At 47.3% G+C, this 60,948-nt stretch overlaps 7 protein-coding genes, 2 non-coding genes and 1 pseudogene across 9 annotated transcripts in view; 2 read left to right on the top strand and 8 right to left on the bottom strand.

The window, feature by feature from the left end:
* Positions 1-315: 315 nt before the first annotated feature.
* LOC136516787 (WPP domain-associated protein-like) lies at positions 316-4,607 on the bottom strand (annotated as a pseudogene).
* A 1,543-nt stretch (positions 4,608-6,150) lies between these two features.
* On the bottom strand, positions 6,151-9,405 carry LOC136537889 (ferredoxin--NADP reductase, root isozyme, chloroplastic). The gene is made up of 6 exons (XM_066529866.1): positions 9,255-9,405; positions 9,109-9,168; positions 8,397-8,735; positions 7,766-7,985; positions 6,886-7,126; positions 6,151-6,667 (listed from the first exon to the last, which is right to left on the bottom strand). The coding sequence occupies exons 1-6, from the start codon at positions 9,279-9,281 to the stop codon at positions 6,409-6,411; spliced, it is 1,146 nt and encodes a 381-aa protein (XP_066385963.1). The 5' UTR covers positions 9,282-9,405; the 3' UTR covers positions 6,151-6,408.
* Positions 9,406-9,897: 492 nt separating this feature from the next.
* LOC136537888 (uncharacterized) lies at positions 9,898-14,501 on the bottom strand. The gene is made up of 9 exons (XM_066529864.1): positions 14,248-14,501; positions 12,673-12,744; positions 12,383-12,472; positions 12,068-12,110; positions 11,720-11,826; positions 11,339-11,434; positions 10,756-10,946; positions 10,590-10,659; positions 9,898-10,467 (listed from the first exon to the last, which is right to left on the bottom strand). Exons 1-9 carry the CDS (start codon positions 14,407-14,409, stop codon positions 10,357-10,359), a joined length of 942 nt encoding a protein of 313 aa, XP_066385961.1. The 5' UTR covers positions 14,410-14,501; the 3' UTR covers positions 9,898-10,356.
* A 2,736-nt stretch (positions 14,502-17,237) lies between these two features.
* Positions 17,238-20,030, top strand: LOC136537887 (putative mannan endo-1,4-beta-mannosidase 5). Its single transcript, XM_066529863.1, has 4 exons — positions 17,238-17,510; positions 17,632-17,911; positions 18,206-19,706; positions 19,823-20,030. Exons 1-3 carry the CDS (start codon positions 17,317-17,319, stop codon positions 19,202-19,204), a joined length of 1,473 nt encoding a protein of 490 aa, XP_066385960.1. The 5' UTR covers positions 17,238-17,316; the 3' UTR covers positions 19,205-19,706; positions 19,823-20,030.
* A 6,855-nt stretch (positions 20,031-26,885) lies between these two features.
* On the top strand, positions 26,886-30,253 carry LOC136536080 (putative serpin-Z5). The gene is made up of 4 exons (XM_066528489.1): positions 26,886-27,181; positions 27,223-27,286; positions 27,520-28,038; positions 30,146-30,253. Exons 1-4 carry the CDS (start codon positions 26,886-26,888, stop codon positions 30,251-30,253), a joined length of 987 nt encoding a protein of 328 aa, XP_066384586.1.
* Positions 30,254-34,768: 4,515 nt separating this feature from the next.
* On the bottom strand, positions 34,769-38,266 carry LOC136537886 (accelerated cell death 11). Its single transcript, XM_066529862.1, has 4 exons — positions 37,975-38,266; positions 35,716-35,888; positions 35,429-35,574; positions 34,769-35,118 (listed from the first exon to the last, which is right to left on the bottom strand). Exons 1-4 carry the CDS (start codon positions 38,167-38,169, stop codon positions 35,012-35,014), a joined length of 621 nt encoding a protein of 206 aa, XP_066385959.1. The 5' UTR covers positions 38,170-38,266; the 3' UTR covers positions 34,769-35,011.
* Positions 38,267-39,064: 798 nt separating this feature from the next.
* LOC136541099 (small nucleolar RNA U31b) lies at positions 39,065-39,151 on the bottom strand. The gene has a single exon (XR_010780199.1). It is a non-coding gene; the product is annotated as a small nucleolar RNA U31b (small nucleolar RNA).
* A 212-nt stretch (positions 39,152-39,363) lies between these two features.
* On the bottom strand, positions 39,364-39,450 carry LOC136541098 (small nucleolar RNA U31b). The gene has a single exon (XR_010780198.1). It is a non-coding gene; the product is annotated as a small nucleolar RNA U31b (small nucleolar RNA).
* A 19,051-nt stretch (positions 39,451-58,501) lies between these two features.
* On the bottom strand, positions 58,502-59,874 carry LOC136516761 (transcription termination factor MTEF1, chloroplastic-like). The gene is given in 2 exon segments (XM_066510249.1): positions 58,502-59,013; positions 59,015-59,874. Coding segments are annotated over 2 exon segments (975 nt in total). The 5' UTR covers positions 59,771-59,874; the 3' UTR covers positions 58,502-58,794.
* Positions 59,875-60,069: 195 nt separating this feature from the next.
* The window catches only part of LOC136516752 (uncharacterized), a 5,564-nt gene continuing 4,685 nt past the window's right edge, over positions 60,070-60,948 (bottom strand). The window contains exons 5-6 of the mRNA XM_066510238.1: positions 60,840-60,948; positions 60,070-60,615 (exon numbers count right to left, since the gene is read on the bottom strand). The exon at positions 60,840-60,948 is cut by the window's right edge and continues 142 nt beyond it. Coding sequence (XP_066366335.1) covers positions 60,544-60,615; positions 60,840-60,948 — 181 coding nt within the window. The 3' untranslated portion in view covers positions 60,070-60,543. The remainder of the gene's footprint in view (positions 60,616-60,839) is intronic.

The following is a 60,948-nucleotide window of genomic DNA, read 5'->3' as shown; positions in this document are numbered from 1 at the left end:
GGTGTCAATGGAAGGCTGAGAAATAAATTAATAAAAATTAACGTAGAGAATGAATGGTTGAGATAAGCTAGAGTCTGTCCAGTATTTTTGAGAGGGCCGGACGCTCGGGGTGCAGCTTTTCCGAATAAAGTAGGAGGATAGCAAACTAAGCACTAAACCTACCAGAACTCAGAAGACATCCACCCCGGTTTGGCAAAAATCTCCATTGTTTTTGTCTCCGACATTCTACTGTGCGTTGACCATGAGCGCGTCCAGTGAGTAGCAATACCATACCATCAGTCTAGATGGAGGAAAGATACTAATGAACACAGAGTGAGGATAGATAAATTTTATGCTTACAATGTGGTTAACATCTTCTCTATTTGGTCTGAGTGAGATAATCATCCAATACATTATTTTCTATGGCCTAGGCTGCTAACTAAACAAGTAACAACCCTATTCCCTAACCAACAAGCACGTGAGCACAATGCCATCTGTACATATCTTCTGTCCTGTACGTGGTTTCAGATTTCTGGCCATCATTGCAGATAGAAACAGCTACCATTTGCATTGCATAAAATCAGCAAGGCAGCTGTTGGCTCACTTGATACTAAGATATACAGCAAATCAGGATCTAAATTCTGAAAACTCAATTCAATAGAATCCTTCACTTGGTCTGCAACTGCAGATGTGAAACATGGATAAGCACATGAGGAACATTAGCTACCAAGGGAGATCTCACATACCGCCACCTCATTCGCCATTCATGTTGTATCGTCTTCGTTCTGTTTACTTCTCAAATCTGCAACAAGCTTGCATGTCTTTAAGAAAGCGTCTAGCAGCTGCATACAAAGGCAACCATGTTAATGTTTGTGATGTTCTGAATATTATACTGGTCATTGCAAAATACATGGATGCAAAGAATGCAAGCCATCTCCAACTGAGGTACTTACACCAGGATGATGCTGCAAGGTAGGAGAGTAATGATCAAGAGTTAAATATATCTTTTGAAGAAGGCTTAACTGTGCAGTGATCCTGTCGCCCAATATCATAACCTGATCACATCGAAAACATCTCAGAGTTTCTGCATGATGAACTTATGTAATTATATATCACGTGTTCTTGCAGTCAAACAGAAGTTCAATTCTAAAAGTACCTTGGCTTCAGCCTTTGGGAGCTCAGAACGCCTCGCTTCAATCATTCGTTTATACCAGAGCCCTATTTTTGTTAGTACCACGGCTTGTCTGATCATGTGGCTGCAGTGATCACTCAAATCCTCTGACCTGAAACGAATATGCTCGACATCAGAATCGTGTTTTTGAAAAGGAAATGAAAATGCCCGGGAAGCATGTGTAATGAAGATGGACAAAAACAAACCTGCTCTCAGTTCTTTCTGCTGACAATTTTTTCTCAATCTCTACAAATTCTTTTGATAATTTCATGATAGATACTAAAATGCACTCCAGCTGCTTTTCTTGCTCATTCCTAGTGAGGCTACTACTACGATCCATATTTGTATTGTCCATTTCCTTGAGGACACCTGATGTTTGCTCTAAGCTTGAGTTTAGTTTCACAAGCTCATCATACTGCAAATCATTCCCATTTGATCTTCTCGGCGATGTGCGAGGCTCGACCTCAATGTCACGTAGAACAATTTCTGTACTCTCTTGTTTTATGACTTCTGGACCTTCCTGGTGATCATGGATCAAGCGCTCCTTTTCTAACTCTGCTAACTTCACCTTTAACCTGTGATTTTCTTCGTTATATAGACATAATGCCTTATCCTTTTCAGAGACTGCAGATTCAAGTGAAGACAATTTTGCACTAAGATTTAGTGCAGCACCATCCATATTGTCCTGGTGCAAGCGGTAGCCGTCTGTGACCGAAAGGTCCCGGGTTCGAGTTGCGGCCCTTTTTTTATTTAATGCAGCACCATCCATATTGTCCTTGTAGTCATCAAGCAATTGTTTTGTAACAGTTTGGTACATTCCCTCTCTAACATCACATTCAATTCGGAGGTCCTCACAGTCTTCTCTAACTTTGTCGATTTGTCTCAGGAGCTCTTCTTTCGGACGACAACTGAAGAGACAGTTCTGTACTGGCTTCAGATAGCTGAGATGATAATGCCTTAACGTCCTTCGTCCTATCTGCAAGCAACCCTCGAAGATGCTGGTTTTCATAAAACAAAGCATCGATTCTGCTCATCAGTCTGCATCTTTCGTCAAGTTCATCATGGGTCATGCAGATTGCAGGTACCTTTATATTCTTGGAAATGATTTGGTCCATTCTCAATACAATCTCTGGAATTTTTTTTCTCAAAGGTTCAAATTCGATGTCATTCTTGAGAGAATGTGACCCCTTCTCCCGTTTCAACCTGAACAGTTCTTCTGTCTTCTCTTGCAATGCTGATTCGTGCATCCTTTTCAGTTTGCTGATCTCAGACTTAAAATAGCTTATCACTTGCTCTCTAGTCATACCATTGAGATGGCGAAAGTCAGACTTCTCTGAGATCACATCCTTTGCACCAAATGATTTTTGCTTCCTGAAACTCTTGCTGTCCTCGGCGCGTGGAGAACGATCCTCTTTGGATTTCTTTCCAAAGAAATTGTACTTCCATCTGTTACTCCTGTTGCCTGGACTTTCATTCTTGCCGTTAGAAATATGAGCTTCTGGTACTAAAGGCAGTAGTAGCTTACAAAGGGCGCCAAGGTCTTCGCGCATGGCGGCAAATTGAGTTATGGACTCTTTCCAATTCCTGCTCATGGTGTTTGTGATGTTAATCTGCTCGTACAGCTTCCTCTCTAGCTCCTCCTGCAGGCCACTGACGCACTCTCCGATGACGGCACCGAAGACTTCCAGCTGCAGCTCATTCTCCGACTGCAGATCAGACACCGACGAGTTGACCGAACCAAGCATCTCCTTCGCCTGCCGGAACACGGAACCCATGAGCAGCTTCAGGGCATTGAACCTCTCGTCAATCTCAATCAGCATGACATCAAGCGACATGCCCAGGTGCGCACCTCCGATCACACGGCCGTTGTCCGGCAAGGCATAGCTCTCCAGGCCGGTGACACCCCCCTTGAGCTTGCCCAGCTGCGCATCCACCTCCACCCTCGTCAGGTCCAGGTACTCGGCGCACCGGGCCTGCGCGTTCGCGTCGAAGACGGTACCGGTTGGAGCGCGACGCCGCCGCACGGTCGGGCCATTCGGCGGAGGAGGAGCAGTTGTCCGGGCTGGAGCTGGACTTGAAGGACAGCAGCCTGGGCGTCAGCGCCGGCGAGTCCTCGGACGTCACTGACCCGCTGCTGAACCGGGTGGTGCAGGCCTTGGTGGTGTCGAGGAAAGAATAGGCGGAACCGTCGTAGAAGCCCGCGCCGTTGCCGGCGTCAGGTTGGAGCCGAGCGACGCCGGATGGACTGGGTGACCTGTTGAGCAGCGGGTTCGTTCTCTCACTCGGTACCTGCAGCAAGTTTTCGGATTCAGAATTCAGATTTTTCAGTGTAGTTCAACATCTGATGATAGGAAAGGTGATGGCAACACTGGAGAACCGAACAAATTGATCAGAATGATAGGCTCAGTGTTGACTTCAGTGCTGGGAATTCCATGGAATGAATATGTAGTCACAGGTTGACGCAAATGATGGGATCAGATTTGCTGATACAGAGAGCCTGATCGAATTGAAATAATGGGCATGAAAATGAGAAAAGATGCTAGGCTTAGAACTAGAACCCAGTGGCCACTGGAATTGAATCCCCTGACCAGAGTCATCAGATTTCAAACACAAACTGACCACATATGAGCGGCGAGAACTCTGACAAATAAGACACGATAGCTCTAGTTTTTTTTTTTCTTATAAAAAAATATACAGCAGTTCCAGTAACAGTAGTTCTGATGAATTAGTAAGTGAACGCTGTTGCGGTGAGCAACTGGATTGGTGATTGTGTGAGAGAATTCAGAAAACCGCAGACAATTCTTTTTTTTTTTTTTTGATCGGGGAACCGCAGACAATTCTTGACCAAGTAAGACTTGGAATTGAACAGCCAGTAAGCAAACAACGCATACAAACGTGGAAAGTAAATATGATCTTGTTCCGACGCACACAAACAACGGATGAAACAATCAAGCCAGCGCAAGAGAACGTGAGAGCGAGCGGATGAACAGCCCGATTCAGAATTCCAGACCGACCCAAACAAAAGGGATGACAGGCAGACACACGTACACGCGCGCGCGTGGGAGAAGAGAGAAGAGAGAAGAGACGAGGAAAAGGCGGATCAGATCGCGTACCGTCTGGACCGCCTCCATGGCTGCTCCGCCGTCGCTCACCGGCGGCACCACGTCCACTGCAACAGGTCCTCACCACTAGAGCGAGTCAGCGGCAGGTAACTGCCATGCCAGCGAATCGGCCCGTGCGAGAGACAGGACAGGGCCGTAGAGGATAAAAGGCGGAGGAGAAGGCAACGAGCAGGGCGGGCGGCAACCGGCAAGTGGGAGTGGGAGACCGAGGCGGCGGACAGCGACGGCGACGGGGACGGGAACGGAAAGGAAAGGAGTGAAGCGGAGTCCGGGCGGAGTAATGCGCGCGATAGGGACGCGCGCGCGTGTGATCAGCAGAGTGGCGTGGCGCCCGGGTGGGTCATGAGGCAGCGGACGGGGGCCGGGGGGAAGTAGTTGGGGGAGGCGGCCGGGCGTGGCGGCAGCGGCAGAGAAGAGGGCCGAGCCGACGAGGCAAGCAGTGAGACAGCGCACGCCCGTGCGGACGTCGGCCGGCCAGCAAGGGCGCGGCGGTTCAGGGCGGGCGTGATCCATCGTACGCCGCCAGTGCCGTGGCGGCAGGCGGGCCGTGCGTGCGCGTGCGCGTGCGTGCTGGACCGCAAACCGTTTCAGGTTGGGGATGGAAGGGTGCTGTGCTGACCTCATCCTGCGTGACACTGACATGGCTCACTTTCGTTTCTGTGCTGGAACTTTTTATATGCAAATGCAATCAGACATTGTTTGTCGACATATTTATGTTAATTTATTTATACTCTTCTTTTGCAATAGAATTTGGTGCAGTCTCTTGCCTTTCTCGTTCAAAAAAAAATTATGTTCATCTAAAACTACTTACTGACGTAAAAAGAATGCAATTTTATATTTAAACCAAGTAAACCTTTTTAAATTCAACTAAATTTATAGAAAATAATATCATGTCTCTAAATAGGGTTAATATAAAAATATTTTTATTATTAATTTAATGATATTTACTTGGCATCATAGATTTAATTAAATTTAAAAAAATTTAATTAACTACTTAAAAAGTAAGGATTGTATTCTTTCGAAGACCGAGGAAATATACAAAAGGTGATGGAGTTGGCTGAGGATGTATATAAATGAGTGGGAACATGTTCAAGCGAGGGGAAAAAAGAAGGGAATGTGACAGAGGTAGCACACTATGCAACACGGATACGGATACGTGTATAAGTATTGGGAGGATACAACACGAGGATACGGCATTTTTTCAAAAAAAAAAAGACCTGGTACGCAGGTACGTTTTTATCTTTTTTAAGTTAAATTAACAATAATGCATATCAGAATTCTAAGATAGTTGGTAGGAGTAGACAGCAGCAAATAAACATGAAAGTTCATCTTAGGCAATTAGGAATCTACTTAAGTTCTATTAGGTAACAAACATAATTAGTAGTCTCAGATTTTAGGAAATTATTATAAAGAGCATGATCGTTGGGTCGTATCAGCGCGACTTGTGACTAGGCTGATACCTATCGCCTCGAGTATCAGGTTTTTTTATTCTTATTTTTATTTTCGGTACTTCTCCGATATGTATCGAACGCGTATAGGATACGGGATACGGCTCCTACTTGAAGTATCGGGGTATCATACACTTCATACACTAGCAGATGGCCAGATGCCCATGATTTGAACTTCAGAAGATCGCCGCTCGCCCGTTGGGACAGATTGGCCAGTGAATGGGCACAAGGGGCAAGCGAACGGCAGCAATGCAAAGGCTTTTTTTTCTTTATTTGTTTCCCCCTGCTGATAAGATTAGAAATGCAAGCGTTTCAATTAAAGTGACAAGCTGCAGGTGAAATTAGGTCATATAGAGAGAGACGCTGGGCTACGCCAGGAGCCATGTGTTAAACATTTTCAAGTCGTCAGGATTCATATGCGTACGAACTGGACAGAGACCTCTAATTAGAAATACTGCAAAAAGCACTGCACTGCTAATGTAAACGGCTGAAAGTTACATGGTCCGTTCCACGGATAACCCTGATGCGGATGCTTTATGAATTACAAAGGCGATTTTCTGATTCTCATCAAGAGAACTTGTGATTTTACACCGCCCCAAGAATCATTCATCAATTCAATTTCAATCATGTGTTTGCCTCCTGATGCTAACCCGCAGCATTACGGGTTGCAATTACAATAATTCCAGTCCTAGTAGATCTCAACATGCCATTGCTTGTTCTTCTTGAGCTGGGCAAGCTTCTGGTCCCAGCTCTCGCCTCTCTGCTCTGCCACCTTCTTAAGGGTGTCCTGAATTCCGGGCATCATCCCCTTCAAACCGCAGAAGTAGATGTGCGCGCCACCATCCAGAAGCTTGAAAATTTCATCGCTGTACTCCTCGATCTTGTCCTGGACGTACATCTTGCCACCGCTCCTGTTCTTCTGCTCCCTGCTGAGGGCTTTGTCATACCTACATGTTTCAGAAAGACTCGGTTATACTATATTGCAATTATACAAATATGCTGGATATAAATACTTCAGTGCTGCTGCACTGCACTCCCAAATCGCAATAATGTTGCAAGGTGGCGCAAACTGACAAGCACCCAAGTCATCAATGAAGCACACTTGTTGGCAACGATAGCATCAGTAAATGAAATGAGGCGTTACTATGGATGAGGTTATTCTAACCTGAAATTGTCTGGATACTGCTTAAGATAGCTGGTGAATTCTTCGTCGTACAGAAGGCTGTCTGAATTGGCAACACCAAGGAAGAGCCAGGCCAAGCCACCAAATCTGTAGTTCGGGACATCTTCCATGAAAATGCGACGCAGGTACCCACGGAAGGGGGCAACACCGGTACCAGTAGCAATCATGACATGGGTTGCGTTTGGATCCTCCTCAGGTAGAAGCATTATTTTGCCAGAGGGACCTGAGGTCATGAAATCATATGAGATGCTTCCAGCCTACAACATCCATCATCTTCCATAAACTTGAAAGAACAACCATACTAGCAGGCAAATATAAATGCCCATACAAGCAGTGGCATATCTGAGAGATACTTGAAGAAAGCATTTTTTTAAATAAAAGAAAACCTATAGTTGTTGCATACCATATGGGCAATCAGAAGTCTTCGCAACATATCACATATCATGTAAGTAAACTAAACGTGGGACAAAACAGGACAGACAAATAGAGTGCAGGGTCATAGTCATATTTACAGATAATATTTGCTTCTTGGTAACAAAAAAAAAATGTCGCCATTTGTTGGGTGTTTCAATAACATGTTCTGCACATGGTTAAATCAGAATGCCTCAAATCTGTGACACTGATAAGTGATAACAACTTCCTGTTTCTTAATGTGTTGGAAGCAGGGTTTTTTTCCTGCTATGTCTTAATTTTCATCTCTAGTGTGCCATTATAAAGATTCTAAGAAATGAGAAACAGGTCATCTACCAGGTGAATTTCAGGGACTACATTAAGAAAAAGAACTAATTGCGGTTAGGACTAGGAGGCTGTCATAAAACATTAAAAACAAACAGGAGTGCCCTTTCATCCATCAGGAAGTTACCTGTTAACTGAATCTTGTCCCCAGGTTTTGAGTTGCACAGGAAATTACTGCAGATACCATTCTTTGAGGGCTCCTCCTTGCCATTTTCAGGATCATAATAAACTGCACGGCGGACACACAAGCTTCCGGTTCTTCCATCAAAGTAATCTCCATACCTAGTCGATGCAATTGAATAAAGCCGGACATTTTGTGGGGCTCCAGGCTTTTTGGGGTTTTCTCCCTAACAGATGAAAATGCACTCAAGGTTCAGAGAGTGTTAATGTGAAGAGAAAACATGATGGGTAATAAAAAGAAATGAATAAAAAATGGCATTTCAAGATTAATCGAAATCAATTTTGCTGCAAAGATGCCATGTTGTCATTCATAGACCATAATAGTTTTTTGCCTCTAGCATGTTCTAACAGTATATCAGATGGTATATTGAAAATAATATATATCTACAGATTCGAAAAGGACATCAGTATGCCTATATTTATCTGTAGAGAATAATATATTTAACAGTTTAGCACCATACAAAGGTAAAGTTAATTGTTCTTTATACGATAACGCTGAGGGAAACCATGACAACAAATGTGAAGAAAACTAGTATGTTCTTAGACAAAGGAAATGATGGAGAGCAGGGAATACTTACAGGAGGAATAACACCGTAACTCTGGCCCTCCCAGTACGGCACATTGCCACCATGGTCAATGACGATGTGGCAAGTCTCCCCGGGAGCTTTGGGGCCGACTAGCCTCTCCACCGAGACAATGGTAGCCGTGTAGGGCTCCTTGGGCTTGTATGTGTTGAGAGGTGGCTCCTTGGCGCTCTCGAGATCGAGCGGCGCAACAGGGACTTTACTCTTGCTCGCCTGCTGGACAGACATGCAGAGCACCTTGTTCGCGTGCCTGGGCCGCACCGAGCTGCTCTCCCAGGCCAATGTGCCGCCGGCCCAGGATTTGTTGCCGAAGCTAACAACATTGTTGTTACCCTAGAGCACAATGAAAGGCCAATCTTAGGACAACAATTTATCCCCATTTGAGAGCGCTGTGAGTTCAAGATCATCAGCGTTAATGACTGAATGATTGACAAGAACACTACCGAGTTCAGCAGCAAGTGCCCTGAATTACTGAAGATGTGCGTGGATATGCATGACTTATAAGCGATGGCCTAATTTGCGCAAAATAGCACCTATCTAGCAGCACTATCTAACATTCGAACTGACCCCCTGTTGTTACCAATCTAGTAGTACTACCTAGTTAACTGTTCTAGTCATCTACCAACCCAGCGCCGACCGAATCGCAGAAGATTCCCTAACAAAAAGCAGCAGACGGGGCGAGATTCCGGCACCGAGAGCCACGCACCTTGATCCCGGAGCTCCTGGCGCCGCCATCCGAGCCGAAGACCGGCGCCGAGACAGCCACCTGCAGGGCAGGTCAACAGGGAGAGACCGAGTCAGCAGAGCACGACGCGGAAGCGGGGGTCGCACGGACCGGAGGGACGCGCGTACCCGGGACGCAGCAGCAGCGGGCGCCATGGCCGATCAAGAGGGGCGCCGAGCCGGGGGTTTTGATCTGGGGATGGAGGGGGCGGCGGGAGGCGGGTTTATAGAGGGCGAAAGTGAGCTCTTGAGGTGACGGAAGGGACGACCCCTTGTTGCGAACGGCGATTAGCAACCCATCTGGTTGGTTGATTAGCAGCTAATAATTAGCCGCTAACACTTTTTTTTTTTGACAACACCGCTAACACATTTTTAATATCCAAACCAGTTGTTGCTGAACTTTTGTGCTTTTGATGGGGGTCGTATTAGTATCTAATTTGGATTTCGATCTGGGCGTGTTCTGTGTTGGTGAGCCAGCCGTAGGCAGGCACAGAGAGGTGATTGGCCGCTGGAGTCGGCTCAGCGCGGCTGCTCGGGAGCTTCCGGTGGCTGCTGAAACGGCCTTGTGGAGGTGTCAAGGGCCACCTACCCGACCTTGGCTCCGATCACAGGTCAAAAGAACGCAGAACGCAGAACGCAGCCTAGCCCAGATGCATGCGTGACCATGCAGTGTACTACAGGTCTAAGCGCATCACCCCACAAAGAAATGCAGACATACTTGTTCCAGTCTAAATTTCCGTTTGCCAACTCGCCTGTAACGAGCAGTTGATTGTTGTTCTCTCCTCAAAACACAGATACGCGGCAGCGGCACCAAGCCAGTGGCTGCTCCTGAGTCCTGACTGATCGAATCCTATCATAAACATGCAGTCTTCAGTGCAAATTTACATGTATTATTTCGAATTTCAAACGACCAATGCCTAGACTTCTCTCACAAGAAGATGCAACACTTCATAAGAGAGGCCTGCAAGTCGGCCAGGTTTGGCCCTTCTTCCATGTCTAGACGCTAAATTAAGCTGGCCTTTTTACAACGCTAAACACTAAGCTCCAAAGCTAAAAAAGTACTATTCTTTTTCTTAAAGTACTATTCTCTTTGCTATCCAAACAGTACAAAGCTTTTTCCCTCCAAAAGGGTGAACCACGACTGCTTCCCCTATGGTTACTTACTACCTACAACTACAAGGCACCCTCTTGGGTCTTGACAGATGATATAAGCTGTCGCGACCGGCTTGATTCACATCCCCATGGCACGACCCAGTACAGGGTGAGGGCCGCCTCCACCGTTTGACATCATCATGATGTTATGCAGCAGCTGGTGGAGCCATAGCCTTGCCGTGAGATCGACCTAGAGTTGCATCAAGGATTCAGAGTCAGTTAAGGGTTAGAGTTTGCAGTGTATGCTGTCATGTAGCTTCTTTGAGGAAGCAAAGGTAACTCATTCTTCTGACAATGAAATAGTGAAATCACCTCGATTAAGTCATTGAATGTCCCGTCTCTCAACGCGGTGGGGAGGCTATTGCGTAGCGCATTGCAGGCCCTGCATAAGCATGCAAAAGAACAGGGACAGCATGAGCATAACTTCACAAAATCGAAATTTGCATACAGCATACAGCATACAGCACACAGCATAAACCTTCGGTCATCTGTCAGCCTGAGGTAGCAGCGGATTATGTGCTTCAGCAACCTTGGGGAAGGCTGTTCAACAAGTTCTTCAACCATCTGAGCTAGCACATAGGCTACAGCACAGAAACGTTCAGAAGAAGCACATATATATGCAAGCCCTGCGTCATCAAGCATAATCTTTTGAATAATAAAAGTGGCCACCTGCAAGTATAACTTGTCTCAGTTAAAGAAGCTGAAGCAATAGATCCAAATGATCTAGTTAAATTCCGGACAGGATAAATGTTTGGATAATTTATATTTCAAGAAACAATTACGACAAGTATTGAAGAATTAAATGGAGTCTTACATCCAAAGCAAACAACAAATGAAGCTACACCAGACAAGTATCTCATTGTGAAACTAATTTGTCAGCTAGAAAAGTAAAATAGGTTGCAACAGGGTCCTAATCACTGAAATAGCTTGATCTCTCAAATAGCAAACAAGATATATGGAGAATGGTACAAGAAAGGAGCGTGCCAATTGAGTAGTCAGCATAGAAACAAACATAAAAGATTATTATGTTTTGAGTAATAGTTGGGTAGACTGGTAAATACCGTTTTCGAGAGTTCACCGCCCATATCAATAGCACGCAGACACAAAGGAATTATTTCAGATGTCAGCAGAAACGCAACGACTTCTTGATCATCAAACTGCATATATTACCCAGAAAAAAAAGGTTCAGTTTTATTTTTAAAAACATATCTGGTATAAAAGAAATGAATGAATTTCAAGCCTTCAACAAATTACAGCACTGTTCAGTTCTTCAAACAATTATTAATGTTTATATAGGGATCCATAGGATTTAAAATCCCAATTAGATTATTTAATCGGCAAGACTGGAATTTGTATCCAAAAATCCAAATTGATAACCTGCACACCTCCCACCACTCCAAATAGAAATTCATAGCCCTTCTTAGTTGTATTAAATTTCTTACCTTCACAAGAGCACCGATCACACCCAGGCTGGTAAGCCTCAAGAACTCATATTCTCTTGTTTTGTATGTAGTGCTCAAGAAAGGGTAGAGGTACAGTGGAACCAGTGCTGCAAGAGGAGACAGTTACTGAAAAGTGTACATTATAAACCAGAAGAGTGAAAAGTAAATCAGTACAGGGGAAATTTTCTACAGGAAACACTATCTAGATGTGATAAATACTTTCTACTACTTAGAATCAAGTGTATGATTTAAACAAGAGAAAATTCGTGATGATAGGGACATATTCTTTAAAGTACACCATCATAAGGGTATTCATATTTTTGTCATAAGCATGGTAGCAGTCATTACCATTTATGAATGGCATCCTAGTATCAGGGTGCGATGCGACACACTGCAAAACAAGTAATACAAAAGGAAGTTAAGGAAACAGAGTGGTGGACAAAACCAATTTGAGGTGCATGAACTGATAAATGGCAATTTAAAACAACCCCATATTGCACTATACTATGAAATTGGCTGCTTTTTCATATTATAATGGCTAAGGTAACATATCCTGTATCCCTGATAATACTGATAGATTATAATATCAAAATGAACCGATAGATGATGCTTTAAAGTATCCCCAGTGCCATGAATACTTTGCTTTCTGATGTAAAAGCATACCTGAAGGAGTGCAAGGGCATTGCAGACTCGAGTTGATTGCTCAGACGATAATTTTGGGGGTGAAAGTGATCGATAAATTGACACAATTTCCTGCATATGTTTCAAGTAGCCATACAGACTTCAATCAGAAAAGGATCCATGAAAGATTCAACTGATTTCTTATGAAATGAAACAATATACATGTACACCACACTAATGCAAACAACATACTAACTTACTAAGTTCATAGCTACTATGAAGTCACAAGTTTCCTTGAGTTAAATTCAGAAGGCTGCAATTATTTAACCCACCTGGAGTAGTGCAGCCATTGTACCATAAGAGTGCCATAGCAGCAGAGCAAGATCCTCACATTTTTCTCGTTTCTGAAAGAAATAACCAGGACATCACTCTAAATGAAAACTTCAGTCCCAACTTCCCAAATCAATATACTTAGGGCTGCAAGATCAAATATTTTAAGAAAAAGTTTATATAAATTTACCATGTGAGGTATAATGTATCGCAATGTACTTTTGAGCATGAGTAACAAATAACTATCTACCAAAAAGAAAAGCTTCAGGACCCCATTCGACCTATAGAGCACTAAATTAGTAACAACAGAAACATTAGATCACCACAAACCTCAATACACATGCACTGAACACATAGGCATAGCGCATCATCAAATTGTTGTAGTAGACCATCTCGAATTTTATATAAAAGGATGCTAAACAGTGCAAAAGTACTATCATGAAAACAGGAAGCTTAGATCTACAGAAACAAAATGTTAGACTCATGAACTGTTTTTCGCCCCTCTCATTTACTCCTTCCGTTTCAAATTATAAGTCGTTTTGATTTTTTTTGGTTCATCCATTTTGCTATGTATCTAGACATATTATTATATCTAGATGCATAGCAAAATTGATGTACAAAAAAAGTCAAAGTGACTTATAAATTGGAACAAGAAACAAAATGCTAGACTCATGAACTGTTTTTCGCCCCTCTCATCTACTTTCTCCGTTTCAAATTATAAGTCGTTTTGATTTTTTTGGTTCATCCATTTTGCTATATATCTAGACATATTATTATATCTAGATGCATAGCAAAATTGATGTACCAAAAAAGTCAAAGTGACTTATAATTTGGAACAGAGGGAGTACCATATTGAAAATGTCTGAATTTTCATCCAGAAGAAACATGTCCCAACCAAATCTTCAGGGCCTACACAATTCATTTTGCAAAGCACCTTATAAAGGCACCTGTCTGAACCTCACCAGTTTATTCAAGCTGGATGCCACCAGAAAAATGCAGTATCGTCTATTTTACCTTAAACAAATTAGCTATTCAGTGCAGGTCAGAACTATGTCGTTACCACGTACACTGAAACCAGAGACCTTTTTTAATGTACAGGCCCTGATATTAATATTAACAAGAATAGCTTGAACATATTCTAAAAGGACAGCAAGGAAGAACAAATACCAACCAAAAAACAACAATAGCTAACAACTAACATACATCAAAACTGATTTTTTTTTTTTTTTTTTGCTTTCTCCACAACTAAAACATAGGGACTACAAAAGAAAATCTGGCAATTCTCGTTGCTTTCCACATATGAACAACAGAACAAGCATATTGCACTGAAATACCACCACTGAAGCGTCTGCAGAGATCGAGTAACAGGAGCCTGGCGTAGTCTTTTGCCCTAGACAGCCAATCTGACAACAGAAGTGCATTCAACCTCCGCTAGGTCTCAGCGTTACACCACCACGGCCGCGACTTCCAAAACCACGACGCGGCACCGGCGATCAGGAAGAGAGAGAGCGGAAAAGGCGCGGAAATTTTTTATCGCCCCGCAAACGCGGTGACGGCGAGAGCGAGGGGTCATTCACCTTGGAGAGGAGGAGGAGAGCCTTCTCGCGGAGCTCTGGGACGCAGAGGTCGAGCACGAGCTGCGCCACGTCCTGATCCTCCTTCGCCGCGTCTTGATCCTTCGCCGCCGGCGCGGGCGCCGAGTACGGACCTGCGGAGAAGTACGGCGGCGGGTTCGCCATTGCGATTGGTGGTGGTGGTGGTGGTGCGGCGGCGGCGGCGGCTGGGCCGGAGAGAGCACCGTACCCGACTGCGGATGGCTGCACGAGGAGGAGCTGAGCACACTGCACACGTGCGTGTGCTTATACGGGAAAAAAAATTACGAATGGGCCTGGTCGCTACTTCCTTCATCTCCAAGATGGAAGCTATCCGCCCATGGGCTTTCGGCCCAAATGAGCAGCGGCGGCGTGGTCCGGCTGGATCACCCAACTGAGACTCTGTGACCAGGGCCGGAGGAATGAAGCTGATGAAATGTTTAGGATGGAACTAGAACAAGACCGTGATAGTAGCTTGTACTCCATCCATCTCAAATTACAAGTCATTCTAAATTTTTTAGAGAGTCAAAACAACCAAATTTATATAATAAAATAATAACATTTATGATGCCATATAAGTATCATTAGATTCTTCATTAATTATATTTTCTTAGTATACCTATTTGATGTCATTAATCTTTGTAATTCTCTCTATAATTTTAATCAGATGTCTTGATTCTCCAAAAAAGTTAGAATGATTTATAATTTGAAATATAGGAAGTACATCCAATAGCCTTCGCCGTAATTTAGGATAACCTTAACGTGATGGAGAATGGCTGATTTGACGTATCATCATCAAGCGATGCTAACAACACTATGATGGCCCCCGTTCGGCTTACCTTATAATCCGCACTATTTAGCTTGTTTTTTCAGCCGAAACAGTGTTTTCCTCTCACAACAATTCAGCCAGAACAGTGTTTTCAGCCAATTCATCCAAGTTTCAGTAAGCCGAACGGGGCTGATGTGCTTTAGGTTTGATTCCATTTAATTGTTGATAGATTTGGGCTGATTTTTAGGCCCCATAGTTTTCAAATATGAGAAGATTTTCATGCGGGTAGTTTAGTGCTGTGTCGGCGAGTAAGGACACTCATGCCCTTATTGTGCCACCCACTCCACTTGATGGGACATGTTCAACAGAAACACTTAGGCCCCATTTGGAACGCTGGAATTTTACTAGAATTGTATAGAAATTTTACAGAAATTGGTTAATTTTCTTATAAAAAATGAACCGATTTCTGTAAAATTTTCTTTGAATATACAAAAATCAGTTAATTTTCATAAGAAAAATGCAGAAAATAGAAAAAAAATCCCTACAATAATATTGTTCAATTGTTGGTTCACTGGGACGTGTTTAGATTGAGCCCCTGGACGCCTGGCTAAATCACGGCAGCCGACCAAAGTTTGACGTCTAAAAGAAGCACCCTGGTATAGCCATGCAAAGGAAGAAAAATTGATCTATGATTTGGCAGCGCTAGGTGAGGCAGGCCAAATTGAGGCATCTAGACACTAATGACATGTCGATCTGAAACTTAAGTACAAACCTACAATTGTAAAATGTCATTCAAATCAGAGCTTTCATAGGAGCGCAAAACACGCTACTATAGGTTTCCTTTTTTGGGCACACGGCATGCCCTAATGAGCACTTTGCACTTTTGTGTGAGAAAAAAACATCATTACCTATGAGGGCAAGCCCAATGCACTACAAAACGTTATTAGCCTCACAAAAATTAGTTGTCCATGTAGATGTCAAGGTCTAAAACCTAAGATTTTCCTAGTGCAAGCTATCAGTACTATTACCTCCCTCAGCGCATTTGTAGGAAGTCCCTTTTTTTCCTTCATTCTTATGTTTCTAGGTCTCTTCGTTCTCTCTGTCCCCACATCGTGCGCTCCAACAAATACTTCATGCTTTTGTTAGAACAAGCCTTTGATGCCTCTACAGGTCACTTTGACCACCTGTGAGGACACTAGATGGCCTGATCTAGATGTTTGGTCGCCCTAGTGTCTAAGATATAGTTGATGAGTACTTGCAACCATCATGCTACGAGAAGAACCTCTATGGAATTTACTTTAATGGTTTTAAGGCCGGGGGGCCTGATATATGTGTTTTAAATGTACCACATGTGACAATATGATTAATCAACTTACAAAGAAGGCTTATTGGTATATAATCATTATTTCTCATAATCAAGTGAACTGCTGCTTTTGGGCAAAAGCTCTGACGAGCCGTTAGCTATGCCCGGCAATAGTGACGCTTTTGGCCGTACTCACCTTGTTTGGAGGCATTGTCGTGAGGCCCCTTTCTTTGGAGGCTGTGGTTCAAAATTAGCGGCATTTGTTAATATCGTTCCACTCTTTAGAAGCATAGCTGTGGAAAACCTTCCCATATACTAAGCTTGTTTCCCGCGCGTGCTGTATGGCTTTTGGTGGTGCTTTGAAGTTTCATTGTTGGTGTTTTTTTTATGGTGGTTTTCATGTTGCCGTCTCTGCTCGAGAGCAGAACACGGATTGTTCTGTGGGCCGGTTTCTATTTGGGCTAGAAGGAGGAGCCGGCTGCCGGCTTAAAGGGAGAGTCCGGACCAATCCAAGCTTGAAATCGTGGTCCATGGAATCAACCAAGGTCCATATCCATGAAGCATGCTTTGTTACGCCACTCTACCAGCCTTTGAAGCCACTTCGCTCCCGCCTTGTATTGTCCGTCCTCCTGGACCTGAATTGACCTCTTCCTATTGCTTCAAACCTTGACCCAACCAAAGTGTGTGAATGTCAGCTACCTCTGGTTGCTTGCTCCTAGCTGGAATCCAGCACTTACTCGCTTCTAATTTCTTGCTTCCAAGCCAATATCAAAACACGTCTCCATCACACTAGCTATGCCTGTGTGTTTCAGCAAACACACGTCTCATATGTATCGATCTCACCTTCGTTTTATATATACTGCTACGTGGTTGAGGTATATATACTCAAGTTACACACAAGAATCGAAGACCTTATTAGTTTAACTCGATCGTCCTTGCTGTGTGATGTGTATTCATACGGTTAAGTTAAGTTGCAACGACCATGGAGACTGTGTTCAAGGGGAGAGCAAGAGCAAGAGTCTCTCTGATCCATTTCTTTGTCCGACGTTTTGCGGTGGCCGTAGCTGCCATTTTTCTGCTGACAGATGGGAGGCATGCTCATGTAGATCTCGCACCTGTGGAGATACTCGGCGGCGCCGACGTCGATACGCTTGCCCAGAGACCAAACGTAAACGGGTATCTCATCAAACTAACTGTCTCTCTAGCTATTGCATCTGACCATGCATGCAGTTCTAGTTCGGTCGCGAGTTTGTTTATCTTGACGAGCATGCATGGCGCGCATGTTGTACTACCACAGTGCAAGCAGCAGCGAGGTGATCGCCGATGAGCAGTGGCGGATGGTCAAGACCAGGGGAAACCAGTTCGTCGTCGGCGATCGGCCCTTCTACGTGAACGGCTTCAACGCGTACTGGCTGATGATCCTCGCCGTCGACCCGTCCACCAGGGGGAAGGTCACCGAGGTGTTCCAGCAGGCGGCGGCGGTCGGCCTCACGGTGTGCCGCACGTGGGCCTTCAACGACGGTGGCTGGAGGGCGCTTCAGAAGTCGCCATCTGTCTACGACGAGGATGTCTTCAAGGTGAGATGATTGGCCCCGTTCGGCTGCTGTTGTGTTTGTGGTGAGAGCAGGATATTGTACCATGGCTGCCAAACAGCAATTCAATTAGCAGCCGAACACGATTGATATGTGTGTGGTCCAACATTTGTACCTTCTAATATGTTTATTATGAAAATATATTCTATTATTAATATAATGCTTTTTATTATGCATCATAAATTATATTAGTATATTTTTTATATATTTGGTCAACTTATGTCATACGTGAACATGTGAAGCTACTTATGAATGGATTTGCTTGTTTCGCGCACGAAGGCGTTGGATTTCGTGGCGAGCGAGGCAAGGAAGTACAGGATCAAGCTTATTCTGTCACTGATCAACAACTGGGACGGCTACGGCGGCAAGGCGCAGTACGTGAAATGGGCCAGGGACGACGGCGGCCTCAACTTCACCTCCGACGATGACTTCTTCTCCGACCAAACCGTGAAGGGCTACTTCAAGAACCACGTCAAGAACATGCTGACGAGGGTGAACACGTACACGAGCGTGATGTACAAGGACGACCCGACCATCTTGGCGTGGGAGCTCATGAATGAGCCGCGCTGCACGTCGGACCCAACCGGGAACAAGCTGCAGGAGTGGATCCAAGAGATGGCGTTCCATGTGAAGTCCATCGACCCGGATCACCTGGTCGAAGTCGGCGCGGAGGGCTTCTACGGCCCCTCGTCGCCGGCACGGCTTCCGGCCAACCCAAACACCTATGCCGGCCAGGTCGGCACCGACTTCATCCGCAACCACCGCGTCCTGGGCGTCGACTTCGCCTCCGTTCATATCTACCCAGACACCTGGATGTCGGGCGCGACTCTGGAGGCACAGCTCCAGTTTGTGGCTTCGTGGATGGAGGCGCACATCGCCGACGCCGAGGGCACGCTAGGCGGCATGCCGGTGGTGTTCACGGAGTTCGGGGCGTCCACCAAGGCCCGGAAGAGCGGTGGCTTCAACGCGACCACGAGAGACCAGCTCATCCAGGCGGTGTACGGGCAGCTCCTGGATTCGACGCGGCGTGGCGGCGCCGGAGCGGGGGCGCTGCTCTGGCAGGTGTTCCCGGAGGGGACCGACTACATGGACGATGGCTACGGCGTCGTGCTTCCCAGGGCGGCGGCCACTGCCCGGATCATGTCCACGCACTCCAAGGAGCTAGCCGTTTTCAATTCTAGGTGCGCCTGGAGCTGCCGCTGGGGGTGCAGGAGGGAGCAGCAGTCGGAGGATGTTGATGACGACATGCCGTTCGTTTCGAGGATGAACTTAGCGTAGAAAATCTTAAACTCTTATAAAACAAAACTCCACTAACTTATTTTTCTCATTCCATAGCCCTCCACGTCATCATTACCTCCTGGCCCACGCATCTACCTCCACCTCCATATCCCGCCTTGCCATTCAAATCAAATCTGTCCATCCATGTGTCATTAACCCAAGCATGTTGTACAGTAGGATCCTTTCTCATTCCACCTCTGAATGCACGACGACCTTGGTTAAATAATTTTCATTCTAATCACCTTCATAAATAGCATCCCCATTCATCCATCCACTTACACGCATGGCCATCATGCCTTTTAGTGCTTTACGTTTGATTCTTTCTCATTCCACTACTACATGCATGCAACATGCAATACCATCCTAGCTAATTACATTGATAAATAGCATCTCCACTCCTCCACGTCCTCCTCTCACACTGGCCATTGTGCCTCATTTGGTTTTCTTACTCTCCCTCTATATATAGTGCTCCACACCAAGAAGGAATGGAGACAAACCACAGGTAAGTGCTCAGAGCTTATGCTTCTTCTTTCAAATTGGTTTCTGAATTCTAAAGGTGTGAGATCGATCAATCTACTCTTCTGCTTGATGACTAATTTATCCACTATTGTTTCTCAGGACCAAAGTTAGCATATGGAGAAGTACCATGCCCTCACATGTTGCGGCACATCAAGAACACTATGGTGTTCCTTTTAATTACATCATTTTACATACCAATCCTGTCCGAACATTATTTCAGGATTATAATTAGCTTAAGACATATTTTGCCCTTTCGAGAAATTAATTGCCATTGGTCTTCATGTATACTACTTTGTTGGATGGTACAACAATACCATATTTTTATTTCACTTTTGTGCATGTTTGTGCTTCTTGCACGATCAATTTATTTGTCATTCACAAGATATCACTTTTAAAAAGTCCTGCAGCAACGTGCGGGGTATTCACCTAGTTATATTTACAAATGTGTCAGGAATCCGCACAATATATAATCACTAATGGAAGCTTGCAACCACGCACTCATTCACAAGCCTCCCAGATCTTCACAATTGACAATCGAGATATCATCCTCAAGTCCAACTAACAGATTCAACGGCTAGACAGCTGAGAACTGCAGGCGCTGACGGCGTGAAAGATCGGGAACGAATTCAAAACCATTTGCGAGATTGAAGAGAAATTTTGATGGCAAGAAAATCATGTGTCTTTTCAATAAGCGTCAAAAAAATCAAAACCATCATGAAATTTGTAGTTTCCAGTAGTGAACGTTAATTGGCACGCTGCTCCCAAGTGGTTCAGCAACCGTCACTGCTCATCGAAATTTGTAATCGTTAATGTTCACGTGGATTTTAGTCACACGGCAGCAAGCAAGAACCTTGATCGGCCAAGGCTACCCAGTAAACAATAAGGCCAACCAGGGTAAGTTAGGCTTTGGCACTGTTTTTTTTTTTTACTCGAAAGACCCACAAGCACTTCCAGGAAAGGCGCAGAGCATGGCGGGGTTGTCCTATGATTAGTAGGTCACCCACTATGCCAGAGCAAACAATCACTGTCAACCGACAGTGATAAGGTATCACTGCCGGTTTATAAGCAATAATGCTATCGCTGTTAGATTTTAAAATTGTCCAACAGTGATAGATAATTATCACCGCTGGTTGATAATATAACCTGATAGTGATAGTATCAATGTCAGGTTGTATAACCAACCGACAGTGACTTCGATCTCGAGCCCGAAATTAAAGTTAACTTCTCTTAACTCTAGGGAGTTGGAGTCCGAATAACCCTCTCTCTCTCTCTCTCTCCTAGGCGCTCTCCCTCTCTGTCCCCTCACACTTCCCTTCTCTTCTAGCTCTCTTCCTCTCTCCCACACGCCGCTTCTCTCACTCCCAACCCCCCCCCTCCTCTCCTACTCCCCTTCTCTCCCTGACTCGTGAGGCAGAGCGTGAGGCGGTGGCGTCTAAGGCCATGTGTAGCAATAGCGCGATGTCGCGCGTTGTAGCGACACCCCAAGCCACGAGGCTAGTGGCTCACGGGTCGGTGGCACATGATCGAGGTCACACGGGGTGGCAGCACCCAGGCCCGCGTGGGCCAGTGGTGCAGATGCGATGCATCAGCGGCACGCGGGTGAGAGAGGTCGATCTCTATCTCATCATCTGTCTTCGATGTGGATCCCTCCTTCTATTATCTCTTTGTTGAATCGCCTTGTGATTTTGCTCTGTGTTTGGACCTGTGAGGGCAACCAACAGATGTGGAGTTGGTGGCCTCGTACATAGGACATGCTGCGAGCGGCAGATCTGGGCAACCCAATTGGTCCAGCAGGCCGCAAGCGGTGACTCCGATGACAAAAACGGCGTGGGCATGGTGTTTCTGAGACAAAGTAGATTGCAATTTGCCTTCGTTGGTGTTCTTCTTCTTTCTCCTTTATGAGAACGACACTCACTACCGAGGGAGGAAGTTGCTATGTATAGGATGAGTGGTTCATCAGACAACAGGGTAGTGAGAGTGGTGATGCCCAAGAGGTAGCTCTTGAGGTCCCTGAAGGCTTTCTACTAGGTCGGGCCCTAGTTGAATGGATCTATGCTCCGCATAACCTCAAAGAAGGGTAACCCTCACTCTGCTAACCTTGAGATGAACCTACTCAATGTTGCCAACCTACCTGCCACCCTTGAGGTGCTCCACGATATCCGTGAATCTAGAGGCAGATCCATGGATTCCGTGGATCTGCTCAATGGTAGATCTGCCGAATCTCAAAGTGTTTGGCTAGAAAATGTAGATTTAGAGCTATTTTTTATGGATTTAGAGCTGTTGAAACTCTTCCAAACAGACCCTTAGAGGAGAGTGTGGGGGATATACCCCTGGGTACCACAAGATGGTACATGGGCCGCACCATCCGAGGTGGTCCGGCCCGTAAGATCGAGGCGTGCACAGCAAGATTACAAGTTGTACTAGATATTGTAATAGTACCAAATATGATACTTTACTTGTAATCCTATCCCTCCAGACTATATAAGGAGAGGCAGGGGTCCCCTAGCGGACAAGATCTATCTACTACACCTCAATCAATATAGAATAATGAGACACATGACGTAGGTATTACGCCAACACGGCAGCCGAACCTGTAGAAATCTTGTGTCCTGGTTCATGATTACACGCACCGTCTACCGACAATCTATCATCATGAGCATACCCCTAGATGGACTGCCGACCATATTTCGTCGACAGTGGCACGTCAGGTAGGGGGTGTGCGCACTGATCCATGGTGAACCATATGGCGTACCTTAAGATCAACAGCATCTTCTCGGCAACGGTCCGTGCGTCCAGCTAGTATGGGCTGCCGCTGGCGAGGTGCAGCAGCACGGCAAGCTCGCCGCTTGATCCGATCTGAGACATCGTTCATAAGCTCCACCACGTTTGCATGCCGGACCATGCTCGAAATCTCCACCTATGATCGAGTCAAGATCAATCTACTTGGCAATTTCTTCTGTGCCGTGCAGTCAACAACTCGACGGTAAGTACGCCGCCAAATGACATCAGTACCTCCGCAATCGCATCGACGGATCGCTACTCGGCGCCGATCGACATGCTCAGCGCTACACCGGATTATATGGAGAAGGACCCGGCAACGGCGGTGGTGCGTGAGCACATGCAGTACCACGACAAGAAGGCTGCGTCTGAGACATGCCATGCCATCTACAGCATCATGCATGCTTGATGACGCAAGCAAGCAATCTATTGGAAGAACCGATCTACATGCAAGCCAATGACAGACAAGCAAGCTAGATCATCATGCAAGCCAAAGATACTTCCGTGTATACATGCGTCTACGATCGACGTTCTCACGAACAGTTTCAGCAAGCTAGATCATCATCCAGTCGCCGAGATCCAATCAAGACGTACGGCCTACAGTCGCATACATGCAACCTCATCATCGGCGTCTTCTCCGACTTCACCGACCCGCCGAGGACTCGGCGACGCAACTACGTGGCGTTTGCACTCTGAGCCGCATCCGCACAGGAGTTCTACTCCAATTCGGATCAAACACAGCAGAGATCTCCATGGAAGCAAATCTGCATGCATGCAAGCAAATAAGGAAGAAGTATGTGTACATGTACGTGCAGGCCAACTACAGATCGCTGCGGCACTTGCATGTGCACATGCACATATGGCATCAAGCACGCTTCGGCCACGCCCCATCTGCTCCGTCGTACAAGCTATCTGGCGAGCCACGTCGAGAGCCATCAAGCCGCATTGAGCCGTCTAGCGAGCCACGTCGAGCCAAGCGGGCCGATTGAGCAAGCCGTCCGAGCTCACGTCGACCACGGACCACGTCGACCACGTCCCGAGCGGCTCCGCCGATCTCACGTCGACCACGTCCCAAATGGCTACACCGAGCTCCGACCACGTCGACCACGGACCAGGTCGACCACATCCCGAGCGTCGACCACGTCCCAAGCGGCTCCGCCGAGCTCCGACCACGTCGACCATAGACCACGCCAACCACGTCCCAAGTGGCTCCACCTAACTCCGACCACCAGACCACATCTCAATGATGATCGCCGCGAAGAACGGCGCTACGACAACCACGACCACCGTCATGACGACAGGTTGGAAAGCTCGAGGACCGGACAACTTCATCACCGCCGACCAGATTTCTATCCAAAGATAAGTACACTTCTAATATTTATATTTAATATAATTTTTCATTACGATGTTTCTCCACAAACATCCTCGTCATGATTATTCTTCAAATAACGTTTGTCCATGTACACCATCTTAAAGATAACATACAGCTATACTTAACGCAAATCCCCGACTAGCCACGTTGACGCTCGATGTCTCCAGAAACGGCCCTGTCTATCGACTCTCTCTACACGTGTATGAGCGTCCGCCCTCTGCGTTACGGGTCGTCGGTAGTGGCTCCTTAGCGACGCCTTCCTACACGCACATGGGCTCCGCGCTCCACACTACAGTGAAGCTAGCTAGGGCTGCAGGCTCAGCTACATACTAACTGGTCAGACGATTTATATTAAGTATAAACACAAACTTCACATTAACACTGATGTTTACAAAGCACCAACTACTTTATCACATCATGCTCATTTACAAGTGACTGCTGAGCGTCATACACTATTTCTTCACCGCTGATTTTTCTCCATAATTTATTATTTTATACATCATGTACTACCATTAAACATATTTATATTGTAGGAATTTCGAGCTATGCTCGGAGACTTCGTCGCTCGCTTCTCGACCTACGCTCGGGGACTACCTCGATCACTGACTTCGTCGCTCGCTCCTCGACCTGTGCTCGGGGACTGCCTCGATCACTCTTCGATCACAGCTCGGGGACTTCGTCGCTCGCTCCTCGATCTGTGCTCGGAGACTACCTCGACCACTCTCCGACCACGGCTCAGGGACTTTGCGTCTCGACTACATGCGACTGGCAACTCGCATACAATTAGGATATTTTTTCTCCTTGAGACCTTGCTATAAGGCTCATACCTCACCTTCCAGCAAGCTCAGGGACTACATCGGTACGATGCACCTGCCGGTGCATCTCGTATTGCCTGTACGACGATCGGATTCTCAACTTAACTGAGAATTCTTTTTAGACCCTAGCACCACGTGCCTGCATCACCTACTACCAGGCTCGGGGACTAAGTGGGCACACTTCACCTTGCGGTGAATGTGTTTGTTTTTCGACCCCTACGTCTCTGATGATCAAAGACGCTACGCTTCAAGACGCCCTTACGTTTCTTCACAGAAACCCAAGTGGGCACACTTCCCAGGACGGAAATCTTTTTCTTTCTTCTTAAGAGCACCATACATTCTTTGGACAACCTACTTCTCCGGCGACAACGGTGGTCGGAGATATCAAGAACTCAAGCCTCACTGTTCGGAGAAGGTTAAAATGGCGTGTCGCATCAGAATTCATGACGCTCGGGGACTAGCTGTGGGGGATATACCCCCGGGTACCATAATATGGTACATGGGCCGCACCATCCGAGGTGGCTCGGCCCGTAAGATCGAGGCGTGCACGGTAAGATTACAAGTTGTACTAGATATTGTAATAGTACCAAATATGATACTTTACTTGTAACTCTGTCTCTCCAGACTATATAAGGAGAGGCAGGGGTCCCCTAGCGGACAAAATCTATCTACTACACCTCAATCAATACAGAATAATAAGACACAAGACGTAGGTATTACGCCAACACGGTGGCCGAACCTGTATAAATCTTATGTCTTGTGCCTCTGTAACCATCTGGTTCCTGATTACACGCACCGTCTACCGACAATCTACCATCATGGGCATACCCCTAGATGGACTGCCGACCATATTTCGTCGACAGAGAGGATACACATTCAAAGAGGTGCGCCTTTGAGGGAAGGGCATATGGCATTCCAGCAAGGTAGCAACAACAAATGCCTTCCTCAACAATAGCCATCCACGGTGAGAGCAAAAACCTAAGCTACATATACATGTTGCACCCCCTTCGTCTCATCCATGAGTTGCAATTGTCCCTGAAATAACCATAGCTAGCAAGAATTCAACACTTATCACGATCAGCCTGCATGCAATGCAAGCAAAGGAAACTTATAGAGAAAGGCTGATGGCGGCCGTGCACATAGTAACAAAACTGTCGCGTGCAGAACCACCTTGAATGAAAGGTACGTGTCCCGAAAAGCCTATAAATGAAAGGCACGTGTCCAAAAAAAACCCATCACAGGGCTAAGGGTGGTAGATAAGCTTGAGCCAACCACCTCTGACTGTGTGATAGACTTTTGGGGATACTAGGTAGTGTGCTCGTGCGTTGCTACGGGATAACTAACAATTTATACTAAAAACACAAATATCGTACGATAAGATAACAATACTATTAAATTAAATATTAGCGTTAAAGTGACATTTAATTCAAAAAGCAAAGTTTATGAATTTAACATAGTCATGGAGTGCATGGCGTCGCAGGCTCACAAACCCTAGAGCTTCCAGAGATTGGGTCGAATCCAACCTAGAGCCTCGAAACCCTGCATCTTTTCCTGGACGGGCTTCACTTCGGATGCGCCGGTAGCAATATCAACGATCTCCAGTCGATGAACCAAGTCGTATAGATCCCCATACAATGGCTCAGATATATAGATTTTGTTCTCCTTGTACTTGGATACACTTGTTCCACGAAGCTTTCATTGAAATGTTTAGACACGAACAGTGTCTGATCACCGATGTCCCTTACCCATACAATGGATCAAGAAGAATGGCATGATCAATCAGTAATTAAGATGTCGTGGGATCACAGCCGTAGTCAGACGGACGAACCAAAATAAATGTCGTACTAAAAAATATTTATATTTTATTCTTTTTAGTTGCAGGAGATATCACTTCTGTCTAAGGTAGGTCTGCACGGAGACGCGGTGCAGGGCGTTTATCTCCGGGCCCTGCTGACCTCCGTGTACACGGAATTTCTTGGTCAACCTCACCCAATGATAGTGCTGGAACTGTTTTTTGTAATATAAAGAGTCCAGCATTCTAAACAATACTCGTAGTAGGATCGATCAGAATCATATAATCTTTTCACTGTATATATATACGCGCGCTTCCGTCAATCCGTCCTCCAAATACAGCCTCGGCGTACGTCCTCGCATCGATCCATCCACAGGTACCCAGAGACGCAAGCACACCATCACCATGGAGGCGGAGGGGCAGCGCGTTTCCGCAGCCAGCGCCGGGCTCACGTCGCTGGCGCTCCGCCTCACGAAGCAGCTCGTCGCCAACAAGAGCGACCGCAGCGGCAACCTCGTCTTCTCGCCGCTGTCCATCTACGACGCGCTGGCCCTGGTGGCCGCCGGGGCACGGGGCGCCGCCCTGGGCGAGCTCCTGGCCCTGCTCGGCGCAGCGTCACCCGACGACCTCGCCGAGCTCGTCCGCGGCGCGCTCGCCGCGACTCCGCGTCCGGCGGCCCGCTCATCGCATTTGCGTGCGGCGTCTGGCACGACAACGATGTGTTCTTGAAGCTGGCGTTCAGAGCGACCGCCGTCGAGTGCTTCAAGGCCGAGGTGCGCGCCGTGGATTTCAGGACAAAAACAAAGGTGCGTGTGCGTAACGTTTTTCTTCTACCTGCTCCGTCCGCAACCTTGTTAACCAATGTGGCACTAATGCACGCATTCACACGCACGCAGGCAGAGGAAGCACGGCATGTGATGCCTGTTCGCTTGAACGGAGTCAGCCTATTTCAGCTTATTTTCCCTTACAGAATATCATCGAAACCAACCGACTTTAACATGGGATTGGCCTCACGCCCGTCAACGCCATCTACTTCAAGGGCAAGTGGGATAAGCTTTTCACCAAGCGCTGCACCGAGGTGGAGGACTTCTACCTCCTCGACGGCACCGCCGTGGAGACGCCGCTGATGCGCGGCTGCGGCAGCTACCTCGTTGCCGTGCACGGCGGGTTCAAGGTGCTCAAGCTGCGGTACCAAGCACACCTGGCCTTCCCCCCTTTCGGCGGGAACCGGATGACGAAGGTTGCGCGCCGCGGCGACGTCGCCAGGTACTCCCTGTGCGTCTTCCTGCCGGACGCGCGCAAGGGCCTGTGGAGCCTCGTCGACGAGCTCGCCGCGTCCGGCCTGGCGTTCCTGCACGATCATCTGCCGGTGAGGAAGGTCTGTGTCCGCAAGCTCCGGCTGCCAAGGTTCAAGATGTCCTACTCCAGAAACCTCACCGACACCCTCCGGAAGATAGGGCTCGAGGCCACGCTTGACCCTCGCAAAGAAGGTGCCGCCGACCTGACTGACATGGCCGAGGAAAGAGGCTACCCCGGCGTGTCGCCCAAGATAAACCAGGTTTGTCACAAGGCGGTCATATTGAGCTGAACGAGGAAGGCACGGAGGCCGCAGCTGTGACGTACGTGGTTTTTTTTTTAATTTTAACACTTTTTTTTAAAACTATTTTTAAATCTAACACTATATTTTTTTTATTTTTAAAACTAACACTTTTGGCCGCGTCTATTGCCATGGCGCGGCCAAACGCCTGTGCCACGCCATGCATGGTGGCGCGGCGGAAGGATGACGTGGCGAAGACCAGGAGCGCCGACAGGTGACGTGGCAGGGTCTGCCGCGCCACCGATCTTGGCGCGGCAGTGACGCGCCCTTATCGGTGGCGCGGCAATGCAGCGCTACCAGCCCGCTACTCAAGTAGTTTACTGTAGCCTCGTCCCGTCTTATCCGTCCTCCCTCTGCGTGAATCTGCCTTCCAACACTGTGCGGGATGTGCAGCTTCGTGGCCGCCGAGTGGACCCCATGGCGTCTGCGGTTTGCCCCTCACTCGCACTGCTCCTGCCTCCTCGTGGCGGCTGCCGCTCCCAGCCCCAGTGGGGAGTGCTGCTGCTAAGAGCGTGCTTTCCTGGGCATGAGCAGCGTGGTTGTGGGTATTTGATGTGGATGGCGACGTGACGGCGGACGGGACGGGTGCAGTAGGAATAGATCAGTCGATAGAACACTGTGGCAAACACTGTGACATCATCAGGCTCCTCTGACCTCTCGGCAAACACTGTAGCAAGAACTGTGTAGCCATCTGTTTTTTTTTTCGGTCGGCAAATTAGACAGCGGGCTTCGCTAGCCATCCGTCTTGTCCGGCCATTGTTCATGCCTTCGTGGCCTCCTTTTCCCCTCCCTTTGTACATCCATGGCAAATATGATATGAATTTTAGAAACGAGTAAAGGACCCAGCACCCCGAAACTCTAGCACTAGTACAGTATTTCGATGCAAATGCAATGTTGCTCATGTCACAGTCAAGTGTAGTTGTACCAGTACTCGCAGTCGTATCTCCAGCTCAGCTGGAGCCACCGCCACGCACCGCGACCGCCAGACTTATAAGTCGTATTTTTTTTATTAACTAATAGTATTTTTTTTCGCAGCAAATCAACCCAACAGGGGGCAATGTCTTCGGCAAATCAACCCAGGCCTTGTTTAGTTGAGTGAAATTTAGGAATTTGGCCACGGTAGCATTTTCGTTTTTATTTGGCAATTAGTATTCAATCATGGACTAATTAGGCTCAAAACGTTCGTCTCGCGATTTCCAACCAAACTGTGTAATTAGTTTTTTTTCGTCTATATTTAATGCTCCATGCACGTATCGCAAGATTCGATGTGATGATTACTGTAGCACTTTTTGGAAAAACTTGGAACTAAACAAGGCCCCAACAGGGGGCAATGTCTTCGGCGCCAGCCTAATCGACTGATCTACTCCTACTGCACCCGTCCCGTCCGCCGTCGCGTCGCCATCCACATTAAATACCCACAACCACGCTGCTCATGCCCAGGAAAGCACGCTCTTAGCAGCAGCACTCCCCACTGGGGCTGGGAGCGGCAGCCGGCACGAGGAGGCAGGTGCAGTGCGAGTGAGGGGCAGACCGCAGACGCCATGGGGTCCGCTCGGCGGCCACGAAGCTGCACATCCCGCACAGTGGTGGAAGGCAGATTCGGGAGGATGGACAAGACGGGACGAGGCTACAGTAGACTGACTTGAGCAGCGGGCTGGTAGCGCTGCACTGCCGCGCCGCCGACGAGGGCGCGTCACTGCCGCGCCAAGATCGGTGGCGCGGCAGACCCTACCACGTCATCCTTCTGCCGCGCCACCATGCATGGCGCGGCACAGGCGTTTGGCCGCGCCATAGCAATAGACGCGGCCAAAAGTGTTAGTTTTAAAAATAAAAAACATCTAGTGTTAGATTTAAAATTAGTTTAAAAAAAATGTTAAAATTAAAAAAAACGCGTACGTCGGCTTTCCCATGATTGGGGCTGCACCGCCTGGCCCTCCACCAAAGTTTGGCCCCGTTCGCTGGTCTGAATCTTAGCTGAAACTGGCTGAAAAATACTGTTCTGGCTGAATTGTTGTGAAAGAAAAATACTGTTATGGCTAAAAAAATAAGTCGAATAAATTAAATATAGGGTAAGCCGAACGGACCCTTTGTCGATTTCGTCGCCGACCATCCCTTCGCGTTCTTTATCATGGAGGAGGTGTCCGGCGCCGTCGTCTTTGCTGATCCGTCCCAGTGACGGCTGCTTGCCAGCTATATATATCCTCTGCGTCCTCGAGCGAGCCAAAAATATGGTCAACGTTCTTGGCTCAGGATTCTTTTGGACACATTTCACCTCTTGCTCACAAGTGTGTAGTTGACAACTAAATTTAGTTCAAAAATATTTAAGTTTCAATCAGCCTGTTCGCTTGTTAGTTTCAGCCAGGACTTATCAGCCATGATATAGTGTTTTTCTCTCATAATAAACCAGCACCAGTCGGGCTTATCAGCCAAAAAAACCAACCAGCGAACAGGCTGAATATCATATACTATATAGAGTAAAAGGTAACAACTTATCATAATTGTCTTAGATTAGTTATGATATATTAGTGCCGGGAACCAAACATAGATTGGTATGCAAAGAAGATCGAGTACTATTTTTGCTCTGTGGCTTGATGCCTAAAAGCTGCTAAAAGCTGATGTTCACTACCAGTTATTGGATAAGCTGAAAATTTCTAATGACACAAAAGGATCACATTACATAGACTATTGGAAATAATTAAAGAGACCTTGTTGAAAAACCATTGCTGAGACCATTGAAACTATATTTGGTATTTTTTTTAAAAAAAGATGGATTCATCAGCTTCCAACCAGTAAACCATAACCATGCAATGTCAAGCAAACAGCTTCTAACGAGTGAATCAATGAACAGCAGAATATTGATGTCACAAATCGTATAATGTTAACTACAATGGCAGCAACTACAAGATACGCGTATTCTAGTACTAACTCTATCCACCTACAAAAATTGAAGGCGATAGTCATTAATAAATAAAATGTCAAATATGATTCATTTATCAAATGTATGGTAAAACAATTAACCAAGAACTGAAGTGTGCTCATGGCAAGGCAGTCTAGTTCATCCCATTATTTATGGCAGGTCATGGCACTAATATAAAACAACATAATAAACATAAATCAAGAAGTATCACTCTGTTATCTACCTGTTTGATAGAAATTTTCACATAGTAAACTATTGTGTCCAATTAGTATGTCTAATTATAGAATGTCTCTGAACCACTGAAGTAGTGATGAAAAAATTTCCAGTGGCATTGGTTGTCATTACCGGTGGGGATTCTTGTATAGAGTTGTAGTCGGCACCTACAAAAGATTTCCACTGAATTATGATGTTAATTTCATGACAAGAAGATGAAAAGACCAATGAACAACCGACTCAGATTGATAGAGACTTGCATGATCAAATTAGTTTGCATCACATAAAACAAAAGTTAACAATAATTAACACAGCTCCATCAAACTGAAACAGAGAAACTTTGAGCCTAAAACCAAATTGAGTCTGAGACTATGAAACAATGGTGGGCGAAATTACCTGATCACCGGGATCGAACTGACTGCTTGGAGCTAATGCCAGACGTTGTATAGGAGATGCTGCATGAGACAAAGAAGAGGAGAACGTGCACAGGGTGAGCTAAACTGTCGGACGGTGATACATTTTAAAAAGACTCCAGTGAATGTCTTCACTGGTGGAGTTCTGCTATATAGTGTTGGACGCTGAAACTGCCCAAGAGGAGCTAAAGCCTTTACTGAATTGTAATAACCACCAAATAAATTAGTATTAGTAGGTACTGTCTGCTTAATAAAAATAATGAAAACTGAAAATCGATGTGGAGGCCAATGTGGTTTGTCGGATAGTAGCCAAAGAAAAAAAAGTATGACTTCTTCTTCAACTCTAGATCCCACTGTCATCATAGAATGCAAAAGCAATCAGAAGAAGGGTAGCCTTTTCAGCTCTGATCCCACTATCATCACAGGAATGCAAAAGCAATCAGAAAAAGTGAAGCTCAAAAACAATCAGAACTTGAGCATTTGAGATTTTTTTAAGAGTGAAAAGGTTGCAGGCATTCAAAGCTTAAACTGAAAGACCTTTTGTTGCTGCCCTCAGGTTTAGACAAGGCTTCAACAATCTCAAACATCAGCACACAATTCTCATTTTTTAAAGGTCCAACAGATATAAAATACCCCAAACTAAACTAACCAGAAATTGTGAAAATTATGAACATATTTAAAATGCTTGCTAAGGAACACGATCTTACTCAATGGCAGACACCAGTTGTTTAACTATTGAAGCTGGAGGAAAGGTCAGCTTTGTTGAACAAGTTGTCTCAATTGGTATGCTTGAGAAATCCTCGTTCCCCGAGCGAGGGGCTTATTTCTAGTTCATGGAACCATAAAGATTTTAGCATTATACGTGAAGATCCAGCTGGTTAAGCAAACGAAATAAATTAGAGAATTTAAGCATTCAACAAAGGGGACTTTTGTGGGCTTAACCAAGATAAAAAATAGACTAACTATAGAACCATGAATATTGCCACTGACAGCTCCTGCAAACTCAATATCTGGTCCAATTCATCAGAAATGAATGCTCCATTTGACTGTATTTAACACACCCAACTCCTCCAAGTTCGTCATATAAAAAATGCTCAGAAGAAGCTCAACTCAGCCATATGCATCCATGGAATCCACACCTTGGAGCATTGACGAAGCCTAAATAATAAGTAACAAGGTAACTGCAAGTATTAACTGAAAGTTCTCAACTTTTCTAAGCCCCACAAAGCTTGAATTCAGAGCTTCATAATTCTGCTGCGCACCACTATGAGAACAAAGAAGCACACAAGCGAGTAACATTTCAATTGTCTAGAACAGCAACACTTCCCCCACAAGTTGATCAATTCACCACTTTGTCAGTGACAATGTACCACCAATCCCACCATCACAACAGCCCAATTGCTTCCACCTCAAGTGGATGGATTCAAGCACCTAGTTCACCTTCTCGTCAGTCACCACGTACCACCAATCCACCAACACAGCGCGCACCGGACTGAATGAAGCAGCATCGAATTGGTCGAGTAGAGTGACAGGAACCCGTACCTCATCGGTTCATCACGCGGCAACGGCGTCTTCATGTCCGGCTCCCGCCCCGTGGCGCTCACTTCGGCCTCCTGATCCTGGGACGTCCTCGGCGACGGCGCCATGCAGCCCGAGCCCGTCGGCCCGGCCCAAGGCCCGTGTCAGGCCCGGGCTGGCACGGTCCGGAGGAGCAGGCCGTGCCTGGGCCTTACCCCAGACACGTGGGCCGACACGGCACGGCCTGCTACAGAACCGGAGGCCTGCTGGTGGCCCGGCCAGCCGGCCTGCTAAGAGCCCCTCGGTGGTGGCGAGCCACACTCCCTCTCCCTTGCTCACTCGCACAGTGACACGCTTCTTCTCCCTCGCTCACCCGCACGGCGCCGCGCTCCCTCTCCCTCCGTGCGCTGGCCTCCCTCCCTCCTTCCCTCTCCCTCGCCATGTGCTGGCCACCCTCCCTCTCCCTTCTCTGGTGCGCTCGCCTCCATCCCTCCCTCTCCCTCCTCTGGTCCGCTCAGCTCCCTTCTCTTCCATGGCGGCGACGGCACATGGCCCTAGAGCGGCGGCGCGCGGTCCTCGAGGAGCGGCGACGTGCGGTTGTCGAGGGGCGACGGTGCGGCCAGGAGCAGGCGGCGCATCCACCGAGCTCGCAGCCCCGACGAGATCCGGATCCGGTGGCTTCGCGAGATCCGGCGCGAGGAGGCGGAGGACGATGAGATCCACGCGCGAGGAGGCGTGTGGCGCTCCCCGGCGGCGTGCTCGGCCTCCGGCGATGGATCTAGGGTGGTGGCGTCCCCGGCGGCGGATCGAGGGCGGGCACAACCAGATCCAGGGACAACGAGCGTGGTGGCTGGCCTCGAGCGGCTCCTCCGGATCCAGCTTCGAGGGTGTCAGCCTCCTCCACCGCTCCATGCCTCGGTGGCGAGCGCGCTGGCCTCCTCCGGATCTGGCGTCGATCTCCTCGGCGGCGAGCGGCGGCAATCTCCTCTGGATCCGGCTCTCTCTGTCGGCAGCCAGTGGGCCTCGAGCTGGCATGACCTGTGAAATTGGCCGTGCTTCTCGGGCTGGCCCGACACGAAAATCGGCCCACAGAGCCATGCCTAGGCCGGAGGCCAGGCCCGTGGCCTTGTGAGGCACGGCCCGGGAGGCACGTCGTGCTGTGCCGGCCCGACCCCTATCGGGCCGTGCCTGGCACTGGCCCATGCCGTGCCGGGCTAGGCCGGCCGTTGGCCATCTATGCTTCCCTCTATAAGCAAGCAGGGCCTGGAGATAGCAAGCGCGCGGCGCGGCGGCACTTCTGTGCACGGCTGCCTCCAGCCCTCTTCTACTCCTCGTAAACTGACAAATTATTGTGCCTATGCCATTTACTGATGATTCAGTCACATATAAGTTCTCTATACAACAGTTTAATTCTAGTTGACAGCTTGCAAATTCTAGTTCAAATTGGCATGATGCCATGAGATATCGAGACCAAGATTATCGAATTCCTGAAATGCCATCACTAAGAAAATGAAATTGCTCTGCATTGCGGCCACCTCAGGTGAGCATACATGAAATGAAGCAGCATATCCAGAAGAGATAGAGAGAGAGAGAGAGAGAGAGAGAGAGAGAGAGAGAGAGAGAGAGAGAGTTTTCCAATCAGCCGACACGTATATTTCCTCATCAACTATGCATGTCGTCACATGCGTACTCAACAACCATCACGAATGACTCCAGAATAGGATCGCTAAGTAGTTTTAGACCGAAGCTTATAGATTTGGTTACAACTTGGAGACATGGAATCCAGAAAAAGGCTTTCCGAGCCCTCCGAGCCCAGCTCACAGCACACCATCTGACTGGATTAGTACATCAAGGAAATATATCCGTAGTTTCTTCACCAATCTATGCCCAAATTCCTTGAGGTGAAAAGGTCTTCAACATAGCAGATTACTGGAGCTGATGACCTGACAAAGTTCTGCATTTGAACCTTTGCTGATTCCTCTGCAAGTGAAAAGGAAATATGGTCAGCATTGCCTCAGGTCAAAGTTAAGCCATATTACCATATGAAATCCCAGATATCCTAGTATGCTTTTGATAAATCTGTACCCAGCACTATCATCATTTTTATGGATCATGAACATCAGAGAATCATAGGCATACAGGAATATTAGTTTGTCTCTCACAAACAGACAAGTGAACAACTATGTTAAAGCTTTATAAGGACTAAGTGATCATTTCAGCATAAAAATCAGCAGCTTGCTATTTTGTTAGGGGCTGAAGCTAGAGCAGACGAGAGATTTAAGGTACTCACCATCTTCATTCAATTTCTTCAACAGCTGGGACTTTGAGGGAAGGGCGTACATTCCAGCAGCAACTGCTTTCCTTATTGCCCATCCATGGTGAGGAGCAAAGACCTGAGCATAAGCTACTGATGCCGCATCCCTTAGTGAGTTGCCCCTGCAAGACAATGTTAATCGATCAAATTCACTGAAAAAGCATAGTAAGGAAATACAGAGCTTAACAGTTCACAACACAAACTTATAAGCAACTACGAGTTGAGAGAAGTAAAGAGGTATTCAGTGTGCATCTCTTGCTTACTCTGTGACAAGAATTTGCTCAAACAGGACTTTAACCATATCAATCCCACGCTTCACTCTAAGCAGATTCCTTGTATGGCTCCCTGGTTTCCTGACAGTGTCGGTCTGAATGTCTAGCTCAACCATAGAAGGCAATGTTGAAATTGACTTGGACACCTCCACCAAATCATGAACCTGTAGAAGGTCCAATGAAGTGATTAGAGAAGAATACCACAAACTTAGAAACATCAGAATGATAACTTGGCAACAAAGAAAGCAACTCAGCGCCATCATCAATAAATTGCTAGAAGTAAAGTAGTTCTATACTGTGTTTTCTGTGGTAGTAAATTATCCAAGTGTCTAGTCAAACTCAAAAGTGAAAATACTTGTTGCTAACACAAAATAGACTTCAACATTAGACAACTAACCAGGCAAAGATGAGAGCGAAGTCAGAGGCACAGCATCCCAGCTCAGAATAAACCAGTTGCACATTAATCTGCTATGTATTGCACTGTCCAAGACGCCAAAGTCTCCAGTAAAAACTGATGAGACCTTTTTTAACTCTAGTAGCAAAGTAGAAAGCAAGTGCGGAGGGCCATATTCTAACACCTTGAGTGTCCATTGAAACAAATTGGCGCAGAACATAGCCTCCGAATTAGATGATCTGGTTAAGATGCAAAAAGTCTACATTATTTTGGAATTTCCGAGGTCAATTCTTCCTAACCTCCAAGTCTTAGACAATGCCTCAATCACCACATTCGAGTACAACTAAGCAGAAGATCACACAGTTTAACTGCCAAAAAGGGTGTACCTAGCAGAAACTGAATCTACCCATCACCATCATCAAGAGCTCAAAGTAAAATAGTTGCACACTAAGTTTGAAGTGAATTATCCAAGTGCCTACTCAGATACCAACATATATGATAAATGGTACTGATTGGCATGTGCAGCAGATAAGATTTTAGCACCTCTAGTATTCCATCAAAACAAACAAGCAAATAACAGTGAACACGGCCTTGGCCCTGTTTGGTTGAGCTGTGGCTGTGGGAAAAAGCTGCTGTGGGCTGTGAGCTGTGGAAAAGCTGTTGTGGGCTGTGAGCTATAGAAAAGCTGAAAGCTGTTTGGTTAAACAAGTATAAAATATACCTTTTATCATTATCTCTCTTGAAACAACTATGGAAGAGCTTTTTATTCCACCAATTTCGAAAAGCATAAAGCCAAAAGCCAAAAGCAGGGTCAAACCAGCTTTCAAAAATGAACTACGGAAAAGCAGCTGCTTCTGAAAAAGCACCCTCCAAAAGCAGCCCCTTTGGTTGGGCTTTTGGCTTTTGGGGCCAAAAGCCAAAGCCAAAAGCCCAACCAAACAGGGCCTTAGAAGTAGATTCACTGATTCTGATGCACATAATTGACCTGTGAGACCATTTCGTCCTAATATAATGGTCTTAGACAATTCCAATTCAATTGATCACATCATACACCACATACAAGTATGTTTAGTCAAACTCAAAAGTTGAGATATATGTTACTGACACAAAACAGACTTTAACAACAGATAACTAACCAGGCAACGGCAACGATGAGAGCACAGTCCGAAACTAAACCAGCACAGCAGCAGAATCATCCGCCCAACCCAGAATAAACCAGTTGCGCACTAAGTCAAGTGTCTAGTTTATTTGAATTCTCTAGTGACAAACAACAAAGCAAGTGCAGCATATCATATTCTAATTCTAACACCTCAAGTATCCATTGAAACAAACTGGTACAGAACACAGCCTCAGATTAGATGAAGTCTTCGAGATCAATTCTTCCTAACCTCCAAGTTTTGGTTACTAATCACACAGTTCAGTGCACCTCGAACTAGAGCAAAATAAAGCTAATCATCATCACCATGATTAAGAGGCCTAAGATTGCACACTAAGTTTGCAGTGAATTATCCAACTGCCTACTGCCTACTCATAACTGGAGATATATGATGACTGATACTGGTTGGTATGTGCAGCAGATAACATTCTACCACCCCAAGCATCCACCACAACAAACAAGCACAGAACAGCACACAAGGCATAAGTAGATGGTCTGGTATCAGTGAGATTACTTCCTCCTTAAATACTGGTCTTTAACAATTCTAAGTTCGAATCGATCGCCACATCCAAGTACAAGTAAGCAGCAGACGGATCTAAAGTTCAAAACACTGGATGAAATCACGCCAAACAGCCGCTACTGCAGTTGTACAGAGCCTAAGACACGAAAGGGGGAGTTGGCGGGGGAGTAGGAGGCGTGCCTTGGCGACGTAGTCCATCTCCGCGAACTTGAAGGCGATGCCGAGGCAGCCGAAGAGGACGGAGACGTTGGAGCAGGCGCGCGAGAAGGCCCCGGCGTCCATGGACGCCGCGGGCTGCTGCTTGGCGACGGCGGCGAGCTCCTCGAACGACGCCGCGATCCGACGCAGCGGCTTCTCCGCCTCGCTCGACCCCATCGCCGCTCTCGCTCCGCGACGCGACTTCGGGTGCTGGCAAGCTGGGGGAAGGAGACGAGAAATTTTTTTCCCTCCCCTTTTTCGATTTTTTGGGAGAAATGTTCGGTGCTGCCGGCTGCCTTTCGGTGTTTCTACGCGTTTTTTTTTTTTTTTTTTTTTTGTGATGAGATGAGCAGGTCCTTGCCTTGGGCAGCTGGCCGAGGTTGTTCGATGCCGTGCTGGGCTATGCTGGCCCGTAATTGGGCCATTACGTTTCAGAGCTTACGCCCTCAGTTTGAAAAACAGGATAGGACCTTTGTCGACTCAAGCTACAAGGAATCTTAAGAATTTTAGATCCATCGGTGAAGCAAATGTCCATGAATTTTAAGTACTTTTGAATTGTGATTTGTGATTTGTCAAAATATCATTACAGAATGTTTGCTCATCACAAGGGCATACACCGTGGTTCGTGTGATCTTTCTGCCTGCACGGCATTGCTGTAGGCTGTAGCAGACTAGCAGTTCCTTGTGGCGGCTGCACAGCAATCACTGACGAGCAGGTCTGTACTTCCTGCTGGCACCCGTCGCCTGTTGGTTTATTTTATAATTCATCTTTTTCAATTTATTTTTTAATTAAAATAATATTTTTTCTCAAAACAAATCAGTCGAAATAATATTTTAACTTTTTTCAGTTCAAACAGTATTAGTTTTTTTCCAGCGAACCTAACGGGCCCAATGATACCTTCGGTTAATGAATCACTGACACCACTATCTAGAAACAGAAGACCTGCTAAACTCATCGTGAATTATTTCTGCTGACGGCTGATTTAGTGTGAGAGAAAAATATTGTTCGGACCGAAAATTTATGATTATTTATGACCAAACAAACAGGACTGAAAATTGACACTATCTGTAAAGAGTCAGATTCACTATTATGTCAATCAGCAAAGAACCGTCATGAGAGCGGATCCTAAGACGGGCGACAATTCCAAATCATCATCCTCTAATAAAGACTGGATACAGCAAAGATGAGAAAAAGAGCAGAAACATAAACTGAAAAAGGAGAAGACGAAGTGGCGAACTCATGCAGCTCGGTTCGGAAGGTCGTATCGTATCGTGGATTATTTACTGCTGACTGGTTTGGTGCGAGAGAAAAACACTGTCCGACTGAAAATTTACCATGGTTTACGAGACGCGAACAGGCTGATGGACAGTGGAGTCAGATTTGATAACAATGTCAATCAGCACAGGTCCGGAAGTCCGGATCCTAAGACTGGGGCGACAAAACCATATCATCATCCTCCGACGCAGGCATCGACACCGACGAATCAAAATCAACAGCGCTGTTCCGACGAAATGACCCCACAAAAACCAAAGAAAACACGCTGACGCAGTGAAAGAACGGCGAGAAAACATGAGAAATGAGAAACGAGCACGATAGACGAATGCGGAACAATTTGGCGGCGGCGCTGCGGCTGTATTTATCGTGGATGCAGAAGGGCAATTAGGGTTTCCGGTGGGCCTTGGGGTGATTATGGGCCTTTTCTCGAAGGCACGGGAGAGCAGCAACTTACAGCTAGCTCTGGGCCGTATTTTAGGCCTAGAACGAAACTGTCGGCCATTTCGAGCTCTTTCACACGTAGGCCTCCAATCTAAAACTAGATGTCTTTCTTATAAAAAAACTAAAAGTAGATATGCCTATACTGCATGCACCTCTAAGGGCCTGTTTGGTTCGTTGCCCAGTGCAGCCTGGCTCGCACGGAGCCAGCCAGGCCAGCTTTGGGCAGGCCTTGTGCATGCGACGGCACCTTGTTTGGTTACCTGGGTCATTACAGTCAGGCCAGCAGCAGCTTCTCTTTGGTTCACCGCGTCCACGTATCTCTATCTCACACGCCGTGCGCCATTCCACGCTCGCTCGCACGAGGTGAGCCAGGCCCGACAGAAACGGCCGATTTCTGCCTTTCTGCAGAGCCTGGCCGCGGGGGGCTTCCTCCACTCGTGGAGCCTGGCCCGACAGATACGCGAAGCAAACCGTAGAATCTCTGGTTAGGCTAAAAGAGTATGAATAGCATGTTTAAATAAAACTTGAGTAAACATTAAATTTAACTCGTGGTACTGCCGTACCTGTACACAATTTTGAAACCACAGTTTAAAAACTATGACTTAAAACTTAGATCAGATAAATTACTGAACTTTCTGCAAGGGTATAGTTCACAGATCGACAGCTAGAAGTTGCAGGAGAAGCACATACAAGTAGATCGACACCAAGCCCTAGAAATCACCTCAACAACAATATGAATCACAAGAAAGTAAAACAAGTACAAGGTGACACGATGATTTATCTTGTGATTTAGCTCGCTACCAAGCCTTGCCTAAGTCCACATTGTTGAGGTTAGCCACTAAGGCTTAGGGCTTTGCAACCCTTTCTCATCCTCAAGTCAAGAGACTCAACTCTTGAGATAGGGAGTGAGTTTACTAGCCTGAAGAGATGGTCACAAACCTCCTAGGGCTGGCAAGCTCCACGGGCGACGCTCTAGCCGGCTAGAAGCCAAACTCCAAGAGTAATAAACACAACCACCGGTCAAAACATGAACCAAGTGTTCTTTTGAGTTGGGAAACAAGTGGATCTGCTCTCTAATCGAGTTTGGGATATTTTTCTCTCAATGATTGATAGGGAATCAAAAGAAAAATCTTGTAACACCCCTGGTGTTACGAGCTCGTTTAGCACCGCGATTTAGGCCTAAGAAAAAAATTACGAGATGAGTTTCACGGATTTTTAATTTAAAACGTATTCGACGCGATGCGCGAATCCTTTGTGACTTAGTTTCGCGGACTCAAGTAAACGCTCAAGTTAAACTATGCCGTGCGTAGGAATATTTATAAATGTCCGACGACGATTCTAGCAAACGATTTGTTATATTAGATTAAGCATAAGAAGCAACTTTTATAAATAAAATAAAATCCATTAATAAATAAAAAGATATATACATATATATATATATATGTGCACTCTCGTGATTATTTGGATAAGCACGCGTGGTTGAAAAGCTTTGGCCTAGTGACATAGTTACGTTCACGTATAAACTCATTTTAGTCCCTAGGATAAATTAATAACGTATCCGCGAAAGCAGCCGTCCTGACCGCTTGACGTTTAAATCCGGTGGTCCGTTTTTCCTGCTCTGAAATAATCCGTCATCTGAATTATTAACGTCGCGTCGTGTTATCGGATCCATCGCCGCGTACGCGGGCTCGCTGGATATCATCGATGGAGCAGTACCGTTGTCTACCTCCATTGTCTCGTCGCGTTATTGTCTTTGTCGTAGCGCCGTTGTCTGCCTTCGCATTCCGCCAAGTTGAGTCGTCTCATGTCTGCACGCACCTGCTTTGATCAGTTCATTTGTTGTTCATATATACATATATCAATTCTTCTTGATCATTGATATCATGCATGGCCGGTGTCGGTCCGATCCAGCTGTCAATGTGTACGTGCGGAGAGAAAGATGATATTATAATATAAAGCAGGCGAAAACGCATGAACAACTTAACTCATCTGCTCCCTATCTGTACATGCACCGGCACCGTCCACGCTGTGCTAAGCTCTTGGCTGTCGTAGTTGAATTTGGAATAGCAAGCGAAATGATCGGCGGGACGTCTCCCTACCTACCTTGCTTGTCTTGCCTGTCGTGGCCTATCTCTGTCTGTCTCCGATTCCCTCGTGCTGCTTTTCTCCCCCTTTTTCTTCTCTGTTGTGCCGTGGAGGAAGCGCCTAGCCCAGGAATGCCACTGCCGAAGACGAGCGACTCCACTGCCATCCCCGCTCCCCTACGAGCGTGCGCGAGTTCCTTGGCCGCGCGCGGCTCTCCGTTTTCCTGTTTCCCCGTGGCTCCTCCGTGCCCTCGGCATTGCCCTGCTGCTCATCCCATTGCCGTGCGCCCGTAGCCGCCTAGTCTTGAGCATCACCGTGGACCCACGCTGGACCGGGCCGTAGTGCCGTCGTGGCCACGCAGCGTCGCCGCCGCCTGAATCCCCTCGCGTGCCCGCGCGCGTGACTCCGCGGTCCCGCTAGGCCGCCCCCTCGATCCGCTCGGCACCCCGCAGCGTCGCTCCATTCTCGTGTCCCGCGCGCCTGGTTCGTCGGTGCCTAGGAGTCCGGCCTCGCCAGCACCGTGCCCCGCAGTGCCCTCACCGGCGGGTTCCGCCGCCACCGTGCCGAGCTCCGCTGCCATGCCGCGCACGCGCCGCCGACCTTTCCCTCCCCGATCTCTCTCGGCTTGCTTGCTCGGCCGGGCCGCCTCGCTGCCATCCATTGCCGGCCCTCGCGAGCACGTGTGCGACCGCCATGGCCGCGCCCGAGCCGCAGCACCCCACGCGTCCCGCACCGGCGCCCCGAGCCTTCAGCGCTACCGCACGCAAGTCGCCGAAGCACCGTGTGCCATCCGGCCGCCCTCGCCTGGCTGGCGTTACCGCTGCCGGCGTGCCGCCTCCTCGGCTTTCATGAGCAGGCTGCTTGGGGCCCGCTCGGGCCTTACCGCGGCTAGGCATGGTCGCACGGGTTTTCCGTGCAGCTCGCCGGCAAGTGGACCGCCGCTACCGTGCCTTCCTGGGCTCCTCCACGCCCTTGCCGCCGCCGTCAGCCGTGGTCTTCGTCGTGCTCTATTTCTGAGGAAGGTAAAGGGTGAGAAATCCAAGAAAAATAATTATATGGGGTTTATTTGCAAAATACGGGACTCAGTTAAATAGGACTCGGGACTGTGGGTCAAATTTGTGAAGACGCAGGGTCCTTATTGCAAAATCGCTAGGCCGGTTTGGGGCAGGCCGCGTGTGGGCCGGCTTGCTTGGGCCTCTGGCCGCGCTCGCCACGCGCTGGGCCGGCCGGTTGCCTACGCCCGTGGGCCGGTCAGTTCCTGCCGCTTGGGTCGCGCCTAGGCCGCTGCCACGCACCCGCTGGCCGGTCTTTGCCGTGTCGCGCCTGGGCCATCCGCGCCGTGCCCCGCCTGGGCCGACCTGGTTGCCGATGCGCCTGGCCGCGCTGTGCGCCTATGGGCCGGTATGGTGACGCGCGTTTGGGCCAGATCTGACAGCTGGGCCGAATGGGGTGTCGCCGGCCTTTTTGAATTGTAGAGCAAATTATGATTTAGCTTATAAAGTAAACTTGTAAAATCAATATAAAATTGTGTAGGTATCCAAAAATGGTGAAACTAGTTTTGTTAGGCTCCTAAAATCATGATCTACCTGCTAGTATAAATTGTTCATATAGTTGGATAATATTCTTAGAAGCTATATAATTAATCTAAGATACTTAATATTGTAAAATATAAACTTGTAGGAATTCCCGTGATAAATTGGTAATAGTATTGGGTCTAAAATCTTTACAGTAGGTTTCTAGCAATATTAGCTGGTCACTGTAAGTTTGGTAGCTCCAGAATAATTAATTAGATAGATAGATAATAATGCCCTATTTCAAATAATGATTAAATCGATAGAGTAAGATAAAGAAACACCTTGGTTTATATAACTAAAATTATTGTTGGGAAATAACGCCTTATCCGACAACGTGTATATGTAGCCTAAGTACGGTCGTCGTTAGAATTGGCCCGTTAACTCGAGAGGCGTACGTCGTATTTTACGAGTCACGATTGCAGTTGATTAATTATATCTTTGCATTGCATCGCATACATATCATATAGGTACGATGATGGATTAACGGATTGAAGGATGATTGGGAATCCGAAGATGGTGTAATGATATTCTCTCTAGGAGAAGATATGATGGGCTTGTTATTCAGCTGATAGTGGATGATCTGAAGATGCAGATACTAACTTTTAATATATCTTACCTAGGCAAGCCCCAGTGCATAACCCCTACTTTTCTGCAATTTAAATTATATTTGTGCATTAAGTTTTAAGGAGTTGAATGAAACCCACTTGCATATATATCTTTATCCTATGAGTCTTACTAGTATAACAGGATCGTGTAGAATGCTATGCTACAGAACTTTGGTAGAAGTCGAGTGATTGCCTGTCACTCGCGAGAGATAGGAAATATATTACTGTATTATTATCACTTGAAAAGATATAAATGGTGGAAAGGAAAATAATGACCGGGCAGGGATATGGTTTGGGTATTGGTGGGTGTAAGAAGTTGTGTCGCCGCGGATGCGGGTCATAGCTTTGTTACACCGTTTTTCCCTGTCAGGTCGGTTAAGAACCGTTCGTTGCATAAGACTCTAGGTAGGTCATAGACTTATTATCCCAAGCACATACTTGTGTATGAGCGCTTAGAAGACTTGTTGCTCTCTTGTCGCGGATCTAGCTCTTTCCGGACCGACTGTTAGGGTTTTATTTTGGTGGAGAAGGTCCTTACACCGCACTGAGTACGGGACTCAGGGGCAGGGGCTTGGAGTCCAAGTTTGGACGGAGACCTAGACACCCGGGACAGGAGAGTGATGGGTTGGTCCTGGTTGTGCCTGGGGTATAAGTGGGGCGTGTGTTTTTGAGGTACCCAGTTGGGGGCATTGATTCGCGAATCACCGGGCGATCCGATATGGCTTATCTGCGGTTTAGCATCATAGTAAGAACTGAAAGATGAAAGATGAAAGATGGACAAAGGAAATCTGATTGCTTACCACCTGCTTGAAAGTAGCACATGTGCTTACATAGAATGGTTAGTTAATGAACCAATGCGGCTATTACTAAAAATCGAATATAAGGACGCACGCTTAGTAACGCTTCCTGTAATTGCAATAAACCCACAAGCCAGATAGCCTTGCATATTCTTGGAGTCATTTCTTTTCTCCTGTCGGGTAAGTCTTGCTGAGTACAATTGAGTACTCAGGGTTTTATTCTCCCTGTTGCAGGTAACAGGTGGAGGCTTGAGCTGACCTTTGTGTGTGGATTCCTCCTTGTGGGCTCAGAGAGGATTCCCTTTACGCTACGAGTGTAGTTGTTATTTATAACTCTCACCAAATGCTTTTATAAATGAAAGTTTCATAATCTGTTGTTATAGTTTATATATTAATACTTCATCATGTCATGAATAGATATTTATTTCCGCTGTAACTCTGATCACATGTTTATATTCCGCTGTTCAATTAAATTGTTCATAACTCTGATAATATGATTTCATTCTGCTGTTATATTAATAAATATTATACTCTGATGTTGTATTAAAAGTAATGTAAGAAATGGTTAAATGATGTAAGCTTTATTCTCTCATTTGTGATCCTGATGGCAAAAATGTGGATTTTCGGGTTCTCCCCTGGGGTGTGCCCGACGGAACCGAGTAATTTAGTGTTCTTCCCTAAGTACTTAGTGTCTAATGGAAGACAAGCGCTCCTATGAGGCATTAGATTAGGCGGTTCTATCACCGGTGGTATCAGAGCACAAATGGGGAAAATAAGGCTTTGAAAACCTTTTCTAAACTAAAATTTGACAACCCATTTTTGTAAAAAGTTAGGACGTTTGTATACGAAGATATATAAGTAGCCCTATTACTATGGTTATGTATATAGGATAGATGGCACTCTACTAACTTAGATAGGATTAATCAAGTTTCTATAGGTACACTGACTCAAGCATAGTCCGATAGTATCGACTAGCTATAGGGAGAGAACAATGTGCCAAAAATCTAAGAACGGTTGCCCTATATGTTGGCAACAATGGAAGGATGTATAGGACGTGCATTCATGCATATCTCGTTTATGCATTGTAGCTCTCGTATTGCTTGTAGATACGCCTTCCATAGGGTCACGCGTGTCGAATTGTGCATGTCTGACTCGTTCCTGTCCTAGAGTTAGGTCTGCACTATGGTTTCATGCTCCGTGTTCGCTCATGGTTCATGCCTGTCGTGACCCATGTCTTTCCGTATCCTTTTTCTATGTTCTTTCGGACCCTTGCCCTATAGTCATACTAGTCAGTAAAGCCATCGCACGTCGCTCGCCTCGAACTCGCAGAATTTGGTCGATTCATCATAGTGATCTCACGTGGGAACTCTAGTGAACCATGCCAGGATCACTGAGCACTCCGCCTTTATAAGCAGAGCCTGACTTAGCTATTGGTATCACCACTCGGCGCACTTTAGCTTGCATAGCTTTTCCTTGAGCCAGCTTTTCACTTAGCCTTCCTTGCAACCACCGCCAGAGATGGCAGGAGCCTGGGTTAGTACCTACTGCCTGAACATTGAGGGTTTTCCTAGAATCCTGCATGCCACCCTGCAAAAGCTTGGAGTCAAAGATCGTCCTGAGTATGAGGGCCATGAGTATGAGATGCATGGCACCGATCGGTGTGAGGTTACTGTCTACATTGGGAAGAGTGAAGAGTTCCCCGACGTCACTGAAGCCTGGAGTGTGACCACAATTGGGTGTAGCTTCGCCGACACCTACTAGGTTGTGGCCCGCAAAGCCTTGTGGCACCTCTGCCAGATCTATGAAGAGCCCATTGCCCATACCCCCATGAGGTTCTTTTCACCTTTGGACAAGAATCAGCGGGCATGGAAGGCTCGTATGGAGGCTTTGCAAGGGCAGGATGCATAAGAGGACAGTCCAACCATGGTGCACTTGACCACATGCCTGCTCGCTCTGGATGATCAATATGATTGGTAAGCCTTGGAGCTGAGATTGTGCCTCCAGTGTGCCGAAGAAGCCGAGGTCTTCAACCGGATGCTCTAGGTGCAGCTCGCCGCAGCGCATGCCAGTGCTGCAGCCGCTGAGAGCCGAGAGGCTACCATGGAGGAAGCTCTGAAGGAGGCTAAAGATTGGCATGTCCATCAGCTGTGGGTGGCCTATCTTGTCACCAGGGCTGAGCAGAGGATGTTGGCTACTGAAAGGCAGGATGCCCCGATCTTAGAAGGGATCCCTATCCACCCACCAGAAAGAAGAAGAACTGGTGTTGTAGCACCGCCAGCACCTCCACCCTCGGAAGTATCAGAAGAAGAGCCCTTGATTCCTCTCACTCAGCCGTTTCCCCGAGAAGATGTAGATTAGTTGCCTTGGGATGTTGTACCCGTAGTAGTAGTACTTTTCGTCACTATCCTTCATATTGTACTCTTGCTGTAGTTGACATCCATAGTGTTGAGCTCGTTCGACCATAGGTGAATGTTGTGTCATGAATGGGAGCCTGAATGCCTATATGTTGTACCCATATAAGATCGTTGGAACATGCATTTTATTTAATTCACTGTGTTTATTGCATTCATCGACCTTAAGTTCGTTAGATGTGCTTAAGAGTTTCATGGGCGATATCAAGCGGGTTATAAGAGAAGTTGCCATTAAGATACCAGCAGACCAGTCGTGATTGGAGAAGACACTGTATCGACTAATTATGGATGTCCCAGCAGAACACTTGAATCTCCTTAAAACAAATCCGTCGTTGGATTTGAATTTCTTGTCCCTTGTTGTGAAGGGAACTTTTGTTGTTTGAATTTTCCCTTGCAATACTCCCCTTATTCTGTGGTCTATGACCCCACTGCCCTCATGGCGTGTAAGTTGGTGATAGTTGCCTGGTTGAAAGCTTATGGTGCCACGACGAAACCAAGGGCTCCCTGTGGAACAGCTGCCACATGTGACGCTACTCGGCACGTGCTGGTATCGAGGTTTTTGACTAAGAACCTTTACCGAGTTACACCGCTGTATCATTTTGCTACAAAATATTTTCCTAGAAAATGTTCAGGTGTTCAAATGGGAAATCCACAATGGGTTGATGCAGAAGTGTTCTCTCAAGGTAAATAAGAGATGGTTTTGGAGGAAGAAAGTATGACATGGTCTTAGTCTACATGAAAGACGAATGTGGTTGAGTAAAGGACAGAAAAGGAAGAGTAGTAAGGAAGGTTAGCCTCGGGTAGTCGAGAGTAATAGAAAAGCCTGAGTGAACGTCGTGTCCCAAGCCCTATGTTTAATTGACCATGCTACGCATGTTGAGTCATTTCGCTGCGTGCCCTATGAACGTTTTATGTATCGGGTCCTTAGCTCCCCATTTTCGCATGGCCGTAGTATCATGCCGCACTCGCCGTCCTTGTGCACTGTGCGCTTTTCCTTTTTCCCAGCATCTGGTCGGCTCTCGACTCTCATGCCTCATCCCCCGTACCAGACCCCCCTCTCATCTCCTTTACTTCCCCCTTTGCCGCTCGCGTAGAAGCGCACCATGGCTGTGCTTATCTCCACAGCATGCACCGTCTGTGTATCCCAGCCCCGCCGTATTCGCCTCCGGTGTGTTGCTTCCCCTCTCCATTCGTCTCTATAAAAATCCCCTTGGTCCTTACGCTTCTTCATCCCCATTCCCCTCGCATTTAGAATAGAGCTACGAAATCCAATCGACATTGTGAAGCTAGGTTCGTCAGTCTGAGGTGATGGTGTAATCTGAGGAGAAGAAAGGATCCGGTTCGTCGAAGAAGTTCAAGTTCCCATTTTGGGTAGTCAATCTTAGGGTTCACGATGTTTTACTTCTCAGTCGACTGTTTCTGGATCTGTTGGTGCTACGCCATGTTTTGGATAATCATCTTCTTGTTGATTCTGCATTATCCTCGTCTATCTTGATTTCTAGAGTAAGTCTCAGTTGTACCAAGTTGCTCTTAACCATGTATCCCTAGATCCCCGTGTGGCTTGGTATTCGAAGTCATGTAATCTTTCGTGTAATCCCTGATCTACGAAATGTAATCGCGTTTTCCCCTTCTAGTTCTTGTTTCAAATCTCAGGATGAGATTCTTTTTAAGGGGGGTTGGTTGTAACACCCCTGGTGTTACGAGCTCATTTAGCACCGCGATTTAGGCCTAAGAAAAAAATTACGAAACGAGTTTCATAGATTTTTAATTTAAAACATATTCGACGTGATACACAAATCCTGTGTGACTTAGTTTCGCGGACTCAAGTAAACACTCAAGTTAAACTACACCATGCGTAGGAATATTTATGAATGTCCGACGATGATTCTAGCAAGCAGTTTGTTAAATTAGATTAAGCATAAGAATCAACTTTTATAAATAAAATAAAATCCATTAATAAATAAAAAGATATATACATATTTATATATATATATGTGCACTCTCGTGTTTATTTGGATAAGCATGCGTGGTTGAAAAGCTTTGGCCTAGTGACATAGTTACGTTCACGTATAAACTCATTTTAGTCCCTAGGATAAATTAGCAACGTACCCGCGAAAGCATCCGTCCTGACCGTTTGACGCTTAAATCCGGTGGTCCATTTTTCCTACTATGAAATAATCCGTCATCCAAATTATTAACGTCGTGTCGTGTTATCGGATCCGTCGCCGCGTACGTAGGCTCGCTGGATATCATCGATGGAGCAGTACCATTGTCTACCTCCGTTGTCTCGTCGCGTTATTGTCTTTGTCGCAGCGCCGTTGTCTGCCTTCGCATTCTGCCAAGTTGAGTCGTCTCATGTCTGCACGCACCTGCTTTGATCAGTTCATTTGTTGTTCATATATACATATATCAATTCTTCTTGATCATTGATATCATGCATGGCCGATGTCGGTCCGATCCAGCTACCAATGTGTACGTGCGGAGAGAAAGATGATATTATAATATAAAGCGAGCGAAAACGCATGAACAACTTAACTCATCTGCTCCCTATCTGTACGTGCACCGGCACTGTCCACGTTGTGCCAAGCTCTTGGCTGTCATAGTTGAATTTGGAATAGCAAGCGAAATGATCGACGGGACGTCTCCCTACCTACCTTGCTTGTCTTGCCTGCCGTGGCCTATCTCTGTCTGTCTCCGATTCCCTCGTGCTGCTTTTCTCCCCCTTTTTCTTCTCTGTTGTGCCATGGAGGAAGCGCCTAGCCTAGGAATGCCACTGCCGAAGACCGAGCGACTCCACTGCCATCCCCGCTCCCCTATGAGCGTGCACGAGTTCCTTGGCCGCGCGCGGCTCTCCGTTTCCTGTTCCCTGTGGCTCCTCCGTGCCCTCAGCATTGCCCTACGGCTCATCCCATTGCCGTGCGCCCGCAGCCGCCTAGCCTTGAGCATCACTGCGGACCCACGCTGGACCAGGCCACAGTGCCGTCGTGGCCACGCAGTGTCGCCGCCGCCTGAATCCCCTCGCGTGCCCGCGCGCGTGACTCTGCGGTCCTGCTGGGCCGCCCCTCGATCCGCTCGGCACCCCGCAGCGTCGCTCCATTCTCGTGTCCCGCACGCCTGGTTCGCTGGTGCCTGGGAGTCCAGCCTCGCCAGCACCGTGCCCCGCAGCGCCCTCACCGGCGGGTTCCATCGCCACCGTGCCGAGCTCCGCTGCCATGCCGCGCATGCGCCGCCGACCTTTCCCTCCTCGATCTCTCTTAGCTTGCTTGCTCGGCTGGGCCGCCTCGCTACCGTCCATTGCCGGTCCTCGCGAGCACGTGTGCGACCGCCATGGCCGCGTCCATGCTGGACCGGGCCGCAATGCCATCGTGGCCACGCAGCGTCACCGCTGCTCGAATCCCCTCGTGTGCCCACGCACGTGACTCCACGGTCCTGCTGTGCTGCCCCTCGATCCGCTCGGCGCCCCGCAGCGTCGCTCCATTCTCGTGTCTCGCGCACCATAGCGCCCTCACCAGCGGGTTCCGCCGCCACCGTGCCGAGCTCCGCTGCCATGCCGCGCACGCGCCGCCGGCCTTTCCCTCCCCGATCTCTCTCAGCTTGCTTGCTCGGCCGGGCCGCCTCGCTGCCATCCATTGCCAGCCCTCGCGAGCCCGTGTGCGACCACCATGGCCACGCCTGAGCCGCAGCACCCCACGCGTCCTGCACCGGTGGCCGAGCCTCCAGCGCCATCGCACGCAAGTCGCCGAAGCACCGTGTGTTGTCCGGCCATCCTCGCCTGGCCGGCATTACTGCTGCCGGCATGTCGCCTCCTCGGCTCTCATGGGCAGGCTGCTTGGGGCCCGCTCGAGCCTTGCCGTGGCCAGGCGTGGTCGCGCGGGTTTCCCGTGCAGCTCGCCGACGAGTGGACCGCCGCTGTCGTGCCTTCCCTGGCTCCTCCATGCCTTCGCCGCCGCTGTCAGTCGTGTTCTTCGTCGTGCTCTGTTTCTAAGGAAGGTAAAGGGTGAGAAATCCGAGAAAAATAATTATACGGGGTTTATTTGCAAAATACGGGACTTGTTAAATAGGACTCGGGACTACGGGTCAAATTTGTGAAGACGTAGGGTCCTTATTGCAAAATCGCTAGGCCAGTTTGGGGGTAGGCCGTGTGTGGGCTGGCTTGCCTGGGCCTCTGGCCATGCTCGCCGTGCGTTGGGCCAGCCGGTTGCCTACGCCCGTGGGCCGGTCGGTTCCTGCCGCTTGGGCCGTGCCTAGGCCGCTGCCGCACGCCCGCTGGCCGGTCTTTGCCGTGCCGCGCCTGGGCCGTCCACGCCGTGCCTCGCCTAGGCCGGCCTGGTTGCCGATGTGCCTGGCCACGCTGTGCGCCTATGGGTTGGCATGGTGACGCGCGTTTGGGCCAGATTTGACAGCTGGGCCGAATGGGGTGTCGCCGGCCTTTTTGAATTGTAGAGCAAATTATGATTTAGCTTATAAAGTAAACTTGTAAAATCAATATAAAATTGTGTAGGTATCCAAAAATGGTAAAACCAGTTTTGTTAGGCTCCTCAAATCATGATCTACCTGCTAGTATAAATTGTTCATATAGTTGGATAATATTCTTGGAAGCTATATAATTAATCTAAGATACTTAATATTGTAAAATATAAACTTGTAGGAATTCCCGTGATAAATGGTAATAGTATTGGGTCTAAAATCTTTACAGTAGGTTTTTAGCAATATTAGCTGCTCACTGTAAGTTTGGTAGCTCAAGAATAATTAGTTTGCTAGATAGATAATAATGCCCTTTATAGTACGGCTTTTTCTATACTCAAATTCGAAATGTAAAATGAAATAAACCTCCTTTGAGCTCATTGTTGTCACCATTTGAAATTGGGAGCTCCTCCGTTATGTATAGCATCCTCATTTATGAATCTTCTGCTTATCATCTCGATAAATCTCATTAGTTCTCTAATTGCATGATCATTATCACCAAAACCCACAATTAGAGTTTGAGTGCACTTACACAAACAAATGTCTGTTCTTGCACGCGTAGAGCCTGGCTGAGGGCTGGTGCAGGCAACCAAACGTGCCCAGGATAAACTCTGGTGACTTTTCTAGTTCAAACAAATATAATCTATGGTGATTTTATAGTCTACTAGTTCAAAAAAAAGTAATTTCCCATAAGAAAAATTCTGTGTTTGCTCACCAAAATACTAGTTTTCAACCTGTAGCTTTCGACACCATTAGTTATATGGTAATTCTTGGGTTAGGGTGTCTATCTGCCGGACTGCTTGCTAGGCCTGCGAATCGGCCCAAGAAACTTGCCTGTGGCAAATGTCACGCGTGGCCCTATCTCCGTCGTACACCGCTTCTCCCTTCATAGTCTTGCAGTCATGGACTCCCAGCCTCCCACGTCTAGACCCGCACTCAAAGGCCTCCCGCGCAGTCTCACCTCCAGCAATGATGCCCCACGCCGCATGCCCATGTTTGCCCAGCTCCTCCTACTCGTCCCGCTTCCTTCTCCTCCTCGCACCGCGCGCATCCACCCATCGTGACCGCTCTACTAAGACGACGAGCCTCTATGACGGATTCTCCAACAAGGATTTTTTTAATTTTAACACTTTTTGATAACTAATTTTAAATCTAACACTGCAAGTTTTTTTTTAAAAAAAAACTAACATTTTTGGCCGCGCCTATTGCCCTGGCGCGGCCAAATGCCTGTGCCGTGCCATGCATGGTGGCGCGGCAGAGGTCTGACATGGCGATGACCGGTTTCGATGACTGTTAACGTGGCAGCTCTTGCCGCGCCACCGATCTTGGCGCGGTAGTGCCGCGCCCTGATCCATGACGCGGCAGAGCTGAATAAATACCGCGTGGCCAGCCGACCGCCCGCACACACCCTGCCCGCCCGCCTGCCGCCAGCGCCCGCTCGGCCACGCCGCGCCCGACCACGCCGCGCCCGGCCACTCCCGCCGCGCAGCGCCCGCGCCGGCCACGCCACGAACACCAGCGCGTCAAGGCCGCATGCTCCTAAGGTACCTCCTCTCGATTTCATATATTTTTTTGCTTATTATTGATTTAGGATAATTAGTGATTTAGGATAGTTAGTAATTTAGGATAGTTAGGGTTGATTTTGTATTTTTTTTATTATTATTGATTTAGGATAATTAGTGATTTAGGATAGTTAGTAATTTAGGATATTTAGGGTTTTATGATTGGTATTGATTTATGATAGTTAGTGATTTAGGATAGTTAGGTTAGTAAATTTATTTGTGATTTACGTAGGTTTGAGATTGTGTGTTCTAGTATAGTTAGGATTTTGGGTTTAGGGATTGTTTATGTATTTATTATTTAGTTTATAGTTAGTTATTTAGTTAGGGATTTTGGGTATAGATACTAGTTTACTCTAAACTCAAAAGGGTTTAGGTATTTTAGGGATTGATTATGTATTTAATATCTAGTATAGTCAGGATTTTGGGTTTAGGGATTTAGGATAGTTAGGTTAGTGATTTGTTTGTGAACTTACTAATGTTAATTTAAATTTTATTAATTTGAATATTCTAATGCTTTGTTTATCAATTCGTAACAGGATGGCTCCTCCCACGCAGCACCCGTTGTACCTTATTCTTGAGGTGGAGTATGACGACCAGCACCGAGCACACATCTTGAGTGACAATGACGCAGAGGTGTCCTTGCCTCCTTTGAGGCTCCGCACGCACCAGCGCGCACCAGTGGGACGAGCGTTATGCGCCATACATACGGCGTGCCGGCTTCTTCGAGCTTGTCTGTGTTGTCAACCACAGTCTTTCGCCTCTTAACCCAGCAGTACTTACTGCAGCTGTAGACAGGTGCGAGTGCATTCTTTATATGTAAACTTTCTTCTAACAAATTTGAGGCAACTAACAGTCGTTCTATTCTTATAACATGTGGAGGCCTGAGACCCACACGTTCCACCTACCTTGTGGCGAGATGACCTTGATGTTGTAGGACGTGAAGGCTATTTTAGGCCTTCGGTTGGGGGGACTTCCAATGACAGGGATAGTTGACAACGATTACTGGAGGGAGCTGGTGGCTCAGTTTACTAGCTTTCTTTCATCGGACAACGATGCTTCCAAGAAAAATAAGTGAGTAATTCAAGCCTATTTAATACTTGTATTGCTTTCCTACAGCCATGTGGTCTCATTTTCTTTGGTCAATTTCAGGAAAAGTTCTAGGGTTTCATCATCCTAGATCACGGAGCGCTTTGATTACTTGGACCCACAGGCTGAGGAGGCTCTGATCGACATGTTTGCTCGTGTGTGGCTCTGGCACTTTCTTGGTGCTTTCCTCTTCCTAGACGCCTCGGGCAACACGATCAGCTAGATATTCCTTAACATACTATGATAGCCATGGGAGAACATAGCGGCGTATAGCTGAGGCAGCGTAGTCCTAGCATGGACGTATCGACAGCTATGCGTTGCCTACCATCACACCTCAGGATATACGAACCTTGGGGGTTGCTCATACCTACTTTAGGTGTGGTGTTGGGAACGATGGCTCGTTGGGAGGCCCTTAATAATGGTTTACCAGTAAGTACTTTGGTTCACTATATTCTTGGAGGCAGTTACATATGAATTCATTATTAATGGCTAATTCATTATCGTGTTTAATGCAGCGATGGAATGGGCAGGATACACTCCCTACAGCTCTGTATATCTGAATGAAAGCAGAGTTAGTTAGAGGGAATACGAGGCGCAAATACAGGGAGTACACGGACGGTCTCGATGTCCTGACACAGCACCAGGTTATGCTCTCTTTACTATCATACATGTGTCTTGTTTGATCTACACTATATCACAGCCTAACTCAATTATAAAATATTCAGGTGTATTGGTGTCCTTGGGATGCTCCCGAGCTCCAGTACTATCTCAGTCCTATCACTAGGGACGAGTTAGATGAGTATCGCTGCGACGTCCCTCTTATTTTCTTCCATATGGTCGAGATTCACTTGCCCATCCGGGTCTGTAGATAGTTTGGGAGAATGACAGGCTACCCACCACCGCTTTACTCCACCAACCAAGAATTGCATGGGTACGTTATCGATTAATAACAATGCTACAATCCAGAGGTGTGTGGTACAACTAACATCATTTTGTTGTAGGTATGACCGCAGGAAGAGGTACAAGACCAAGGATTGACACATGACACAGCTCGCGCATCCATTTGTGGCAGAACAGGGTACGACATCCGGTCCATGCGGGTCCTCCACACGACCAGCACACCTTCGATGAGTACCTGCGGTGGCTTCATAGGTCTACGAGGACACATATCAAGCCCCCATACACTGATGTGGCGATTGATGAGGACTCAGAGGAAGATGTCATCGAAGATGTGTACGACGTTACCACTAGGGAGGACACACAGCTGGAGAGAGCCCCGCTTCAAAGATACATGGTAATATACTTGAATGGTACAATTTGTTATCCTTTTGGTATTAAGTATGTGTACTAAAACTGTCCAAACGCATTTCTATACCCAGGCGACACAATTGTCAAGGTTGTCCAATGAAGCAGCGTTCCGGCTTCACGAGTCTAGAGGTCAGGGGCCAGGCGTTCTCGTGGCTTTTGTGGAGGTAACATAAACTTATCCGTTCCGAAAATGTTTCTTTAGTGTATATGCGTTTTGGTAATGCACTAACTTTAACGTCTATTTATGCAGAAGGTGAAGAAGAGTTGCAGGAAGCTAGCTCAGAAGTTGAGCTGCATGGACACTCCTTATGAGGAACCGCCACTCCCGGCACGGTCGGGTGGCACGTCTTCAGCCTCTTTGAGGACACCAGTCGACTCTTCTCAGTCGATGACTTCGGCGCGGTCGGGTGCCACTTCTACGGTGCGTACACCACCATATTATAGCGCTGGGAAGGACCCTGCAACCGAGGACGACGAGGACGACAATGACGACGACCCCTCGGGCTTCCGCAGACAGCACGACCAGTGGGACGATTGGCCGCAGCACGAGATCGGCATGTCTTAGCTAGGTGGTGCCCCGCTTGATACCCAAGGAGCCTCACAGGTACTATCAAAGATAGTTTATTTAAATACGTAGGCTCTATGAACTAACGATCATAAAGAATTATAAGTAATCGTGCGTATCATATACTTGCAGGGTACGAACCGTACGCACCGTCGACGCGACCAGACCGACGTTGGCTATACTCTCAATGTGTTGCCAACAAATCCGAAGAGACAGAGGCATCCGAGAGATCCTTACACTCCTAGGTCTTAGTTTGTTAGGTCAAACGAATATTGGCGTCCAAAACTTGCGGGGTTATTTGGTTATGTTATGTCAAACTTATGTCAAAACAATGAAAATGTTATGTGGCAGCTTGTCAACTTGCGCACGGACTTCATTTATCTGTTTCATATTCGTTTCTTTGCATCGCGGCAGCACTGTCGGCGAGATTAAGTACCAACTAGTTCGAGAACCGGTAGTCCCGGCGTATCTCGACGCCGATGGCAATTTTTCATAATCGATTAGTTAAATTGATGGTTAACCGTATTATGAAAGACGGAAAACAAATCATTGACTTATCAAATTTTCTATTCGGCCATGAAAAAAATTCAACAAAAGACAGAAACAAATCTATTATTGATTTTACGTCAAGCAATACTTAAAATAACTTCCACTATCGGCGCGACGCGCTCGGATTAAACCGTTCAGGTACCGCCGGTCGAGCGTGGCGGCCAGGCGCGGTGGCCAGGCGGGCTTGCTGCTCGGGCAGGCGGGACTAGGCGCAATATTTATTTGGCTCTGCCGCGCCACGGATTAGGACGCGACACTGCCGCGCCAAGGTCGGTGACGCGACAAGAGCTGCCGCGTCAACGGTCACCGAAACTGATCGTCGCCACGTCAGACCTCTGCCGCGCCACCATGCATGGCGCGGCATAGGCATTTGGTCGTGCCAGGGCAATAGGCGCGGCCAAAAGTGTTAGTTTAAAAAAAACTTACTGTGTTAGATTTAAAATTAGTTATCAAAAAGTATTAAAATTAAAAAAATCCCAATAAGCAGGCGAGGAGAGGAGCTTCATGTGACGTGGCCTCGCCAACGAGTTACCCACACCACTGTCGCACCGGCGAGCTCCGTGCCACCGCGAGCTCCATGCACCGTAGCCAACCTCCGTGCCGGCGTTGAGCTCTGCAACGATGAGCCTCCATTTGTTAAAGTAGTAAGGTGACATTGCACTGAAAGCGCATGTTGGAAGCATATCTTTCAAGTATTTCAGAGATATGTTGTAAGTGTTTTATATCGATATTGCAACATTAGATTGGAATGTTGCATATGTTGCAATAGCTATGCACGCATGTTTTAAGTGTATATTCCAAATGTTTCATCTGTTTCAAACGTACTCCGTCCGTCCATGAAAGTGCAATTACGGTATCCGTGTCGGTCAACTAAGCTTAAATTTGACCAAGTCTATAGTAAATAGTATTAGCATTTATGTCTCTAAATAAATTTATTGTGAAAATATATTCTATAACTAATCTAATGATACTTATTTTGTATCAAGAATGTTAGGTTTTTTATATAAATTTAGTTAAAGTTTAGGCTGTTTGACTCCTCGAAATCTGATAATTGCATTCTTTTGTGGACGGACGTAGTATGTTATAAGTGTTTCATTTTGGATGTTGCAAAACTAGATCGACATTTTGCAGATATATGCAAGTGTTTTTAGGTGTTTTCATAAGTATGTTACAAGTGTTTCATCTTGATGTTTGTATATGTTTGCAATGGCTACACACATGTTTTTGAGTTTTTTTTTCAGTGTTTTGTAAGTGTTTCAGATGTACGTTGTAAATATTTTAGTTGTTTCAGACTTATATTGCAAATGTTTCATCCGAATGTTGTAAAAACAGATTGGGTGTTGCCAGTGGCGGATCCAGGGGGCTGCCCGTGCTGCAGCCCCCCTCGGGAGCCTTAAATCACATGTAAAATACTGTTCATTAGGCTCTAAATCACCATTATTTTCTTAACTCTACCCCTAATCTTCATTATTTAGCCCCCCCCCCCCCCCCGCCCCGAGGAGCTTATCCTGGATCCACCCCTAGGCGTTGCAGATGTTACAATACACGTGAGAAACGCAGGTGGTGTGAGCGGTCTCCACGCGTGGTCTGGCGGTGCGAGCCACGTCCGGGCAGCACGGGTGGGGACATGCTGGCTCGAGTGCGGGCGTAGAGTGCAAGCGCGCGTAAGGGAACCAGAGTGCAGCGCGGGCGTCCTGACGTCCGGCGCTAGCACTGTATCCACTGTCCACACACACCACGTGTTGCTGAAGCGTGCAGCTCAGAGCAAATACTCCTATGTAGTAAACTAGTAATGAACCTGGTACACTCGTAATCATACAATATAATATACATGGATGTACACAAAGACACGACTTGCCACTCGGTGCTTACAGTTGGAGGAAGACATGCCATGTCTCATGAGCTACGAGTCGTGACTACTTACCAAATAATGTCAATGCATATGTACAGGCTAGTTATTCAAATCAAATGGCTACCTCATGGCCAGGCCGACAGGACACTCGCCATGAAAACGGCGGTTGAATTCCTCCGATCGGGCGCAAACCGCTATATGTAATACAAAGCATGGCTCGGCCCTCGATCAGTCCGTCGTCGCTGTCTGCTCCTGGAGCAGCTCACGCTCCTTGTCGAGCATCTCCCTGAACTCCTCGTCGGTGGCCTTGAGCATGTCCGGCAGCGGCAGCGCGACGCCGGCGTCCTCCGCGGCGCGGTGGCGCGGCGCGATCCGCTTCTCGAGGCTGAAGGCGAAGTACTGCGGGAAGGCCTTGACGTCCTCGACGCCGCCGCCCATGGCGTCCACCTAGGTACTCGAACTTGGGCCTGTAGTTCCGCTCAATGCTGAAGGTGAAGAGCGCCGGGCACCGCAGCACCATGGCGACGGCGTCGTCCCGCGACATGCCCAGCCCGGCCAGGAACTCCAGCTTCGGCGCCAGGGTGCGCTCCACGCTGGAGACGAGGAGGATCGGGTCCTGCAGCGCCAGCGCGCGGCTGTCCCGGAACCCCAGGCGGCGGAGGTAGATGAGCGCCGGGCGGAGCTGGTCGCGGACGCTGCACGCCAGCACGCGCGGGCACTTGATCACCACGCGCCGGTGCGCCGACTCCGGGACGCCCAGGTCCTCGGAGAGGAAGGCGAAGACGGGGCGGAGGTCGGCGCGGACGCTGGCGGTGAGCACGGACGGGCACATGCCGAAGACGCGGCCTAGGTCCTTGAACTGCAGCCCGCGCGACTGGAGGAACGACACCACCGCGTGGATGGACTCCGGCGCCGCGTCGCGGAGCGCCGGGTTCAGCTCCAGCGCGCGCCCGTAGTCCACGCCCATCAGCTCCAGGCTCAGGATCTTGTCCTTCACCTGCGACGGCAGCTCCGGCAGGTGCAGCGACAGCGCTGGGCTCGCTGTGGGCACGGCCGTCGTTACTGTCGCCGTCGCCGCACTGCGCATCGGCACAGTTGTAGCCACGGAGGCCGCCGCCGTGGAGGGAGACTTGGAGGAGGCGGCGGACTGCTGGGGCTTGACGACGGGGACGGACGTGGAGGCGTAGAAGCTGCAGAGCGGCATGCCGGGCTCCTCGTCCCTTCCCCTTTCTGATTGATCTGGAGAAAGCTTGGAAGACGGAGGGAAGGGGAAAGACGAAGAGGATACAAGCAGCAGGAGTGAAGTGGAGTGGCATCTCATCCGCTTCTTTATCTGGTCGTTGCTGATGACCTGGCACTCTGGGTGGTGCTCGTTGGCTGCTGAGATTTGACGAGGGTGATCGCCTCTCAGATAGCACCCCGCGCAAAGAAACAGGCAGCCAAACACAAAGAAACAGAAAAAAAATCTGAACATAACCATAACACCAGATGAGAGGTACATGATGCAATAACAACAGTGATAAAGATGTGACTATGAAGTTTATATAAGCTTGCCATACAGTATCTAGTTCACTTGAACATGTTCCTGTCAAATGAAGACTGTTGAATCATCAAAAGGGCAGACCCAGTGCCGGAGGCTCCCACATGAGTAGTGTGGAAGGGAGGCAAGCCTTACCCCGCAAAATCTACGGAGAGACTACTTCGAACCCGCGTCCTGGTGACTCAATGAGACAGCTCTCACCACTGCACCAGGCCTGCCCTTCACTATTGAATCAACCCTTTTGGAATATAAATACATATATATGATACATCAATACGCAACAACATAAACCACTATAAGGTCACACCCACGGGGTGACAACGATCTACTTGAGACTATCTTAAATGGAGTATTATTTCGTTTCTCCTGTTACACCAATCTGGAACTTCTGGAATGTTACTTCTGTCTAAGGAACACTTAAGGTACAGGAGTTCCGATCAGCACTTCCCAAAGCTTCTGCTCACAGAAGGCCGTCTCCCTACCTTGCGGTTATGAGTTATTTGGTCATCCTGCAACACATCAATTAGAGTTCTATAATGATAGTAAATTAGTAATGGAGTTCAGAGGGTGCATTATTTATGGTCAACCAAATATCACAATTCAATAATGGATTCTTGAACGAGCCTTTGGTCACACCATAATATAGAATGTTGATCTAAGTTCTCAATGCGGTAAGTTATTCCTACAGATTTTCTAGACATGATCGCATTACTAGATGAGCAAGCTTTATTACCATATATAATGAAGCTGCAGAATCAGATTGCATTATTTGATTTTGAGCTTGACCAAGTGATTGGTACGTGTCAACTGCATCTATTGTTAACTGCCAACCAGAGGGCGTT

This window comes from Miscanthus floridulus, chromosome 2, assembly GCF_019320115.1.
Source record: "Miscanthus floridulus cultivar M001 chromosome 2, ASM1932011v1, whole genome shotgun sequence".
NCBI classification, from domain to species: domain Eukaryota; kingdom Viridiplantae; phylum Streptophyta; class Magnoliopsida; order Poales; family Poaceae; genus Miscanthus; species Miscanthus floridulus.
Note: the sequence above shows the minus strand (reverse complement) of the source record. Positions and strands in the feature narration are given on the sequence as shown.

Bases quoted from the DNA above. Each gene is read 5' to 3' on its own strand.
- LOC136537887 (XM_066529863.1), top strand. From the start codon at position 17,317: ATGGAGACTGTGTTCAAGGGGAGAGCAAGAGCAAGAGTCTCTCTGATC. The intron at 17,511-17,631 runs GTATCTCATCAA...GTACTACCACAG, and splicing joins CAGAGACCAAACGTAAACGG to TGCAAGCAGCAGCGAGGTGA. The intron at 17,912-18,205 runs GTGAGATGATTG...TCGCGCACGAAG, and splicing joins ACGACGAGGATGTCTTCAAG to GCGTTGGATTTCGTGGCGAG.
- LOC136537888 (XM_066529864.1), bottom strand. From the start codon at position 14,409: ATGGCGAACCCGCCGCCGTACTTCTCCGCAGGTCCGTACTCGGCGCCC. The intron at 12,745-14,247 runs GTGAATGACCCC...TATTTCTTTCAG, and splicing joins CTCTCCTCCTCCTCTCCAAG to AAACGAGAAAAATGTGAGGA. The intron at 11,435-11,719 runs GTAAGAAATTTA...TAATATATGCAG, and splicing joins TGATCGGTGCTCTTGTGAAG to TTTGATGATCAAGAAGTCGT.
- LOC136536080 (XM_066528489.1), top strand. From the start codon at position 26,886: ATGGAGGCGGAGGGGCAGCGCGTTTCCGCAGCCAGCGCCGGGCTCACG. The intron at 27,182-27,222 runs GTCTGGCACGAC...GCTGGCGTTCAG, and splicing joins TCATCGCATTTGCGTGCGGC to AGCGACCGCCGTCGAGTGCT. The intron at 27,287-27,519 runs GTGCGTGTGCGT...ATCTACTTCAAG, and splicing joins ATTTCAGGACAAAAACAAAG to GGCAAGTGGGATAAGCTTTT.
- LOC136537886 (XM_066529862.1), bottom strand. From the start codon at position 38,169: ATGGGGTCGAGCGAGGCGGAGAAGCCGCTGCGTCGGATCGCGGCGTCG. The intron at 35,889-37,974 runs GCACGCCTCCTA...GACCTTCTACAG, and splicing joins AGATGGACTACGTCGCCAAG to GTTCATGATTTGGTGGAGGT. The intron at 35,575-35,715 runs GTAAGCAAGAGA...ATTGTCTTGCAG, and splicing joins GAGCAAATTCTTGTCACAGA to GGGCAACTCACTAAGGGATG.
- LOC136537889 (XM_066529866.1), bottom strand. From the start codon at position 9,281: ATGGCGCCCGCTGCTGCTGCGTCCCGG. The intron at 9,169-9,254 runs GTACGCGCGTCC...CCTGCCCTGCAG, and splicing joins CCGCTGCTGCTGCGTCCCGG to GTGGCTGTCTCGGCGCCGGT. The intron at 7,986-8,396 runs GTAAGTATTCCC...TTCATCTGTTAG, and splicing joins GTTACGGTGTTATTCCTCCT to GGAGAAAACCCCAAAAAGCC.